This window comes from Arachis hypogaea, chromosome 20, assembly GCF_003086295.3.
Source record: "Arachis hypogaea cultivar Tifrunner chromosome 20, arahy.Tifrunner.gnm2.J5K5, whole genome shotgun sequence".
Classification (NCBI taxonomy): Eukaryota; Viridiplantae; Streptophyta; class Magnoliopsida; order Fabales; family Fabaceae; genus Arachis; species Arachis hypogaea.
Window position 1 is genome coordinate 7,301,711 of NC_092055.1, and position 72,089 is coordinate 7,373,799.

The 72,089-nt window shown below is 31.0% G+C and overlaps 2 protein-coding genes and 3 long non-coding RNA genes across 15 annotated transcripts; 4 read left to right on the forward strand and 1 right to left on the reverse strand.

The window, feature by feature from the left end:
- Window positions 1-23,859: 23,859 nt before the first annotated feature.
- On the forward strand, window positions 23,860-30,309 carry LOC112783309 (oligopeptide transporter 4). Its single transcript, XM_025826212.3, has 6 exons — window positions 23,860-24,564; window positions 25,488-25,585; window positions 27,649-28,215; window positions 28,465-28,717; window positions 28,842-29,024; window positions 29,519-30,309. The coding sequence occupies exons 1-6, from the start codon at window positions 23,950-23,952 to the stop codon at window positions 30,131-30,133; spliced, it is 2,331 nt and encodes a 776-aa protein (XP_025681997.1). The 5' UTR covers window positions 23,860-23,949; the 3' UTR covers window positions 30,134-30,309.
- Window positions 30,310-33,682: 3,373 nt separating this feature from the next.
- Window positions 33,683-42,153, forward strand: LOC112782704 (uncharacterized). 3 transcript variants are annotated; one of them, XR_011879278.1, is made up of 5 exons: window positions 33,683-33,824; window positions 33,949-34,037; window positions 37,303-37,696; window positions 39,239-39,363; window positions 39,611-42,153. It is a non-coding gene; the product is annotated as an uncharacterized lncRNA (long non-coding RNA). The 3 variants fall into 3 exon arrangements; XR_003816311.2 differs by having other exon boundaries at window positions 39,239-39,621; XR_003193095.3 differs by lacking the exon at window positions 37,303-37,696 and having other exon boundaries at window positions 39,239-39,621.
- A 708-nt stretch (window positions 42,154-42,861) lies between these two features.
- On the reverse strand, window positions 42,862-53,252 carry LOC112782703 (MADS-box transcription factor 23). Of its 9 annotated transcripts, none has more exons than XM_072231593.1 (9): window positions 53,100-53,252; window positions 52,653-52,890; window positions 46,196-46,274; window positions 44,569-44,621; window positions 43,836-43,935; window positions 43,696-43,737; window positions 43,529-43,609; window positions 43,225-43,379; window positions 42,862-43,135 (listed from the first exon to the last, which is right to left on the reverse strand). In XM_072231593.1, the coding sequence occupies exons 2-9, from the start codon at window positions 52,832-52,834 to the stop codon at window positions 43,120-43,122; spliced, it is 708 nt and encodes a 235-aa protein (XP_072087694.1). In that variant the 5' UTR covers window positions 52,835-52,890; window positions 53,100-53,252; the 3' UTR covers window positions 42,862-43,119. The 9 variants fall into 9 exon arrangements, with proteins under 9 accessions (XP_072087694.1, XP_025681009.1, XP_072087693.1 ...); XM_025825224.3 differs by having other exon boundaries at window positions 44,569-44,630; XM_072231592.1 differs by having other exon boundaries at window positions 44,569-44,630; window positions 52,653-52,893.
- Window positions 43,158-43,825, forward strand: LOC140183320 (uncharacterized). Its single transcript, XR_011879279.1, has 3 exons — window positions 43,158-43,300; window positions 43,404-43,554; window positions 43,744-43,825. It is a non-coding gene; the product is annotated as an uncharacterized lncRNA (long non-coding RNA).
- LOC140183321 (uncharacterized) lies at window positions 43,859-44,720 on the forward strand. The gene is made up of 2 exons (XR_011879280.1): window positions 43,859-43,995; window positions 44,595-44,720. It is a non-coding gene; the product is annotated as an uncharacterized lncRNA (long non-coding RNA).
- Window positions 53,253-72,089: the final 18,837 nt, after the last annotated feature.

Sequence of the window (72,089 nt, forward strand, 5' to 3'; positions counted from 1 at the left end):
TGGATCCTGAGCTTGGGACCAGTTCCTCAGCAACCCAAGCACATGAAACTGATTTACTCTTGTTGCTCCTGGGGCACGTATGCTCGTCCACAAATGTCTTTATCTGAAATGATGCTGGATAGTTGGTCCTGGCACAATAGCACAACCAAGGGCAGCTGGATCATAGCAGATCACCCTACACCTCTTCTTCTCATTCCTAAGGTAGAATACCTGTCTCCCAATTTGTATGTTGTACTTCTGCACTACTGCTTTGAACTGGTCCATGGTCTCGAACTCCATATTCAACTCCAGAGTTATTTTTCTATATGGCGTGTTGGGATTATGTTGAGGAAATATAGGTTCCTCTTCATCATCAGATGCAGGAGGGCTACAGAGTTCTTCAGATTCATATTGGTACATCTCAGGTTCACTATCGCCATCTTCTCTATTCGGGTTAGGCACCTCTACCCTTGGTGCTTCATCCTCCTTTCCAAGTACAATTCTTTGCCCAGACGGTTGAGGTCTTGGATGATTTCTCCTTGCATTGTTTCTCTCACTTGTTTGTGTTACATTATCTGTTGCAGAGTCATTTGAGATACATGAGAATTGATGCAATTTTTATTCACATATCCTCTAACTAAAAAAGAAAATCTAATTTACCTGTTGGATTTTCTGTAACAGGTTCCTCTGCCCTTTGCTCATCCACAAAAGGTTCTCCAAAATCAGAACCTTCATTCAGATCAGCAACATCATCAGCATTGGTCTCCTCTGTGGGTTCATTCACAGCTTCAGCTTCTCGAGGATTACTCTCATGAACCTCATTCTCGGCAGCTCTTCTTTCTCGGCGTAAACCACTAGGTGGTGGTCTTGGATGTCTCTTTCTAACCTTCTTAGCAGGTTTCTCCAGAGCTGATGCTCCTTCAGTGTCTTTCTCCTCATTCCCGTCATTCGCAGCTTCTTCCCCTGCATCACTCTCACCTTTGTTCGACTCGTTAACATCAACAGTGGCCTCATTTACAACCTCATTAACATTCTCCTTCATAACCACACTCAACACCATATCCAATTCATTAACCTCACCACTGGTCTCATTCACACCTTCATTCTCCTTCTCATTAGCCTGACCGTCAACCTTATTAGTAACTTCAACCTCGTTGACATTATCACCACCTGGATTGACTTCAACCACACTATCATTGCTACCATCAGACACGATTTCTTCATCAATGATTTCAGGGTTTGCATCAATGGGGTGATCAAAATATAGGTGGACAGTGTTGTCATTCTTCATCGCACTCTCACACATTCTCATGACTTCAGCATCTATCCTAAGCACTCTAAGATCCTTACCTAAGTCTAAACCAGGTTCTAGCCAGTACACCTCATTGTATCCAGGGTAACCCAAGTCTAGAAATAAACCCTCAACAAAGAATAAATTACATGTCTCCACATTCACCCTGTGTATCTCAGTTACTAAACCCCCGTCGTATATCACATTACCGTCAACACCCCTTTTCAAGGCACCCATGTGATGATAAACAAAGGTAACTAGACGATCCATCTAAAAAATCGTAGAGGGAAGATACAATGAATAAAACAATCAAAATGATCATAATGCTGTCGATAAAAGCCACGTAAATGAGAGGATGGAGTGAAGGCGAACTTACCTCTTCGTAGGTTTCTTCCTAGCAAAGACTGGGGTCGCGATGATGCCACTAGCAAACCCTCGCTGTTGACGCTACGACTTCGACAATGTCTCTCAACTCCTCTTCGTTCTTCTTCGCGCCAAGTAACCAGAGCAACATCTCTCCCTCTTTACGTGACCTTTTAGTTTTACTCTTAGTGAAACACTAAGTCACAGTAAGTCACCCAGCAGTAACAACACTTGTTAATTTGGGATTAGGGCAAAGAGTTCTGATTTGGGGGCAAAATGAAATCCAATTGATCTAATTTCTACCTAGGCTAACAAATTAATTAATTAGAAATTACAACTCAATTAAAACATGATTTGTCAGCATAATCCGGTGTCCAAGTAAGCATTGTCCTCACCGGAGCTTTGGTCCGGCAAGCTTATGGACACGCTTGTCAGTTTTTAAAATTAACCAGGTACCATTTTGTCGATTACAATAGTCAGGTACCGCAATGTCAGCGTTTTAATCTTTCTGGTACTGATTTGGTCATTACCTCTAATTTGAATATCCAATTTTTAATCCAAATCACTACTACTTGTAGTATATAAGGACCTTAAACATAGATGTATATCCAGCTCACTCTTTATAAGTTATTGTATTAGTTTTTATGTTGTCTCTTAAGATTGGACACTAATCAAAATTAGTTCAACAGCATTAATTCCTCAATTATTAATGTGAGTATATATCTTGTTGGCTGGGACCATAATCCATATACACAACATTGTGCAAGAAAAGCTTGAATACTTGATCAGAATAAACATATAACTTTTATTTGGTGCACTACTGAAACAAAACATTATCTGATCACTTTGCTTCATTATTGAATCGATTTCACTTTGAGATTTGAGACTTGCGTGGTATAAATGACTGAATTTCCTGATTATGATGGTTAATCGAGCTTCAGTTGTCATCTTCACTTTGTTTATTACTGTCATGAACCAAGTGTTCCACCTGATTATTATGATTAACTAACACCTTATGAGGCTTACCTTGAAGGTTACTATTCAATTAGTATGTAATTTGATTATAGGAGCCTGTTTGTGAGGATTATTTGAATGTGTGTTTACGAAGGGCATTCTTCCAAGCCCACTTAGTTATCTTGTTAACTAATTCATGTGTTATGGACCATGACTATATTTATTATTTTTTGGGTGCTTGTTGGCGTCAGGAGTTTACGATGGCTCGGAAAGGTCGATTCATGAAAAAATCAAAATTGGGACCAGGATCTCACCAACCTCAAACGGGAGCGAATGCGACTTTGGACTCCCACCATGATGGCTCTCAAATTCTTCCGACTAATGGCGAAAGTGTCCCCGCTAATGGTGATAGTGTCCCCGCTACTTCACGCCCTTTCCGTCCCCCGCGAAGTGAACCAAGGCCTGCTCCACAGACGAGCACAAATAGTACCCAAAACTCGCTGACAGGCCATCTCAACTTGGACGCTAATGCTAATGAGGAACCTCTTGTTGAAGAAGAAGTTGACGAGCTCCATGATGCTCCTGTGGTTCAGAGTCGCAGAGGATGTAAGACTACATAGTTTTGGACTGTTAAGATCATAGGTATCTTTCCAAATTATTTTTCTTCCATCAACATCATTTAAGCTCCACCCATTATTAATTTACACAATATTGAAATTCGTTCATCCCAAATGCTTTCAGTTGCAAAATAGGTCAATGACATTTGATCTTCTCCATTTGTTTGCAAAGTGGTTTTTTAATTTCTTGTATCATAATCTTTAATTGGATAAAATATATTCTGTGGCCTGTCAAAATAATTATAAAAGATTCTGATTTATTATATTAATTTTATTTTTGCCTACATTTCAAATAAAGCGGTAAATTTGTTCTTATTATTAGTTTTTTAAATAAAAAGTCGGTAATTTTTTTTTTAAATTTGTTTTCAAGTGTTGCAAATCTACACCAATTTATGCATATTATATGTTGAATTGATCCATCATAATTCATTTGTTAGGTGTATACTAAGGTAATATTTTAATATTATTATGTTATATATAAATTTTCTCGCATGCTGTCCACAACACAAATGTTATATTTGGCTTATAGATTCTGACGGCACAATCAAGCCGGCAAAACTAAGCGTGAGGGATGCTATGGCACGGCCTAATGGTAGGAAGATCGTGCTCAGGTTCAACAATGCAAAGCAAGCAATTGGAGACGAAGCTGGACTGTTGAGTGGCGTGCTTGGTCTGCTGGGATCTGATTATGGAAAATTTTCCATCTGTAGGAAAAGTTGCATCAGATTACCACTAAAGACAAGGTTTATAACGAATGTGTCAAGGTAAAAGTTTATATCCCGGGTAAATTAAATTTGCTTATTTTTACAATTATTGACAACTTGTATTATCTGAGTAGCAAATTTTCCACTTTGATGAAGACAGCGAAGGAACTATTAAGAAAAATATTTTGAAAAGTATGGGGAAGGCTTAGAAGGAAACAAGGCTGAGGTTGTATGACCGTTTTTATGAGCCAACATTCACTACTGATCAAAATCTTGAGAATCGATTGCCGGGAATTGATCGAGAGCATTGGAGATGGTTCCTTGACTATCGCGCCGAACCTGAGACGAAGGTAATATACTGTATCGTTGTTACACAAGAATACCAATTATGCTGCATTGAGTCCTTTTCTATTAGATTCTAATCGCCCTTTGTCTCTGATGGACCAATAGGAGAAGTGCAGAAAAAACACGGAGAATCGATCAAAACAACAATATACCCACACTGGCGGTTCGAAAAGCTTCGCACTGCGGATGGAAGAGGAGGTAATATACTTGTTTTATTTAGTTATGCTAGTATCTCTGTGACTAAATTTTCAGTGATTTTGTGGAAAATTTTAATGAAAAAACTTTGTTGTTACAGTCGAAAGAACAAGGAAGGATAGTCGGTAGAGGAGAGTTATGGATCAAGGTGCACAAAAAGAAGGATGGCTCATATATGAATGATGAAGCAAGAGCAATTGGTGTAAGTAGTACTTGTTAATTGATAAAGGTTAACACAAGTCAATTTAGGAGAATTACCCCTATTTTTTTTTGTGGTTTTGGTTGATAGTGCATATCTTTCCATGTTACTATGATATTGCATGCTCCAAGCTTAAAAAATGCTGTACCATGCATTTCGTATATAGAGTTTATGTGTAATATTAACTTTTTATGCTGCTATATTTGTGTGTTTTTTATCGTGATGTAAGTGATACAGTTAATTAAGGAGATTACTAATTTGTGCATGTAGGAAAGAATTGAGGAAATTGAGCAACAGGATGAGTCTGCCAGAATGTTGTCTCAAAATGACTCCATTGCTCAGGTTTTCGAAAAAGAAAAATCGGGTAGAGTACGTGGTGTGGGTTTTGGACCGACTTCTAGTCAACTCTTCGATCCGAATTCACATGCGCCTGGCAACGGAGTCCAACTAGAGGAGACCCAGAGGAGGCTGCTTGAACTGCAGGTAGAGCTGGAAGGCGAGAAGTTGAAGAGGAAGGCGATGGAGGACGAGGCAGCAGCAGAGAAGAAAAAGATGAAAGTAATGGAGGACGAGGCAGTAGCAGAGAAGAAAAAGATGAAGGCAATGGAGAGTGCTCTGATTTATCTGTTTCAAAGGCAGGGTGTGGAGCTACCACCAGACATCGCTGCAGGGATGAGTTTCATGGAATGATAGAGCGAAAATAGAATATTAGGATTGGAGTTATTTTGCATTGAAGTAAACATTTTATTGAATTAGACTGAGCAACTCTACGAAAGAGATTTATTTACTTCGTATTTTGATGGATATATTAATTTGTTTTGCTTATATTTCAATTTTGTTTTTGCTTCAAGTTTATATTCTATTTTTGTTGAAAATTTTCACTCTTATAATAATGAAAAATAAAAAATAGTTAAAAAGAATAATTCAATAATATTTTAAATAAATTATGCGTGTTTTATTTGAAAAATCGAATTTTTTTTATTTTTATTAAATTAGCGGCGATTTTAAACCGCCGCGGTTTGGGTTCAGATATAACAAAAACCGTTACATTTGGCGGCGGTTTGCAACCACCGGTAACTTTTAACATAAACTGATGTCCCATTTGGTGGCGGTTTAAAACCGCCGCTAAACTTGTGGAAACTTGGATTCATCATGCCAACTTGCGGCGGTTTGAAAACCGCCGGTAAATATGAAGGAAACCGTGAAAGACTCATTTGGCGGCTGTTTTCAATTTTGTGTCGCAAAATTTTGATTTAGCGGCGGCTATACCAGCGGTTTATGAAAATCGCCGCCAAACCCAATCCCGGCGCCCATATCCATGGCGTTTCTATAAACTGCCGGCATTTGATTTTGCGGCGATTTAAAATCGCCGCCAATTTTCGGCTACCTTGTAGTGAGTAGCTATAGGTATACTATTTGTTACATTTATAAAGTGATGCAGTAGCTTTGAAAAGTGTAGCCTATTCTATAGAATGATCGTAACTATTAGTGCTGAAAAGCGTAGCCTTTGGTCCTGAACAGTATCACTTAAAAAGCGCGCCCTATTCTCAAAGGCCAGAAGCGTAGCCTTTGATATAGAAAAGTGTAGCTTTTGAGAATAGGCAACACTAGTATAGGCATCGCCTACAAAAGCGTCTCCGAAGCCTAAAAAGTGTAGCCTTTTCCTAAGGCATCATTTTTTTTTTCATTTTCGGCTACACTTTTCAAGTGTACCTGAATGGGTGTTTTTCTTGTAGTGTGTAGTCATTCATTTTTTTAGTGGTAATTATTGTCAAATAAATTGGTGTAAAAATAGGAGAAAATGCATTTATCAATCTAGGGATAATAATTTGTTTTTCAATAGAATAAATTATATATTGAACAACAAAAATTATTAAGGTTTCTTTTCGCATAAACTAATACTCATCGATAGTGTTTTGGTAATATTCTTAAGGAATATTAATCAATCTAATAGCTTTTGTAGTGACATAAGCATATAAGTTTGGAAACTTGAAAATCATGTCATAAAATGTGAAATATTAACAGGTAACAACGTTGATTATATTGTTTTGACTTCATGAGTGAATATGATACCAACAAATAAAGTTGTCATATTTAAATTTCAATAAAGACAAATCTCCACAAGTATTGTTATCAATGAGAATTGTTCTACTTTCAAGACAAATACTATTTTTTCACTGTATTTTCCAACTCGGCAAGCCGAGAACTAATTCACCACGGATTGAAGTTCCATTTATTAAGGATCTGTCGCTAGCCAATGAGTTATTACATACAGAAAGCGAGATTCGAAATCCTAGTACTTCCTTAAGTGGACGAGTGACATAACCACTCAACCAACTCGAATTAGTTAAAATAAATACTAATTATTTTTAATATTTTGTTAACCTATGATTTGAATTATAACTTTACAAATTATTTATAATAATTATTATATATTTTTTATTTAATTTTTTAATAAAAATTTCATATAATTTTATTAATTATCCTGTGTACTGCACGAGAACATTACCAAATAAAATGGTGTAAGAAATTAGAGAAAATGTATTTACTAATTCAACAAATAATAATTTATTGGGTAAAGTATATTTTTTATCCCTAAAGTTTGACAAAAGTTTTAAAAATATCCCTAAGTTTTATTTTGTTTCAATTTTGTCCCAAAAATTTTCGATTTGCATCAAATATATCCTCGACGGCTAAATTTTCAAAAAATTTAAGATCAATCTAACAATAATGCATAAAAATTATGCTTAATTTGCTTGTGTTGAGGGGTTGTTCTTATGAAATTATTGTTGAATCGGTCTCAAATTGTTTGAAAAATTAGCCATCAAGGGTATATTTGATGCAAATCGAAAATTTTTAGGACAAAATTGAAACAAAATAAAATTTAGAGGTATTTTTAAAATTTTTGTCAAACTTCACGGACAAAAAGTATACTTTACCTTAATTTATTTTACAATAAAATAAATTATATATTAAATAACAAATTTGTTATTGGTTTCTTTTCCCACAAACTAATACTCAACGATGATGTTTCAGTAATGTTATCAAGGAATATTAACCAACTTAATAGCTTTTGTATTGACATAAGTTTATAAGTTTGTAAACTTGAAAATCATGTCATAAAATGTGAAATTTTAACAGGTAACAATATTGATCATATTGTTTTGAATTCAATAATGAATATAATACTAACAAATAAAATTCTCGCATGTAAATTTCAACAAAAATGAATCTCCATAATTAAATATTGCTATCAATGAGAAATTATTCTACTTTAAAGATAACTATTATTTTTTTTTACGGTATTTCCTAACTGAACAGGTCAAAAACTAATCCACCATGTATAGGGTTGGCAGTGGGGTGAATTTTTGCGCTACATAACCGTGTCCTGCCGTCCTTAAACTTCTCAACTACCCACTCCACCGATGCTTGTGGATAATAGAATGCATAGAATGTTGTACCCTAATCCTCTCCTGCGGATACCCTCTCCACCCTATCTGTCCTATAACAATTAAATAACACTTTAAAATTTACATATTCATACATAAATTAAGATAAAAAAAATAAAATTCATACATAAATTAAAATATAAATATAAAATTCATATAATGTCAAATAATATAAAACTAAAAAAAAAAACTAATGTATGATCACTACAAATTTAATATGAAGTGGATTAGCATTACTCTAAATTTCAATCACAATAGCATTAAGAGCAGCACTGTTACTTTGTGTGTCTTCTCTAACATTACTAGCCATGAAATAATCTTAAAGCAGCTATATTAAAAATATTGAAAAAACTAAGCAAACCATATATAAAGCACCTATTGAAAAAATTGAGCAAACTATTGCAACATCGGCAATTAGACCCATTGCACATATATAAATTAAGCAAAATCACAAAAGTCCTAATTCTCAATCAACATATATAAACTATTACAACATGCCGATATCAGTAATTAGAACTCAAAGTCGATAACGATTTAAAATGAAAAATGCAAAATGAAATTTATGTAATAAGAAGATGCACCCTTCAATGAAAAATCATTCATGAAACATTTATTTTTATATAAAATAATCTTAGAATCAATCATAAAAAATATTAGTATATAATATGGACAGAAATTAGTGAAATGTATATTAGACCCCCTGCACGTATATAAACAAAATCGCAATACAAATTCACAACTTCACCAACAAAATTACACACAAATTCACAACTTCACTAAGTCCTCTTCCTCCCTGCTCTTTCGCCTTCTCCTGTCACTGGCCCTTTCACATTTTTCTCTATTTGATGTGTATTTTGTAAAAAAGAGAAATTAAAGCTATAAAGGCTTTGTGTCTTTTCCTCTCTTCAACACGGTAGCAATGCATTGATGGAGAGGTGGAACTAAGGTTGGTTGTATTGCTGAGAAAGGGAAGAACGAAAGGAGTTAATCAGGGTTATCTATTGCTTGGTTTGGCTTAAAAACCTAATTAGCTCTAGACTCGGAATTTAAAATGTGAGAAGGGAACTGGCCTTAGTGTAATATAGCTCGGATAAGATAAACTCATATGTCATGTTGGGATCAAAAGTGCGGACTATGTAAATCGAAAATTACAGTCGCGTGAAACGTAGATGTGGGTCTTAGGTGTGCTCCACATGAAGAATTCGCCCCGCAAGGGGTCCTCATAGCTCAAGACAAGCAAAATCTTAAGGAATATCACTGTCGATCCCATTTGGGGAGGGAAAAAGAAAGAAAAGAAGAGTGAGAACCTAAGGTTCCCAGCAAGGTGAAAAGGGGGTCTTAGAGTTTTTGTCTCTAAGTTTTCGTTAAATTGAAACTCGCCACATAGAAACAACAGAATATAAACGTACAACAGGTAACCAAAATTAGTCATAGACAGTTGCAAAATTACAGTAAACAATCACAAGAATTTCACATGAGCAAACAAGATAATGCATGCCTGTTCCTACCGCAGATTATGAGTTCATGTGTCGGTTGTCTATCCGCAGCCCGACGTTACCCGGAATGAATTCTGAATATAATTTCTCTACTGAATTAGTCAACACGGGTATCACATGGGTGTCTCCATGTCAGTCAGATACCAAAGTCACACGAGTTTACCCGTGTCAGTTAGGCTAAAATCAAAATCTTATAATTGCTACAGTATGTGCATTCAGTGAGAAACAGGGTACCATATGGACGAACCCATATCAGTTAGATACCACTTGCCAGTGGACGTCTCCACTTAGCAACTCTGCCCAGTTAGATCCCTTTGAGTCATTCATTGTGTGTTTGCCCTCTGAGAGAGAGAGAGAGAGAGAGAGAGAGAGAGAGAGAGAGAGAGAGAGAGAGAGAGAGAGAGAGAGAGAGAGAGAGAGAGAGAGAGAGAAACTTATCTGCAGACAGAGAGATAAAAGAGGAAGATAGCGACGTGCTTAGGGAAAAGGAGCTCTGATGATAAGCTCACATAAAATTGTAGCAACGATCAAGTGATGAGTCTATGAAAGAAGAATAAAAGAACTTAACAGACTCATAATGTGATGGGGAGAGAAGGAGAAGGGGAAGGGGGGAGGGAAGGAGGGAAGGAGAAAGAGGGAGAGATGGAGAGGAATTTACCTAAAAAAGAGGGGCTCAATAGGAGGAAGGCGACGACGGGTGTAAGAAATTTACCTAGAGAAAAGGGGCTCAACAAGAAAGTAGCGACGGGCTCAACAGTGACGACGACGAGAGCTGTGAAGGTAGACAATGACGGGCTCAATAACAACGACGATGGGTTCAGTGGCGAGACGATAGGAGCCGTGACGACAACAAGGCTGTGAGACTTTCTACAGAGAAGCCGAGAAGAAGAAGACTTTGGAAGAAGATGACTGGATCTCTCTGGCATGGGTATAGAGAATGGACTAAGACTGTGAATCACTGAATATGTGATGTGAGACAAATCCTAATCTCTAAAAGTATTTTTATGTATATACCCAAGGGCGGGTACACCCTAAACCCGACCATGTCATGCCTCGCTCGAATACTCGCCTCGAACGAAACCCACCCCTACCTCGGGTCGGGTTATTGCCCATCCTGATCAGGCAGGGATGGATCAAGTACTCGTGAATTTCGGTACTCCTATAAAGTCTAATCATATATTGATACTCCATTTTTTAATGATTAACCGCTAGCCACTTAATTACTACGCATGCAAGACGAGATTCGAACTCCTAATACTTGCTTAAGCGAAAGAGTGAGATGATCACTCAATAAACTCAAATTGGTTAAGACAAATACTAATTATTGTTAATATTAAAAATTCTTAGACTTTGATTTTAATTATAACTCTATAAAATATTTATAATAATTATTATTATATATTTTTTATTTTATTTTTTAATAAAATTTTTTATATAATTTTATGTATTATCCCGTACACAGTACGAAAACATACACTAGTTGATTTCTAAAATAAAATTATTTTTCTTCTTTTCTAAACTATAGTTGAAGTTTTTTTTAAAAAATGTTATATTACTAGTTAAATACATTTAAAAATAATTTATATAGTAAGATATATTAAATTACAAAATATATATATAATATATATTAACTATTAAAATTATTTATTATTAATTTATATATAAATATATAAAATTTAATTTATTTTTAATATATATTTTATATTAATATTTAATTTGGTGTTGATTTTAATATATACTCCTGTCTAAGAGTGGTAATGGAACAAATAAAAGTAGACTTTTATCCTATTTGATCATGTTTCGCCTTATAATAATATACATAAAATTCGTTATATTTGATCTATAAATAATATAAAATTAAATTCTAACTCATCCTACAAATATTCGTTCTGTCTCTATCTATTTTTATAATTACTAAAATTTAATAAATTAAATTAAATTTTAAGATTTATATACTATTATTACATACATAATATAAATTAAAATAAAAATTTAAATATAATATAATATTATAATTAATAATTATTTCACTAGTAATTATTATATATATATCATGACGAATATATATAGATATTATCTAAATTCGATCTGTCTCATTCCGTCCAAAATTCTCACTCCGCTAAAAACCTGTCCGGAGTAAATTATTTCAAAAGACAGCTAGTTTTTTTTTTGACTTAAAAGACAACCAGTTTTGAATAATAAACAAATCCCTCATAAATTTTGCCTTCGCTCATATATGGGAAATCGGTGGCACGCAATTGCGTTTATTGACCGAAAGGAGGCAATTGGATTTTTTTTTTGTTTTTAAAAGAGGCATGTTGCAATAATTTGCATATAAGCATACCTGTCCTTGTTGAAAAAAAGCATTATCGTCACGTGAGGATGGAGCAAACATCTAGAACTAGAATCTTTCATCCAGATTCTGTGTAGCTTTCACTTCCATTTATTTTTACCTTTTGTCCCAAAGCATTCTGATCTAAAAAAGGGTCATATATATATAAACATCTTTCGTCAACCAGCTTGCATTAATAGAATCGTCAATTCATTCATTCATTTAATTGGGGGCATGGTGTATACTGTACGTATATAACAATGTATTGATTAGTAATTGATTTTTTTTATTTGTAGATGATTAGTTTTTAATTTATCAAATTAATATATTATGAAAAAGGGTAATATGCTGAAAGAAAAAAAATTTCTCATGTGCTGAAGAGGTGTGGCACTAGAACAAAGGTGACGAGTGTTAGCATTGCTTCTACATTGATGGACAATTTCTGTGTCAAAAAATAAAGTGAGTAATTGAGTATAATTACTATAATATGTCAACATCATGAATGTTAATTACATTAGATTAATTTGCTTTTAACAATAATAATTTATTTGTTGGGCTTTATTGGTTTTTTAAAGCGTTCAACTTTAAATTTTTTGTGAATATTATCTAACAAGTAGAAATTGGTCCATAAAATAATAATAATAACAACAATAATATCTATCCTTCTATAATAATAATAATAATAATAATAATAATAATAATAATAATAATAATAAGAAAGAGTTAGAATATCACTATTCAAATTTTTCTTTTTTGCCGAAATATATATATATATTTCTCATATTTAACTTGTATAATAATAAAAAATAAAGATATTTTTAGTTTTAAAAAAATATTCAAAATTAATTATTAGTATTATTTTTATTATATTTTTATTTTTGAGTTTATATTTTTTTATGAAATTAGTAGATGAAAGTCTATTGGATAATTAAAATTTGTGCTGAAAAATTTTGGTTTTGTTAAATTAGATGAAACGTATTTAAAAAAAAAAATTATTTAGCGAAACCAAAATGTTCCAGAAAAACATTTAATTGTTCAATAGATTTTCATCTAATTTTATAAAAAAATATAAACTCAAAAATAAAAAGAAACAGAGTAAAAATAACATTATTCATTAGTTTTGAATAAATTTTTTTGAAGCAGGGACGAATTTAAAAGAGAACAAGCATATTTTTTTTGAACAAAGTTAAAAATTTTAAGTATTTAAAGTTATTATATATTATATAATTTTATTTGAAAAATAGAATAAGTAATTATCTTAGATAAATAATTAAATTATTAAACTCAAAAGCAAGTAATAATCCTTAAATTGAGATAAATATTATTTTCAATCATTTTTTGATTAAATAAATTTTTAAAATTTAAACTTTTTTTTTCTCTTTTTAAATATTTTTTTTCTTAATTTTCACACCTATTATTATATAAAAATACTTTAATATTTATAATAACTAAAAAATCTTTACATATTATAGTAGTACATGCATGAAAGTAAATTATTTTAAACTTTTTTTTTTCATGATATTAAAATTATAACATATTAAGTAATTTCATTAAAACAATTATATTTTATATATTTTATTTAAAAATATGTTTTAAATGCATATAACAAAGTATTAGAATAATTTATTTATATTATTTTATAGCATATTTGTTTATGATATGAAGTATAAAAATATAACTTACTGTTACAATAATATTCAACAAAGTAAACTAACAAAAAAATAGATAATTTTTTATATTTTATTGAATCCAAAATAAAAAAAAAATTATAAAAATTAAGATAATTTTTTTATATAACAAACACTTATTAGTATCTTTTAATTAAAAAATATTAATTATGATTATATATATTACTAAATATATAATATTATATTATATTTAATTCTATAATATTTTAATTTTTAACTTATCTTTTACTAAATTTTTGGATTCATTTCTATTTTAAAGGTAAAAATATATTTATTATTATATAAGTTAAATATGAGAAAATATATAACAAAAGTATAGTTTTAAATAAAAATTAAATTATTATTATTATTAATTTAAAAGGATATTATTGTTGTTTTAATTTACTATTTTATGGAACAATTCCTATAATCCTATCCGTTAGATAATATTCACAAAAAATCCAAAGCTACCAAAGCTTTTCAAAACTAATAAAGCCCAACAAATAAATTATCATCATTAAAAGCAAATTAAACTAATATCATTAATATTCATGATGTTGACATATTATACCAATTTTATTTTAACACAGAAAAAAATTTTCCTTCAACACGCTAAAATCTTCCTATAAAAAATTCAAACAAAAACTATCTCTTAATTAAAATTTATTATTTTTATTATTATTTTTAATTATTAATTTAATTCTTTTAATTTAATAATTCAATAATATATTTTAACTCACACTTTAAATATCAATAATTTATTAATAAAAGAATAATAAATTTTAATAATTTTCTAACATTTACCTTTATTAAATTCTCGTCAAACTTTGAATATAGCATGCCATACCATTATTACCATCATTTCATTCCATTGCACTTTTTATCACTTGCGGTCACACAGTTATGCTAATCTCAGTTAATAATAAGTAACATCATTTTCTAGCCACCAATTCAGGGCTGCAGTGGATAAGATTCAATACAAAATTACAAATATCTATATTACCTAAAGTTCTTCTAAAACATATCTAAGACAATAGTTTTAGTATGTACACTCCACATGTACGTAGTTCTCTATGCTTTCATAAAAATAAATAAAACAAAAATCAAGCAAACAACAACTTTATACAATAATTGATTCACACACACACACACACACATATATATATATATATATATCACACAAAATAAAAACAAAAAAAGAGACATTAGAAGTTAAAAAGATGATAATGCTTCTCCTATTTTAATAATATTATTATTTTATAAATTCATATAAAATACAATATAAAAAAACCACGTGAAAAATGACATTACTAAAAATTGGATTGAAATGACGCTATCATATTCTTAGAAATTATGATTGAAGAATGATTTGAAAATAAAATTAATATACAATTTGTTGAGTTTGTACTTTTATTTTTAGTATTTTTATTTAAGATTATATTGAGAAAAAAATATGAAAACAAAAATATGTTTGTATTGGTATTGAAATGTTTTTTAAATTTATTTCTTCACAATATTTACTTGAAAAAAAATTAAATACACGTAAATTAAAAATATCGAATATACTTATAAAGTAATTAAAATATCGATTTAATTTAAAAAATTATTGATATTATAATTTTAAAGAGTCAATCATTTTTATAGAATTCATATTAACTCTAACAATTTGGTAATTTAAATCTTATTATAATTTTTTATGTATTTAAATTATTTTTTAAATTTTATATAAAATCTGGATTTTGTCAATGTTCCTCTTATATATCCTTATCCACAAATAAAAATCTGAACGGCATGGCTAATATACGGACAAAGAAGGCCCAGCTACGCATTAAACCAATTTGTTAGCACTTAGCACTCGCACTTACACGTCATTCTCACACGCAACATTTCTCAATGGAAAGTTGGAAACACAACTCAACACTTTTGTTTGAACTTTGCAGTATCATATTTGAATTTTCTTTTTCTAATTTTGTATCTTCTTGGATCCTGAAGATAGGAAAAGTTATGGTCAAAATCGGGTATATATTACTAATTTTATAATTTTTTTTAATAATTTTAATTTTATAATTTAAATATATTATATATTATTTTTTATTATAATTAAAATTATATCTTTTTTTAAATTTAAAATTTTTTCTTTTTTTTTTATCTTTTTCGTTTTTTCGCCTATTTATCTTTCTTATTTTTATACTTATTCTATTATTTTTATATATCATTATGAATGGTTAATTATAAATTTGACAATTAAAATATAAAACATGATATTTTCTAATTATAATTAAAATTAAATTAAAATTAAAATTAAAATATAATTATATTATATTATTATTTAACAATCAATATATGTCACATAACACTCTCTTATTAAAATTAAGATAAAATATTTATTTCAAAATTAATAAATTCCATTCTTTCATCTTTTTATATACCTCTCTTCTCTTTTCTATTTCTCTCTATACTTTTCACTCTATATATAACTTATAATTTATATTTTATATTTTATATTAGTAAGTTGATAAACTAAAGTATGTCACAAGATATATATTCTTTCCCTCCAAAATTAACAAACTCAGTTCTCTTCTTTTGTTATTTTTTTTTAGTAATACTCCAAATAGGTCTCCAAAAATTTAGCGGTCCGACAGATTTGTCCCCCAGAAAAATTAACTAGGTCCCAAGTCCCTAAGATTACTAGATATATGCCATATAGGTCCCCAAGCCAGGTTGAACCAGTTAACATGACACTCTCTCTCCTACGTGGAGGTTGTAGATGTGACGTGTCAGGTAAAGCAACACGTGTCACGCTCAGGACAGATTAGTCCCTGAACACATGGCTAAAATGACGTCGTTTTGGGACAACGCCAAACGACGCCGTTTTGAGGGGACAGATTCGTCCCCACCTTTGTTCCCTGGTTCTCGAAACTTCGATTTTTAAAGTCAAATAGGTCCCCAAAAATTTTGTTATAAGTCAAAAAGGTCCCTGAATTTATAGTATATATATCAAATTGGTCCCCTCGAATTAAGCAATTAGAACCATAATTAGAATCAAATCATGATGAAATTATCTAAAGTATGTCAAAATATGCAGTCTCAAGCACATGAAATGGCAGATCTCAAGTATAATTACAGTCAGACAATTAGAAGTGGGATCATACTAATACATTGCCTTGTGGTCATGGTAACCTAAGTTCAAGAAAAATGTCTATAGGTCAAAGAAACAGATCAAGTCAATGTACTTCTCCATTAATGTACACAAGTACCCCTTTGTTGTCTCTAACAAAACTTTCACTACGGTGAAATACAAGTACCATGTCTTTACTCATTTTAATACAAAAAAAAAAAAAAAAAAACTCTATCATAAGTTAACCAAACAACCAACACAATACAACATCATAATAGAATAAAAAATTCAAATACCTACATTGTTTTTGTTATTATCAAATATCTATCTGTAACCACTTTCACATCTCTCATTTAAGCTACACCTACAACAAAATGTCTTTGATCTACTCTAAACATACGTCACATGCACGTTCATCATACTTCACTCTTTACTGCCAATTTAATACAGCAAAAACTAATTTAACTTATCTCGAACAATGGCGATATGCACGACACACCACCACCAAGTAGTCCTTGTTCACACTGTCAAAGCACCATTACGAACTTGGATAAACGTTAATGGAGGTGAAGAATATGAAGGGTTAGGTCGTAAAATCTATGTGAGGGTTTTGGATACTTGTAATTTTACAAAGAGAAAGGGACAGGATACATTTTTTTATACAAGGTACCTACTGACGAATTTTAATTGTTTGACTGTAATTATATTTGAGATCTGCCATTTCATGCGCTTGAGCCTACATATTTTGACATACTTTGGATAATTTTATCATGATTTTATTCTAATTATGGTTCTAGTTGCTTAATTCGAGGAGACCAATTTGATATATATACTATAAATTCAGGGACCTTTTTGACTTATAACAAAATTTTTGGGGACCTATTTGACTTTAAAAATCGAAGTTTCGAGAACCAGGGAACAAAGATGGGGACGAATCTGTCCCCTCAAAACGGTGTCGTTTGGCGTTGTCTCAAAACGACGTCGTTTTAGCCACGTGTTCAGGGACTAATCTGTCATGAGCGTGACACATGTTGCTTTACCTGACACGTCACACCTACAACCTCCACGTAGAAAAGAGAGTGTCATGTTAACCGATTCAATCTGGCTTGGAAACCTGTATGACATATATCTAGTAATCTTAGGGACTTGAGACCTAGTTAATTTTTCTGGGGGACAAATCTGTCGAACCGCCAAATCTTTGGGACCTATTTGAAGTATTACTCTTTTTTTTTTTCTTTACCTTTCTCTCTCTTTTCTCTCACATTTTCTATCTCTTTTTACATTTCTGTTTTACAAAAAATAAAATTAATAAAATAAAATAGTTTAAATAAATTCATAAAATTATAAAAAAATACATTAAATTTATATTAAATATATTAAAAAAATGATCCCATAATATTATTTACATAAATAATTTTTTTATTATTATTATTATATACATACTTTTTTAGTTTTTTTATTTAGTTTTAAATTTTCACTATTTATATTTTTAATTTATATTTTTACTCCTCTTTCTTCAAATATTTATTACATATAGTTTAACTAATAAAAATTTTTTTTATATAATTTTTTTATAAAAGTAATTTAATTATATAAATATTTAATTTTTTGTCATAATTTATAATATCAAAACAAAATTAATATAATTTTAAAAAATTTATATTTTCGTAATATTATTACTGACAAAAACACTAGTTATTCGATAAAAATTGACCAAATTATTGGACGAAATCACATTAGTTTCACATAATTTCTGTCATAATCTTTATGCATGTGCACACGTTCACACTTCACACAAACAAAGCAAATAGCCATCAAAGTTACAATATAATGGTCAGCATATACCAAGAAAAATGAGAAATGGGAAATGCATGAAGAAATCATAGCCGGCTATTTTGGACCTTATATTTTACGTTCAGCAAACTTCATTATTAACCAAATGACAATAATCATGCCATCAAAACATGCGTAACCTGTTGTTTTTGTTGAAACCAATTTTTCCTATTCAAACATGGTTCCGAGGAGATCATTATTATTGGTGGGATTTTAAATCGTAACGAAACTACAAAAGTATAGTGCATAGTCAATGAAATAGTTTGTCTGAATCTAAGTCTACGGAGCAATTCCTTTCATACTATGAAGTATAGATACTTTGATGAGTTGTCGTGTCTCTGCGTGTTAGACATATTTTGGACATAAGACACTCGCTGACATTCGTCCGACATGTGTGTCTTCTGTATCCAAACCATGTCTCAATAAAAAATAAAAAAATTTTTCTTTGAACATACTTTGACACATCTAAATACCATCACGTGTCAGCGTGTCTGGTCTTATTCTTAATATATATTCTTAAAATAAATTTAGATATAATATATATTATTATTTATTAAAACAAAAAATATTTTAAATACTTGATATAATTAAAATAAGACATTAAAAATAATTTAAAAATTAATTTATATTTTAATATCAATAAAATATTAAAATATCATTACGGTTTATCTAAAAAATACTTTATATTTTATATGTATGCGTGTTCCCGTGTCATGTAAGATTTTAAAATTTGTGTGTCGGCATGTCCCATATTGTGTCGTGTCCCGTGTCCGTGTCAATGTCCGTGCATCATAGCTTTCATATAATAGAGAAAAAAAAATACTTTTTAATAAAATAATATGTTTGAACAATAAGGATGTAATCAGAGATAGATGTATGTATATGATTGCAGGGCAACTGCCCATTACAATTTAAAATTTTTTTAAGTAATATATGATAATGATATTTATTTGTTTCTACTAAATTATTGAATTTGATCCCATAATAATTTTTTACTCAATTTTTGATACTTCATAATTAATTTAAAGATTTTATATTAGATGTCATTAGAATTATAAATTCTCAATTTAAAAATAATTTGTATTTTTTCTTAAAAATCGACTCGAAAAAGTATTATTTATCTTTTTTTATATTAGTTTTAATTTTTTTTATAACAACTGTATTAATTGAAAGAACTTTTTCAACTATGAATCTCAATAAGAATTGGCTTCTAATTGTATGAGAAGTAAATTTTAAATAAGTATTTAAGAGTAATACTACATATTCAAGTCTTTTTATGAACTAAGTCTAATCAAGTTAAACAATAAGATTTGAAATAATGTTAGTCATAACTGATTTTTGTTATCTTAGACTAACTCGAGTAGATTTGGTTAACAAAAAAACATGAATATATAGCATTATCTTATATATAAAAAGACAGATATTTCGATTGTGTTGTTAAGAAAAAGATTACTTAATTTTTTTAAAATATGAAATTTAAATAATAAAATTTTAAATTATATATTATTATTTAAATTACTATTTTAGTATTTTAATTTATAATTAGATATTTTAAAAATTAATCATGTTATATGTACATAAAAAATAATTACCTGTATATTAAAAATTTGTCATAATAATCAATGAATAATTTGATAACTGATTTTTATATACACATAATATTTTTATTATTATTATTATTATTATTATTATTATTATTATTATTATTATTATTATATATTTTGCCGACTATCAAAATCTTTTAAATCCGCCATTGAACGTAATATGTGACAACATTTTAGTATTTAGACAAATTTAATTTTATTCGACGAACCTAAAATAATTAATCGAACTGAAAATTAGTCAACAAAATTTAAATAACAATAATAAAATCATTTCATATACCATATGGCATATGCTCATACTACTTAATTAAAAAATACTTTTACTCCATTTCCTCATAAAAAATAAGAGTAAATGTCTAAAATGGTTCCTAAATTTCAAATCGCTATTTAATTTAGTCCTCGACTTTTTAAAATAACTAATTAAATCCCTAAAATTCGAAAAAGTACATCTCCGTTAGTCCTTTACAGAAGTGTCGTCTAAACATTGATGATGTGGCATTTCAGCCGTATGCTGATGTGTACCAAACTTGAATTTGATTCAAATTGGTACCTGAAATTGATCCAAATTAATCTATTTTCAATTATAAAATCCTAATCCCCAAATTATTGTCTTCTCTTCTTCGATCTCTCTGCTGTCTTCTTCTTTTCTTCGTTCTCCCCGCTATCTTCCAGTTCATATTCATCCTAAACTACAACATCAATACACTTACCTAAAAACTATTTTAATTACAAATTAATGTGGTTGGATTAATTTTAAGTTCAACACAGGTTTAAATTATATGTATCCTTGCAGGTTCGTCCATTAAGCTAAAATATATTTTCCACTTTTAAGAAGGTAACCATTGTCATCATCTTCAAGGTCTTAACATCACTTTCTAAGTTTGTCATTTTTCAATTGAACTCATGCAAAATTTTTCGTGAAATGGGTGTTGCACAAACTGGTTCTTCACCTCCATCAACCCAACAGAAAAAATTACAATGGATTCCATACTGCAAAGTAAAAAACGCAGGTGAATCCAAACTCAAAGTGAAACTATCTTAACATTTTCTTTAAAGCCATAACCTTACCTCATAGTGTGGACAACCATAAAATAGTCTATCAGGATTCTCTGTCGTCGTTGAGTACTTCATCACCATCCGAAGTCTGCAATTACAGAAAACGGCGTTCTTACCTCCCCTGTTGCACATTCTTTTGCTGCCATAAGTGTTAGTGTTGCAAGTGTGAGGAGTGTTGAAGTTAGTCCCACATCAAAGAAAGCAAGAAAGAGTGAGGAGTTTATAAGATGAGAGACCCATTAACTTACTACCTTAGGGTTTTGAGTTGGATGTGGTGTCTTCTCATCTTATGTTATCTCACTTGATTCCTCCCCAAAATCTCCCCGGTGGTCGAAAGCTCTCCACAGTTAACCCAACAAAATGGTATCAAAGCCGATGGTTTAATCAGTCTGGTTTTAAGGGGTATTCAAGGTGAAGCATCGAAAGTCTTTCCGGCAAAGGTGGTTCGGGCGGCGTGTCCCGCGGTGTTTTGCGACGGTGTGATGGACGAATATTCATATGTGGTGGAAGAGCTAGAGGGGAGTTGATGCTTGATGTGGAGGCTCACACTTGAGAGGGAGATTGTTAGTGTTGCAAGTGTGAGGAGTGTTGAACTTAGTCCCACATCAAAGAAAGCAAGGAAGAGTGAGGAGTTTATAAGATGAGAGACCCATTAACTTACTACCTTAAGATTTTGAGTTGGATGTGGTGTCTTCTCATCTTATGTTATCTCATTTGATTCCTCCCCAAAATCTCTCCGGTGGTCGAGAGTTCTCCAACCCAACAATAAGAGAAGACAATAATTTGGGGATTAGGGTTTTATAATTGAAAATGGACTAATTTGGATATTATTAAGCAATTTCAGATACCAATTTGAATAAAATTCAAGTTTGGTACACATCAGCATACAATTGGAATGCCGCATCATCAACGTTTAGACGATACTTCTGCAAAAGACTAACAAAGATACACTTTTTTGAATTTCATGAATTTAATTGGTTATTTTAAAAAGTCGAGGACTAAATTGAATAACGATTTGAAATTTAAGGACATTTTAGACATTTACTCTAAAAAATAGTGATCTGATTCAAACGTCGTGGCCTTGGAACCATACTTATACTTTTATGGTTAATTAATATTATTAAGTTGAACTATTGGGACTGAACTAAACGGATATTCGGTGATAGGTTAATAATAGCAGTATTTTACTATTTGACTTACCTTTTCGATCCCATAAAGTGCACAACAAGCACAATCATGAATGACGAACAAGATTAAAGATTCCCACCAATGTTTAACCAACTTAATTATTGTTAAAATTTATTTTAGAATATTATAGATGAATATGACATTTATATCTTGTTATGATTTTATATTAATTTAATTTTATCATTATGATTAAATTATATTAAATTTTGAGCCTATAAATAAATATTTTTTTTATTATACATTATAAATTAAATATCTAAATACCAAATTTAACTATTTAAGTCTACAATTCATCACAAATTCAACCGAGGCATCCTCTTAACATTATGAGAACTTTTTATTACTCAACCTTTCCGTAGAAAATTTGTTTATTACACAAATTCATCTGTCACGTACTCACAAAATACTACTTTTTGTTTTTTTTTTTATGAATATTTATTATTTACACATTTTATTTTTGATAAGGAAAAAAAACATAATATTTTATAACATTATTGAAATATGATGTGTTTAATTAGAATATAAAAAGTACAAATTGAATCATCACATTTATCGCTTCAAACACAAATTTAACTCTTAAATTTGTATATCTTACTCAAATTGAATTTTTATATTTTATTTTTCTCTTTTTTTTAATAAATCCGAACATCCAATTTGTTCAATAATAATTTAAAAAAGAACTAATTTTATATTAAAAAAATACCAATCTTTTTAACAAGGTTAATATTATAGTGCTTAAAAAGTAGTATTTACTTATTAAAAAAAATTAAAAATTAATATTTAATTTAAAAAATATAAAAATAAATAATTTTTAAAAAATCAAAATTTATTATAAAAAATAAATTAGATAAAATTTAGACACAAACTCATAAACACTATAAAATTGACCTTTTAACAATTATATATTATACACCAAATCTTCAGTATAAAAAAAAATAGCTGAATATCCGCTAGTAGCAATAATTTATGTCTTTTGTACAAAAATATATTAATTTTTTAATACATTAAAAAATTAAAAGATAGTTATTATTTTGAAAAGAAACATTATTTTACCTATCCTTTGGATCCAATACTGTGCACAAATCATGAATGAAAGGACAAAATTAAAGACTCCCCATACGTTTAAGCAACTTAATTATGATTACCATCTTCACAACAAACACACCTCACAGCTCAGGGTAATGCTCACCAGGCAAAAAAATAGTCAGAACTTATCTTATTTAATATTAATTAATTGTCACAACAATTAATAAATGTTAAATAAAATAAATTAGGACTATTTTTTGTTGATTTTCTTTAGTTATCAAACATTTTTAATTCCAGGACCATAGAAATTGGTGATATTTAAAGAAAAAAAATTAACTAAAAAATATTTAAGCGCATATAATAATAATAATAATAATAATAATAATAATAATAATAATAATAATCTTTTAATTTTTTAAAATAATTAAATAAATTAATAATTTAAATCTTGTATATTTTTAATTTATAATCTTAAATATAAGGCTTTAGAATAATCTGATCATGAAGCCAAAATCCTCACCTTCCATCCATTAATGCAAATAAAACCACACACAACAACACCTCTCTTCAAAAACACCCCAAAGCCAAAACCAAAAACACCACTCTCTCTCTCTCTCTCTCCCATGGCTACCACAGACCCGGCAGAGAAGCTGAAATTAGAAACAAGCTTCGACTATGAGAAGAACGAAGAGAAAAAAGAAGAAGAAGAAGAAGTGTCGCCGGTTGAAGAAGTGCGACTAACGGTTTCGAACAGTGACGATCCAAGCCAACCAGTGTGGACCTTCAGAATGTGGTTCTTAGGTCTAATCTCATGCGCGCTATTATCTTTCCTCAACCAGTTCTTCGCTTACCGTACGGAGCCACTCATCATAACTCAGATCACCGTTCAGGTCGCCACACTTCCCATCGGTCACTTCATGGCGGCGGTGCTGCCAACTACAAAGTTTCGCCTCGGATCCAAAACGATGTCGTTTAATCCGGGCCCCTTTAACATGAAGGAGCACGTGCTTATAACCATATTCGCGAATGCGGGTAGCGCTTTCGGGTCCGGGTCGCCCTATGCGGTGGGTATTGTGAACATAATTAAGGCCTTTTATGGACGCAGCATCTCTTTCTTTGCTTCCTGGCTTCTCATCATTACTACTCAGGTTAATCACTTCCTCCTTCAATTATCCACTTCATTATTAGTAATAACAATAATTACTTTTTATATCCATCTTATTATAATTTAAAATTAAAAAAATAATTATATAAAATATGATTTAAGTCTTTATTTGCCATATATATACCTTGGTTCATGGTGATGTCAATTGTCAAAGTCTCATGATTGTCGTTGCCAATTCCCAATTATTAAATTGTGTTTTGTGAATGATGACAAGTTTGAGCTATCTATGAATGATTTATACTTTTTATTGCTCTAGATTGCGGTTGATGTATTATATTCTTGTGTTTGATGATTGATAGTTACAACTTACAACCTAACTCTATTATTGGTTTATTGTAGTATAAATGTATGTATGTGTATGCACGTACTTGCTTATTTTAATGAATTTAATTAGTTATTTGTAGTGAAACTTGATTTTAAAAGATATATAGAGCTATTTAGAGATCACGATTCTTGTGTTTCGATAGATTCCTGTTTGAAGCAGGAATTCTTATGCGTTTTTCTTGCTCCATGCTTATGTCGTGATTGTTTTTTTTGTCATCCTTAGCTTTCATTTTTATTCTCAATTGTTGTAATAATTTTTATTTGGCTTTCGGAAAAGAATAATTTATAGTAGAAAAATTAAGTTTAGGGACCAGTAGATTTTGTAATTTTTAGTCATTAATTATATTTTTAATGGTGTGAGATTGCATTTAATGGTATAGAATCATTCAATTTTCTTTTGATGGTTAAGTGATCGCCAGAATTTAACAAAAATGTTGGCCTCCTAACATTCCTGATTTATAATATTCAATAATAATAAGGTAAAATAAAGTTTCAACTGCAGTTATATAAATGAAATTAAGAATTTTCACTTATTAATAATAATAATAATAATAATAATAATATTGAGTATATACTATATAGGTTCTGGGTTATGGATGGGCTGGGTTGCTTAGGAAGTACGTTGTGGAACCAGCTCATATGTGGTGGCCTGGCACTCTCGTTCAAGTCTCACTTTTCCGGTATTCACTTTTTTCTTCTTCTTATTATCTTTATTTATTTATTTATATTTTATTTTAGACAAAAAAAAATATTAGAAAATCAGTAGATTTTGTAATTTATAGTTATTAATTAATTATCAATAATATTTTTAATAGTGTAAGATTTTATCTAATAATAAAAAATTATTTTTTTTATTAATTAAATACTAACTAAATTTTAATAAAAATGTTGACTTTCTATATTTTTTTTTTAGAAAAAAGTCCAAAAGATATACTATTAAGAGGCTTAATTTGTTAGGATATTCCTACCCTAGGATTTTACGTCAACTATTAGGGGCGACTAAATAAATTGAAAGTTAGATATCAAGCTCTTATAAAATTCGGTATAGCAATTAATTAATGACAGATCAATTAAAATATGAGTTAACTTTTTTTTACATTATTGTTATCCAGTTACTTGCAAAGTAACTTTGACTTGCATTATTGAAAGATATTTTCAAAAGTCAATTTTATGGTGGTTATTATTCAATATTTAATTTTTGTTTAATTTATTTTTATAATAAATTTTAAAAATTATTTATTTTTAATTTTTTTAATAAATTAAATATTATTTTTTAGACATAGTGGCAATCACCATTCTCAAATGGCATGAACCGTCAATTAAGAGTTAAGTTTTTAATAATATTAAATATATTAGAAAATGGAGTAGAACTGACTCAAAAATGACTTGTGTGAACAATAATCAGCTGATTGATATAAGATAAAAAAATTGTGCATCGAAATAGCCGAACCTTCGTTCTCTCTCCTCATATGAAGTCTAAAAAATAGGGGACTGTGACCTTGTGGGACAAGGAGATAACTGATAAGTATGTTTGCGTATTTTGTGGAAAAGAAAAAAAAGGAAGAGAAGACTTATAGTCCGACAAACCCAGTTGACTTCAATAATAACGAGAGAGTTAATAACTTAATATCAACTATTTAAAATCTCCTTTCACACCCAGACCACAAGGAAAGAAAGAAGAAAAAGGCTTTCCCTTCACACTGCACAAAGTAGTTGGCTATGATCCGTTAATTATTGTTCCGGGTCCTCAAACAAAAACAAAAAGTCATATTTTGGGCATTAAAATATGGGCCAGGCCTTGTTGACTACTAAAAATGTCTGAATTGCATCTTCAACACAAAAAACAAGAGGTCATATCTGGGGCATTAAAAAATGGGCCAGAACCTTGTTGACTACTAAACAGGTTTGACTTGTATACTGGTAAATGACTCAGGATAATATTAACTTTATTGCACTGCAAGGCCTGTAGCGGTGTACATTCGAGTTCAAATTCTAGTTATAACTAAAAAGTTGTTATATGAAATTTAAAACAAAAGAAAAGAAGTGTGTATGTTACTATGTTAGGGTCTTGACCCAAAAAAAATATTGCGCTTGGGACATGTTTTGATTTATTTTTTGTCAACTTAAATTAAATTTTTATATATTTACCTTGCTAAAAACTATACCAGATTCAAATCTTAACTATGACTAAGAAGTTGCTATATAAAACTCATGAGAAGGGGAGAGGATGTGTGTGTTAGGATGTAACGTGAAAAAAAAGTATATGGAAGAATCGAAAAAAAATTGTATAAAATATAATACTTACCAATTAAAAGGGTTAATAATCAGAGTGATAAAAAAACAACAGAAAACGTTTTAAATTGGTCTATAAAAAATATCAATAAATTAGTTTTTTAATTGACACCTCATAATTCAAACCAATTTGAAGCATCTACAACACTAAATTAAAACAGGAGTCATACTATTTTGACTATTATACCATGATAAATAGATAAGTTCAATTAAATTAAAAGAATTTAAATTCTTTATTGTGTAAAAAAAAATTACATATATCTAATCACATAGTGTTATATGATAAAAATAATGAATTTTTAAATTTACTACTTAAAAATCTATAAATTCAAATAGATGAAGTGGATAACTCTTTACCACATCAAAATTAAACTCAAATTAAAAAACAAAATGTCAAAACATTTTTCATATGATGATGACGTTTAACGTATAAACATTTGTTGGTATGCAGAGCTTTGCATGAGAAAGACAACAGCCATGGAATTTCACGGGCAAAGTTCTTCTTCATTGCACTAGTGTGCAGTTTTTCATGGTACGTGGTACCTGGATTCTTCTTCACAACGCTAACAAACATCTCATGGGTCTGTTGGGTGTTCTCCAAATCAGTAACAGCTCAACAACTAGGCTCAGGCATGAGAGGCTTAGGCCTTGGAGCCATCACACTTGATTGGAGCGCCGTGGCATCGTTCTTGTTCAGCCCTCTCATCTCGCCCTTTTTCGCCATTGTCAATGTCTTTGTTGGCTATGCAATGATAGTATATGTGGTTATTCCTATTGCATATTGGGGTTTGAATGTGTATAATGCAAATAGATTCCCTATTTTTTCATCACATTTGTTCACATCTCAAGGTCAACCTTATAACATATCTGCTATTGTTAATGACAAGTTTGAGTTGGATATTGCCAAGTATCAAGAGCAAGGAAGAATCAATCTTAGTGTCTTTTTTGCTCTCACTTATGGTTTTGGATTTGCTACCATTGCATCTACCATCACACACGTTGCTTGCTTCTATGGAAGGTAATACAATGCTGCTTATGTTATCTTAATTTGCAACCATGTTTGATTTAATGCAGCAATATGTTCCAAACTCCACACACTATTATGGTTTTCCAAAAGATAAATGTGTTTAAATGAATAATTAACATTCAAGGATGGAGTTCTAGATTATTTTCTCATCACTTTGCAATGTAAATTTCCATAGCTCTTAGTTATAATTCAAAATTATTTGAAGTTGGAATTTTGATCTCCGAAAAAAAAAAAATGCAGGGAGATTATGGAACGTTATCGTGCTTCATTCAAAGGCAAAGAAGATATCCACACAAAACTGATGAAGACATACAAAGACATACCATCTTGGTGGTTTCATTTGTTACTAGGTGTTGCTTTAATGGTTTCTCTAGCACTATGCATCTTTTTAAAAAACCAAGTTCAAATGCCATGGTGGGGACTTCTCTTTGCCGCGGTCTTAGCCTTTGGATTTACCCTTCCAATTAGCATCATTACTGCCACCACAAACCAGGTGAGTTAAATCTTCACTCCCCAAGAACAGGGAAACTGTTAAGTACCAATTATTTTTTATTTGGAGAAGTTTAATTTATTAAGCAAAGAGACATAACTGAAATATGTTTATGCTCTTTGAACAGACACCAGGGTTGAATATCATCACCGAGTATGTCTTTGGTCTCATATACCCTGGAAGACCAATTGCAAATGTTTGCTTCAAAACTTATGGCTACATCAGCATGTCTCAAGCCGTCTCGTTTCTCAGTGATTTCAAGCTTGGACACTACATGAAAATCCCCCCAAGATCAATGTTCTTGGTGCAGGTATATTCTTTATGAACAATTTCAGTCCCTTCCTCATCAAAAAGTTTTGCAGAGTTCATATGTTAGTTTAATTATAATTGTTTATTTACTGTGATCCAATAAAAAAATAACAAGAAAGAAGAAATGACACATAAGGAAAAATGCATGCACATAAGCTGATATTAATTGTTGCATAGGTAGGGAGATATTGATTCAGTTCTGCATTATATTGCCCATATATATAGTTCTACATTCAAGATAAGAATAATCACAGTATCTATTATCTAAATTTGAATGAAGTATAAGAGCTCTATCATTTTATAGGACTTGTTAAGGATGCAATCATAGAAGCAGATTTTCTCAATGAAAAGAGACTTTTTGACATACTAAATATTTGTAGATGGTAATTGAATATATCATGCCATGTAAAATCCAACTCTAATGGTATTACAAGTGTCCTATGTTTTGTGTTTTCTCTCTAATTCTTAATCCATTATATTCATAAATATATGCAGTTCATAGGTACAATGCTTGCTGGAACTATCAACATAGGGGTAGCATGGTGGTTGCTAAACTCTATAAAAAACATATGCCATGATGATCTCCTTCCAGAAGGGAGTCCCTGGACATGCCCCGGTGACCGTGTATTCTTTGATGCATCAGTAATCTGGGGATTGGTAGGACCAAAGAGAATCTTTGGCTCCAAAGGAAACTACAGTGCAATGAATTGGTTCTTCCTTGGTGGTGCAATAGGGCCAGTTATTGTTTGGCTATTGCACAAGGCATTCCCTAAACAATCATGGATACCCTTCATCAACCTCCCAGTTCTCCTTGGAGCAACCGGGATGATGCCACCCGCGACACCATTGAACTACAATGCCTGGATTTTCTTTGGAACCATTTTCAACTTCTTTGTGTTCCGATACAGGAAGGGTTGGTGGCAGACATATAACTACGTCCTATCGGCCGCCCTTGATGCCGGGGTGGCGTTTATGACTGTGCTGCTGTTCTTTTCTCTGGGATTGGAGAACAAGAGTATTAGTTGGTGGGGAAATGATGGTGAACATTGTCCATTAGCATCTTGTCCAACAGCCAAAGGCATTGTGGTTGATGGTTGCCCAACACACTAAGTAATTGGTTCTTATTATCACTGTAATAATGTGACCCTTAATTGTTTCTATTCACAGCAACAATAGCACTCAAATTATGTAATGAAACTTGCAAATTAAGTCAATGTAATATATAGTAAGCTGAACAGAATCTATTGTGCAAAGGAAATATAGTTGGTGTTATATATTGTTTGCTAGTCTCAATGTTAAAATGACTCTCAATTTGTTCATGGAGAAGGGAATGTATGATAAAGGAATAAGGACTAAACAAATGAGGCTTCTCATTTCTGAATAATACATACAATTAAAGTTTAAGAGGATGCAGTAATTAGTTTAGCGGATTTGCTAGGTATAATGGTTTTTGTGAACAATGAGTTTTAAATTTGGCCCAATAAAGTAAAAATACACTGCACACCTAAATTATTCATCTAAATTTTAATATTAGGATAACCATCCGTACACCTAGTTAATTAAACATCCGATATATCCATTATTCGCATTGTTTAATATTTTTATTATCTATCTATACTTTTCCTTAGTTTAGTAATCCTATTTAATAATGCGTATTATTATTATTGCAATTAACAAATTTGACATGTGCTGATGGATTATTGTTAACATAGTTATTTCAATTTAAATTTGATCAAATTTTTTTATGTAATGGCAATTTAATCATTTTTATTTTTTGGGTAACCGAGTTAACATTTTTTTCGTGAATAGAACGGGGCTTAAAAAGCCCATGAAAGAAACACCAGAAATTACAAAATAATTACTAAACGGGATAAAATAACATCCGACAAAAAGAAAGGGGGATAAAATAACTCTCTTCATATATCAGCAAATTGCATGACCAAAAAGATATATCAGCAAATTGGTGTATTATATATAATAATTGATGAAGATTATCGAAATGCATGGTTGGATAACACAAGTGGGAAGAAAAGTCTCGATGAGGAAGAAGAAATATGGAGCAGTGAAAAGCAGCATATGATTCGTGTCCAACGCGCAAAGATTAATTAATTATGGTCCACATACAAATCACCAATCCCATGCAACAAGCTGCCCACTTGCAACGACATCGTTGCATAAACACAGTACAAGCAACAGCAGGGTAAAAAGGTAATAATATTCTGAATTTTCTGAATCTGTCCCTTGTTACATTACAGCTGATTTTGTCTAATTTCTCTTACACACGCGAGCGTTACCAAATCATCCGTATTAAAGTTACTAAGTTGATATAAAGTTGGTGAAAACCCAACTGCAGTTGATTTCACGTGAAGTTTATAGCTCTATGATTTTATTGATTTGACTAAATTTTTATTTAACAGTTCTCAACTATCAATTTCATATGAAGTCGACTGCACCTAAGTTTTCACATATAAAAAAATGCCAAACGATGACACATATTAATAATTATTGGGTACTATTTCAGCTATAGAAGCCATTATGAATAAATAATTGCACAAATTTCAACCATTATTAATATTAATAATAATAATAATAATAATAATAATAATAATAATTAAGAAACAATTAAAATTAATTTAAATTTATTTTATTTAATATTCATTAATTATCGTTAAAATAATTATATAATTTTATATATAATAAATATATAATTACAAATGTTGTATTGTATATATAGAATTATAAATGTTACATTATATAAAATAATTGTAAATATTATTTCCCTAATATTACCGTAATATTAAATTAATCATGTCAAAATAAGCAAGTATTCTTCTATTTTATATCTTTCAAGGGTGTCTTATAATTGGTATGTATTTTGCTATACTTAATTGGATAATAATATAATAACTTTATAAATAATTTGAAAATATAAGATAAATTAATGTCTAATTTTATTTTTTAAAATAATTTTTGTTATATATAATTCATCAAAATTTTTTTTACTATTTCTAAGACTTGAACTTAATTTTTTGATTAAATTTAAGCCACTCAAATTAGGGATGTCCATGGATCGGATCGTATCCGCAGATCCGCGGTAAATATTCGCATCCGATCCGAAAATTGCGGATATGATCCGATCCGCAAATTGATCGGATCGGATCGGATCGCGGATATCTACTCTACATTCGCGTATCCGATCCACGAATCCGCAAATCCGAACTATAATAATTAAAAAAATATATATATATATATATATATATATATATATTTGGTATTATATTTACTTGTTTGTATGTTTTAGTTAGTAATTATTATTCATATATTGTATTATTTTATTTTTGTTATTTAGAGAGAGTTTGATTAAAAATATTTTAGGAATAAATAAGTTTAAAAGTATGAAAGAAATATTTTTATCGAATTCTTTTATATAGAAATATGATTAAAAAGAGAATGTTTCATTATGCGGATATATCCGATATCCGATCCGATCCGCAAATGTGCATATCGGATCCGGCATTAAAAAGTGCGGATATCATATCCGATCTGATCCGATGGAAATTGTGCGGATCGAATCGAATTTTCGGTCATATCCGATCCGATCCGATCCGATCCGCGGACACCCCTAACTCAAATGATTCCCTTTTCATAATTTTATACATATTTAATAAATAAAAGAATGAAGTAATAGACACTAAATACCTATTGATATACTATTATTTTATAATGTTAGTTTACCTTATCCATTTAATAAGGCCTCTTGTGCATCAAAATATTCAGTGACAAACTTTTATTTAAAAAAAAAATATAGACAGGGTTCACACAAAGATTACACTAACTTTATTTTGTATATAATTTAAAGCTTAATGTAGCATCACACATAATAATAAAATAATAGAAAAAACTAACATACCACACTATTTTTAATTCCAAAATTAGTGCTTATGAAATATGAATATCTGAAGACTAAAACTAATATAAGGCATGATATAATGATCGATGTAAGATGTCCTACCTTTTTCAAATATTAAAATATAATATAAATGAATAAATAATGCATATAATAATGAAAATAATATATCTTAAAATTATTAGTAAAATAAATTAAAAATATGTAAATGGTATCATTTTATTTCATTTCAAGAGATGATGAGAAGGATGGAATAGCAAAGTGAACATTTTGACTAGTTATAAATACATTTGTTAAGGATATTTAAGATAGAAAATTTTAAAGTTTGTAAGATGATAATTTGGGATTAAATTGTTTGAAAAATTTTAAACCATTTAAAAAATAATTAATAATAACATTGAGCTACATAATTATATATTTTTCTCTTTCTTCTTGTGGAAAAAAAGTTGTGTTAAATTATTTTATGAAAAATATTAGGTGAACAAACTAATAAAGTCTAATAATTTTTTTCTTCTTACGTATTCTTTTAACTAATTTTTATTAAAATAACAAATTATTGAATTAACTTAATTAAATTTAATTATCAAAATAATTTAATCATATAACATGATGGTTATTTTATTAAGAAAAATACAATGTATGGTGAGTGCGAATCCAGAATCGACAGCTGTCCAGGGACAAGTTATTCCCTCCGCTTCCTATTTGCTAATAATTTAATGCATTCTAACTTAGATATTTTTTTCTCTCTCTACCACGTTGCCGCCTCCTTACATTCTATTATTGCAATTTGCAACCCCCCTCATCATGCCTTTCTTCACACCACACCAAAGTTAACGCTGTGCAATTCAATCAATATAATGCTCAAGCTCAACACACACATGAATATTGAACAAAGTAATTAACCATTCATTTCTTGCTTTGTTTCTCTCCTACTTCAACTACTCTATCAACCTTCCTAATTTCTTTGTTTTTCTTCTGTCCTCTAAGCTTACGGTTTTATTTGCTTATTCTGAAACAGGTTCATGTAGATGCTGGTATTATATTATACGGAGATCAACGAAGAAAATACTACATACATGGAAAATGATCTCGTTTTTCTTTTCATTAGTAAGTAATACTCATGATAATTACTCTATATTTACATGTCTCGTTTTTCTGGATAGGGTTTGCTATTGTATGTGTAGTTTTTGTCCAAGTCTTTCTTTAATTGGCTTCATTTATTATTCTTATATTAATTGATTTTTTAAATTTATTTAGATCGTAGTATCTTAGAGTAAATCCATATGTTGAGGCCAATATATTTCTATAAACACTACTATATTTTTAATAACGTTGTTGTGTATTAAGATATAAATGCTTAGAGAGTGTAGCTACTAGCTAGGATCCTCTTCAATTGTGTTTGATTGGGATCGTCGTCGTTCATTTTAGATATTGTTAGTATTAGTATAGTCACTTAACTAAGCTTCGGTGGTGGGTTTTTGGTTTGCGTTTTCAGTTAAACATACATAAAAGGAAGAGTAACGAATCGATAAAGAACCATTAAAATTTATTATTTTTAGTGATTAATTAATTATTATTATTTAAAAATATGAGTTAAAATATACTGTTGAATTACTAAATTAAAAAGAATTAAATTAATGACTAAAAATGATGACCATTATGATTTCTAATATTTCTAAAAAAAAAAAAGAAAAGAAAAATTTGCTGGTAATTAAAACTAGACGATTTAATTAAAGAAATAAGCTGTCCAAGTTCATCATCGCTTTAGAGGCGATCTAAGCCTGGATCTTGTCGGGTAAAGTACAGGTTTATTTTGTTGACGGACAAAAAAAAATTGAGACATGTACTTTTTAATTTTCCTTTTTCTTGGATATAGTTATTGATGAATAGTTGTTTATCAACGTTATTAATGTTGTGTTTCTATTCTCTTCATTCTTACATATAGAAGTAAAATACATATTGTACAAAAACATTTAGTTATTATCATTATTAAATAAATTAAACCACATAAGTTTTGAGATGTATTATATAAGTAATTTAAAGTAATCCAACAATAATAACAAAAGAATATAAAGTTTAACACATACAATAAAAAGAGAATTGTCCAACAACTAACTTTTACATATGGATCTGCATATATGAACCACTAATTGTTCCTATATGTACTTCTCTTAAGTTTTACACTATACTTGCGGTTTTGCAAGTTTGTCTTATATATTAGAATTTAATTTTTATGTATTTTTAATATAAAATAATTTTATACATATATTTAATTATGTATTACTGTATCAATAAAAATAATTATATTTTATATTTGATCACATAAAGAATTACTTAAAAGAATAAATATAATTAAATAATTATTATTATATAAAATATTTTACACTGTTAGTATATCAAAATTAAATTCATGTATTTTGAATCACTTAACTATAAAGTTACAATAATACTATATTCTATATACTATACAATGTAGTTATTTTAACATAAAAATAAAATTTAATTTTAGTATGCATGCCGTTATTTAATCAAATTTATGTGTATAAATAATTTTTTAAATAATGTTTTATAATTAATTGTTTTATTAATGTAGTAATATACTAATATACATGATTAATTGTCTGTATAAAATATTTTTATATTGACAATTTTAGGAAAAAATATAAAAATTAAATCAATAAAAATATTAGATTATCTTTCCTTACCTTGATTTTTAAGTTTTGCCTTTTTATTTAGCAGATGATGATTTTTAGATTCATTATTTGGTTATATAAGTTAATAAGTTAATTACCTACTACTATATACATAAATATACAACGATTGACATTTTTCACAAAATCTTTATTTACAGATCAAAGGACGATTTTATGATAATTAATACTAATATCCTTAGCACACATATGTCTAAATAATTGAGAGTCAGTGAACATGTATGATCTCTTATTTGATCTAAATCATCTCTAGCTTGTAACAGTTTAACTAATGATTTCTCTATTGTTCTATTAGCACATCGATCTTAAAAACAAACTATTTCTAATAAGAAACAAGTTTGATATGCTTGAAATGATTGTATTATATATATTTTTCCTTTTATTAAATTGACATTTAGATATTTTATTTGTTTTGATGAAGTCGAACTTGCTAGGTATATTTCTAAAGTACTTGCAAAAGGTATCCGATGTCAAAATTAGTAAATATTTAAGAGATATAATAATTACATAAATATAAAATATTATTGAACAATTTATAAGATATATAAAATTAATAGTAATTAATATGGTATTTATTATTTTACAAACCTTTTCATTTAAAAGATGTAAATTCATATAAAAATATTAGATATTATAAAATTTATAAAACTTGTCATATGACCTCTCTTATTTAGATGTAAAAAATGCTTACTTTTTATAGATATAAGATTAAAAAATGACATTAATATTACAATTATTTAGTTATTAAATCAATAATAGTAATTAACTTCATCAATTATAAATTTAAAATAAGAAATAATTAAAGTCAAATTATAACTCATCTTAAATAATAGATGAAGATGCTATCTTTCTTTTCCAATTTGTTCCTATATATATATATATATATATATATAATCGGTTGGTTCTTATAGTTTTATTAATTTTTATATTTTTTTAATTAAATTTTTATATTAATATTAATTTTATAATTAAATATTTTTAATATAAAAAATATTAAAATTAATTAAATATTTTTTTATAAATTAAAAATATTTATAATTAAAAATTTAATTAAATATTTGATTATATATATTATTAGAAGAAATATTTTATTAATTTTAATTTTTTTAATATAAAAAATTTAGTTACAAAATTAAAACGGTATAAACTTTAATTAAAAAATATAAAATTTTAATTAAAAATTTAATAAATTATAAAAATTAATATAGTAATTAAATCTTTTTCTTTTAATATAAGTTTAAAAATAATTCTTGCAAAAAATATACTTTTTTTCTTAAAGTTTGATAAAAATTTTAGAAATACTCTTAAGTTTTATTTTGTTTTAATTTTGTCTTAAAAGTTTTTAATTTGTATCAAATATATTCTTGACGGCTAAATTTTCAAAAAATTTAAGACCAATATAACAATAATGCATGACAATTATGTTTAATTTACTTGTGTTGAGAGATTAGTATTATAAAATTGTTGTTTAGTTAATCTTAAATTTTTTAAAAAATTAACTGTTAAGATATATTTGATACAAATCTTTAGAATAAAATTAAAACAAGAAGAAATTTAAGAATATTTTTAAAATTTGTGTGGAATTTTAGGGAGAAAAAGTACCCTTAAAACTTCCAAGTGTACCAAAAAGTAATTGTTAGATGCGTGCCAACCACGTGCAGAAAGTGTTGAGACTTGAGACTTGAGAGCAATGGGCGATTGGGCGGTGCCCGTCTGGTAGCGCTTGATGAATTGACAAAATTACCCTCTTCATGCGCTCTGATTGGCTAAGAAGTAAGAACCCCTTCCTTCGTCTTAAAAGACATATTTGGTGCGAGCGAGAGTGACGTGGCAAGTTGTGGGCTGCCGGCAGTGGGTGCGTCACTGCTTACTACTCTCTCCTCTTTCCTCCCAAAGCCCAACAAACTACTCCTCTTCACGTTTTCCAGCGCGCGAGCTGTTCTCTCTTCACTTCTTCTTCCTCCTCCTTCAGCGTAGCTCCTCCACCTCTCGTTCGTTTTTCACCAGATCACGGTGATGGTTATGTTCAGCTCTTCTCATCGCCGCGATCTCTACGTAAGCTATTATTCTTCTTGCCTAACATGCATTGATTCTCGCTAGGTTTTGATTATTTTATTCTTTATCCGCTGGTTGCACTTCGTTTCTGTTTTTATTCATATGAATTCTATGCGGTTTTGCTCTTTTCAATCAACATTTTATGTGAAGCCACTCATCGAATTGGTAATATGACTTTAGGTGCCGTTGTTTTGTAGTGATTTAATCTCTCGCTCGCTCTTCCTCGTTTTTCATATTTTAATTTTCGCTCCTTGAAGGTGATCCAGCTTGATGATGTTATTTTGTAATAATTGTGCCTGCGTGTGTGTCGTGGTGGCATGATTGTCTTTTTCGGCGATATAAATTGTGTTTGTTGAGTTGTTGCTTGAAGTACTGAATTTGAGGTGCTTAGGTTAATGAACACGGTTGGAATAATAAGCAGATGCGGAATCAAATTCGGTAGTTACTTGTTAGAGTGCATGGCTTCGTGAATTTGGTTGGCTTCTGAGCTTTATTCATATGGATTGTGGATTATTTAATTGAATCAGTAGATTTTCATCATGAGCAAAGTCACACAACCCTAAGAGCAGCTGTTCTTTGGTGTATGCATTGCTATTACGAGTTGTAGTCTTTAAGTTTGAATTAATTGATCATTTTGTTAAGTGGTTTTTCAATAATGATATAGAGCATAAGTAAAGTGTAATATCATAACAGTGCAATAGTGCAATTATATAGTTGAGCCATACTCTTGACTCTTGATTATATGCTACTGCTAGTTTAGTTGGTTAAAATCTTAAAATTTATATTCATGTATCCATTTAGTGCATTTTGAGAATTATTAGGGTAGAGAGGAAAGAAAGAAAAGAGGACCGGGGTTTGAATCACTTATGCCTCTAGTACTTCAAACTTTTATTTGATGTTTACTTCTCTAAAAATAGGATCTTCGTCAAACTGCTTACAGCTGTTACTGTCAATCACATTAAAGACTTTATTGCATAGTGGGAAATCTTGATATGTATGGGAAGAAACTTATTCCATTTCTTTATAAATAATCCTTCCACATCCTCAAAATTATGATTTATTGTTGTAGGGGAAAAAAATGAAGGGTGAAAAGGAATCATACTTCCACTCTATTGCATATACGTGTTGGATTTTATTTGGCAAGTATCACCCTTAACGTGCGATAGGATCAATATCCTGTCCTATGGTGCCTTAACTAGGTGCAGTGTTACCTTTTATGCTGAATGTGAATATCAAAACTTTAAACAAATTTAGTTGAACCCTTGCTATGAAACATAGCTTCCGTCTAGTGCTTAAGCGATTGCTTTCTGATTCCTATTTTCTTAAGGCTCTGATCTAACTGTAATAGTTCTTTTTATTGCAAAAGAGAAATTACATTCTAGGGTCTGATTTTTTCTATGCTCATCTACTAGCTCGTGCATCTTTTCATATCTATAATTTTAATATTTAGTTATATTATAATCATTGATAAGAAATTATGATCCCCCTTCTTTTTATTCTACTGCAGAAAAGATTCATTATGAGTTGCATTGTTGTCTTCAGGTTGGCTGGCTGTATGATCACAACAATGGTGAGGATCTTTCCTTCACATGTCAGTGGTTTCGTCTGTTAATGGTATGACAGTTCTAAACTTTATATAGCAAGAAAGACTGCGTGATCACAACATGGTAAGGATCTTACCTTCACATGCCAGCAGTTTTGTCTATTAATGGCATGACAGTTTCTAAAACTTTATCTATATAGCAAGAAAGGAAGGTTGATGAACCACAATTTGTGATAAGCTCTTGACCAGTTAAACTAAATTGAATTATCTATGTATCAAGAATTAACAAATAGATTATTTGTGGTTTCCAGTCTTAAATGGCTGAAGCTTATAATTGGTAAATTAAATGGATATAAAATGCATATTTTCAGGGTTTTAGATATATTATATTTCATATATACAATTGCATTTGGCGGAAGCATCATTAAAGCTTAAGGGTATGATCGGGAAGGAGTGCCTTAGAGAGATTTGGGATAGCCCCTATTGTAGATAAGATGTTGGAATATCATCTTAGGTAGTTCAGACACATGTAGCAAGAAGACTTGTAGAGGCCTGGTAAGGAAATCAGATCAAATGTATATTCATGGAGTCTTGGAGAATAGGTCTTTGTTTAACCATAAGGTAACTTTATGACCTGGAGGTCACAGGTTCAAATCTTGGAAATATCCTCTATTTGTGAGAATAAGGCTATCTACATACTCCCTTTTCAGACCATATGAAGTGGAAGTCTCGTGCACTTGGCTGCCATCTTTCAGTTTGGGATTAAAAGTAAATATGCTTCCAAATGTTGGGTAGGTAGCCTGTGTCTCTGGCTATGTAAATTTGTGGTCCAGGATCAAGATGTAGTTTTCTATCAATGCAACTAAATCCATTTAGAGTATTTAGAGTGATAGGCTTCTCTAATGAAGCTTGTTAGTGTTGGGCAAGAGAAGCTGTTCATGCATAGCCTAGCATAGTTTCTTGACTGTTGGCAAAGTCTTTGTGGAGTTGACAATGATTGGGCAGCAAGACTTTCTAGGTACACTGAAATGTTCAATCATGCTCACACTCCAAATTATGTGATGCATCTGTAGACTTGCACAATTCTTTTGCATTTCGTATGTCCCTATAATTTTTGATAAATTTCACTATTTGAGGAAATCATTATGTTTGGTGGCGAGGCACATTCTCATTCTTGCATTTTTGGCTTTCTCAAAATAGCAAATCATTACCCTCTCCAAAGTAACAGATATCATGAAGTGGATGGAGTAGTATTACTATATGTGGAAAATAGCATATAAATATATATATTTACCTTTCTCAAAACAGAAAATCTTTGCCCTCTACATGTGTTTTCTTTTGATTAGATTATCTTCTTTTTTTTCTTTCTTTTTCCTTTTGTGCATATTGTATTCTGTCTGATCCTCATACCGGTACCTATACAACTTAATATTGTACTTTTCCACTTTAGTGTATAAATAAATGTAGTCTTTATGAGAAAGGTGTTTGTAGGATTTGTATCTTGATATACATGCTTTTGGTTGCCTTATTCTATATATATCCTCAGATCAGCTGTTTATAATTACAATTTTCGCTACAACATTGTCCTTTATAAACATAATAGTGGAGATGGTAGGCAGGAAGTATTGAGGACCAACAAACTGGATTTTGAAAACTGTGCTTTATTTAAAGGAAAAACCTGCTGTGTATTGATCAAGTTTCAATGTTTTCCCTGCTCACATTAGCATAACATATAAAGTTCGCTTTATATTGCCTGTCCCCTGTTCACAAGTCCCCAGTCTTGAATTTTTCATAAAGTTAGAATTCCATTTACTCTTGGACTTCTGCTTTTTCCTAAATTCTAATGAGGACTTGAACTTAACTAACCTTTTTCGGTCCCATTGATTAATATCATTTTAAAATGTGTAATTTTAATAGCTTAATGCTGTGAGGGATACTTTCTGTGTTTACTTCCAAAGCTCATACTGTTCTACAATCATCAGGAGGCATAGGAATAATGTGAATATTTGTGTCTACTGTTGAGAGTTTGGCACTGACAAATCAATAATTTGTTTCTGCTCCGTGCGTGAAATGTCAATTGAGGTCATACAAGTAATTATATTAGGAGTTTTTGTAATTGAGGGTTATCGGTTGACAATCTCAATTGGCGTAACAGGTACGCACAAAATTGTGGGTTGCTCATATTATAAGTTCCTTTTTGGGAATTCTTCTTACGTGGTGCCTTATCTTGAGTGTTCCTGCTTGAAGTTTGCTTTTTTGTGGAATAGAGCTTTATAGCTTATCCAGGGTTGATGCATATCATCTTTCCATGTTGCTCCTTGCACTCTTGATTCATCTGCAAGAAGAAGTTTTAGGTTAGTGATGGCAATTGCATTCAATTTGTGTTGCGAATAATTCATAAACCATGTGGATCCAGTAATTTGTCTTGCCACTTCTCTTCTTAGTTCCGATATGGTTGTATTTAGCCCTTGATTTGAATGATTCTAAGTGCTAAACCTTTTGAAAAACTTTGACGCAGAACCTCATATGTTGCATGCTTGTGATGCTAAGTGATAAACCTTTAGAAGACATTTCTAATTTTCTGTCTTGTTATAATTTATACTCACTCTCGTGTGAGTTTCAGCACTTGACATGTAGCTCTAACATTAGAAGTCTAATTAATTAGGAAGTCTGCAAAACTTTAAACAGAAGCTCATATGATGCATGCTTGTAGAATGCCAAATATTTTCTGACTTAAGGTTAAGAAAATTCATTGTGTGCCATGATCCACTGTGTGCATGCACAGTTGTCACCCTTCCCCCGCGGTCACCAAAAAAAAAAGAGTAAAAATAAAATAAAAAATAAAAAGAAAGAAAGAATAACAGAGAAAGATTATGATTATCTTTGTTGCTATCATGATAGTAGTGATTCACCATATGGCTAGTTTGCTTTGCCTCCTGTAATGCAAATGTTCTGGATGAATGTCAGAAATGACAGCTTCTCTGCGACCCACAGCATCATGTGTGGATTGGTGAATTGTTTTTCATCCCTTATTTCTACTTTAGAATCTGCAGCAGAGTAGGTATGTAGTTGTGGCAACTATTCCTTCTCTTTTTGTAACATCAGTTATCTTGCATCTATATGAGAAATTGTTGATACTCGAGTCATGTGTTTTATGCTTGCCCCAGCAAAGGTTTATACCTTGCTTTTAAAAGGTGCCTAAAATCTATTTAAATTTGTTTAGAATCAATGGTAAAAAGTCTTCAATAAAAAATGTGAATATATGTTTTTGTGTGCTTCTGTCTCTGAGATTTTCCTACTATCTTTTAGACAACTGTGCTGAGTTGATGTTTGTAGTTGAATCCTTTATTTCTTCAGGAATTCTATTTTTGCATTATGTAATGGGGTTGGTTTATACAAGATTATTGTGTTTGATTCAGGATATTGGCTCCCTCTTTGTAGTTATCAGTACTGCTAAAAATTTGTTCTGAAAAGACATGATTCATACTTATTACTTGATGCGAAAACAAAAACAACTATGGCCTACATAGTTTCTGTTAATGTTTTATATTGCTGATTGAAGGTATAGGCACAGGTGGTGGTGTTTGGAATTCCATTCCATTGATTTTAACAAATGTAGAAATTATATAAAACATTACCAGGCACAGTGGTTGATATCTTTATTGCATAAAATTTACATAGGTAGTCATTGTCTGATCCTTGAAGGCAATGCAAGCTTCTAGATAGATAATTGCATACCAATATGCTTTGTATTGTTGCATCAAATAAATGTGATTGTTGAAGTACAAGATCTCACTGATAAAAGCTTCATTATAAGTAGTACAAGTTGTTGACAGCAGCTCAGAAATGGTAATCATCCACGATTCTTGAACAGTTTTTGTTATTGCAGCTGCAGTCTGATGCAGAAATTTGGTTTCTAATTTTAACGAAATTATAAAGTAAATGTATAGAAAAGAACTGTGTTATTATTGGTGTGAGGAAATACCCCAGTTTCATTGCTTTGGCAGGTGGTTCAGTGTATTGAGTCTCTGGCTGGCTTAGTTGGAGACTGATAGGTGCAAGTAAGTCATATCCATTTCCGATAGTGTATGGAGGATTGGATGCTGCATTTTCTCCATTTGTACTCCTTGCTTCATAAACCTGACATGAAAATCTTCTTTTTAGGTTTAGCTATAGTGAAGCTGAAGGCGTTAACTTCAAGATAAATAGTTCGCCTAAGAAATGCCTGGAATCTGTTTTGGATGAACAACAGATTCATAAATTATGAACAGAGTTTCTTCGTCAGTTACCTTTTTTAGCTCTGCATTTTCTTTTTGTAAGAATTCCATCTTTTTATAGAGTTCTACATTTTCTTGATGAATGAGATTTCCCTACAATGGTGTTAATGGAAGTTTGTCATATTTGGGAAAGCCTAAGTCAAGGCATGCAAAGAGAAAAAATCGGAAATATCTGAAACCTTTTGGTGTAGTTCTTTAATCTCATCTGTGAAAATTTGATCCTACAGGGAAATAATGATGTAAGGTCTTGAACATGCAGTCAAAAAAGGTGAAATTTTAAACTAATTGAAGAGAGATTATTTGCACCAACTCATGATACCTTTTTCATGCGAACACCCTTTAAACTCATCTCCAGTTGGTTTTCAAGATTTTGTAGTTCTTGAACACCCAGTCCAGAAAGCTCTTCGCCCATCAGTTTCCTGCTTTTACCAAGAAGAAAATATGAAATGCCTTATCTCGTTTTTGGAAAATTTCATAAGGTTTGGACTCTTGCTAGCTAGAGTTATTGAATTTACTAAGTTTTTGGATTAGCAGTACACATTTCAATATAGTGGTTTTATTGACAGTTTCATAAGATTTTATCTGTTGTGATCGTGCTATTGATTAACATTTTGTTCAAAAGAGTGTTAGAATCTCATCATAGCTAAGAAACAATGTGGAATATTATACTACTTAGTTATTATCAATATAATATTCTTTCAAAATTGCTTCTAATTTATTGTATTTTCCTTAGGGACTAATTGAACCTCCTCTAAATTATTGATTTGTGTGGTTGCTGAGGTATTTGACTTACTAATTAAAAGACTACTAGGGATACTTTCTAATAGGTGCAAAGTTTATGCATGGGGATGCATGGGAGGGAGTAGCGGATAGGAAGCAAGGATGGATATTGTTTTTTATTTTTGTTGAGGTTTAGGAAGGGGTTGGGAAAGGCCGATGACATCAGTAATTGTGTCAATGTTCTAGTGAAGTTTTTATTTGCCGGAAAATGTGGTATAACGTATATTTTTTCTTGCTTCAAGTATTATCTATATTATTTGACTGTTTGTTACCTGTGGCATTCTTGCAAGTGCTGCAGTTGTTGCCTCAAGCTTGCAGCTTCTCTCTGCCAAAACTAGCAAGTAGAAATACAGATGTCAAACGTATATTGTACTATTATTACAAAAATGGAATATTTTGAATGCGAGAATTGTTAGGTAGTAAATGTGAGGACTAAAATATGGAGAAGTAACAACGGAGTGCTCTTCAGGCAAAACTAATCTAAGCCTGAGTTGGATGCTGGTCTCTTTTTAGTAGAAATGCAATCTATGGTTTGCTTACTTTGTAATGTAAGTGAATTCTAACTTCCCAAGTATTGGTGTTCACCTTGTAGGAGATTCATTATTGGCTCAATCAGAGTAAAATCTATGATCTACGCTTCTTATGTGTTTTGTCAAGTGGATTCTCTGAACTTGTAACCCCAACCGAGATGTTCTTGTATGGTTATAAGTCTAACACCTCATGGTTAGGCATACAATAAAAGTGAATATTATCAGCTTAATACACTTGCTTGTTTACCGATTCCACCAATTTAATTGTGTTCCTATATAAGGAGTCAAAATGTGTCCATTAATGGATTTCTCATGTAATATATCAAGTCGGTTAACTATGTATTACAATTCAGAAAGTATGTAATTTTCTATGGTAATTACATAAAAACCTACGTGCAGTAATGGTGGTTGGATGCCTAACAGGAGGATCTCAAAAGTTGTGTTGTGTTTCTTGACCAATCAAAAGAGAACCTGCATTTTCCTTAGTGCTGTCATGAGCCATGCTATGAGTACACTATATGTGTGCGGAGGCTGAGATTTTGACAGGACTTCGTGTGTGAGGGTTTATAATACTCACTATATAACCGGGGAGGGCTATTTGTCTGCAAATACAGTAATGCTTGATTTGTGCAGCTAATCATATCTGTTGAGAGGTTCATGCAGGTGGATAAGATAATCCTTGGCATACTAAAGCTAAGACTGAGCATATGCATGTGAGGTGCTACTATCAAATGGCACTAGTATTTAGCTTTATCAAGATAGCAGTGTCATATCAGGTATAGCCGTTTAGGGTCTCTGAAACACTTCCATATGTGGGCATGAGACATGATAATGACTCTCATTCTATTGGGGGACATCAAGGCGATGAATCCATGATATAACTTAAATGCATGCTGTACTACCTAAGTCATATTTCTACGGTTTAATGTTACCCCCTGCCAATTTGTCATAAAGCTTGTGAGGTTTAGGGTTAAGGAGAGTTTTGCCAAAGGTGGTGGTATGTGGGCATTATTAGTCTCTTTGGTAGCTTTTTGTATCTTCTCCTGCAAAATAACAGTGATATTGCTGTTCGCAAAGTACCTAGGATTTGAGCAAGAATATGTGTGCCAAGAAGTAAACAACTGATATTATTATTTAGTTCAGCTGGTAATTCCTTTTCTTTTCTTTTGTTAAAACAACTCCTTTTCTTTAGCCTCTTCTTTTCCTTCCAATATATGAAATGCGTCTTGAGTTGCCTATTATGTGAAACTTGGAAAGTATTTCAAGTCTAACATATCTAATAAGGAAACAAAGAAGGAAATTTAGTATAGTGAGGAGCAAAAGTTTGAACTGCTGAATGCTACTGGAAGAGAGGTGCGTGTGCCATTACCTTGACTTCGGAAGCTGGATTCATCAGCTGATTATGTTCTTCCTTAAGCTTGTTGTAGCGTTCAATAATTGATTTCATGCTGTCATACACGTGAAGTTCAGTACAAGAGCATATTTGCAACTTTTAAGTGAAAAGGAGAATTTTCAGCAAATATAATCCACACTGAAACAGCAAAGATTATAGTGCAAAATGAACAAAAAGATCACTTATTCACTCGTATAATTGTGTTAACAGTATTAGTAATTTCACACGCAGTTCTTGTGTTTGTCATACTGAGAGCACTGATGGCAAAACGATTTTGTTTCTTATTTGTATTATATTTTTCAAAAACCGCTCTTCCCACTGGAATCTGGATACATTCTTATGTATCAAAATGATAATAAGAATAATATATTGTTCACAAATACCACAAGACTAAATATAACTGAGCAAATAGACTAAATATTACGAAGAGAACAAAGATTTGGGACTTGGGAGACCAGAAAGGTCATATAAAATATCTACAAATAATGGGGCATAGTAGCATATGTATACTACAAGAAAGACTTGAGTTCAGAGAAAATATCAGTCGAAAGATCAACCTAACTATCTTTAAAGGCGATTATAACTGGATTAGCAATTTTCTCTCATCGCTAGTAGCATGTAAGGGGTACGGGATACTTTCAGAATTCCAAATATATAGATGTTGCTCACGATCGAGCTCTAAGGTTGGAAATATTCGACTCAGTTTAATAAACATGCTCAACTCCTTGGTTTAATTGTCAACTTGAGCTTATCTAATTAGCTTATTCGGCTATTGATTTGTTCGATTAAGTGTAGTTTACTGGTTAGTTTGACTCACTCTTAACTCCTGTTTGCCACACCATGAAGTCAAAAGCTAAACTTCAAACCATAAGTTGCGGAATCTTAGCAAATGTGAGTAAAAAAAATGCTTCATAAACAAAAAAAAAAAAAAAAAAGAAGAAGTTATTTGTATATATTTATACATATTTTATATATTTTTCTAACTCAAACAATTTACCATCAAAATAATCCAATCCTTTCATGAACATCAACTATGTATTTTAATTTATATAGTGACTTACAAGTGTTTGATTTATTGTATTCATTTAGCATAATTGAATTTGAGTTAGGTGGACAAAATTTTTTAGGGTTGATAAATTAGGATTTTCATAATTGTTTCAACAAGTTATATAGCTCATATAAGTTAGTTAACGTTGGTTTGATAAAATTTTTTATTTTTATGAATAGTTTATCAAAGTTAATTTTAAAAAAAAAAATTTCTAATAGTTATAATACGTGTGTTTGATAAATCGAACTAAAACTGGTTTTAATTAAACACAAAAATAACGATTGTATTTGATAAAATAATTTTTAAAATTTAAAATAATCATAATAAATATTTTTTTAAAAAAATTGATCGTAATGGAATTTGACATCAATAATTTAATTAAGAATAAATTTAAATATTTATTTGTATACAAGGTTACATTAGAGTGTTAGTTTTGATAATAACAAGCAAATTTTGAAAAGTACTCGCAATTTATTAAAATTACAAAGAAAAATACATGTTTTTTTTTTTTATCAAATACAAAATAAAATACTTATACTTTTAAAAAATATAAACACCTTTCTAAAAAACACAACATAATGAAGTGTTTGGATTTGATTAGTTCAGTTACACCCTCCAATTTTTAGCATAACTTCCGATTGATGTCCTTGTGAGATTAATGTAGGTAGCTTTTCAAATTAACCGAGTCAAAAATAGTTTTTGAAGATACATTTACTCATTCAGAATCCTATCTATTCACTATTTCACACAAAGGAAAAATATAATTTTATATAATTTTAAATAAACAAGTTGAGTATTATTACTTTTAAAAAGCAACTAATAACTTTCTTGAATTGCTATTTTTATAACTAATTTAATATCCTATTTGGTTTTCATAATATTTGTATCAAATTATATATGAATTCATTGTCTTAATTGACTTTATCATTTATGTTGGTCCAATTCAAAATTGATCTAACTCACTGTCTACTTCTTACTATTATATTGGTACAAGCAATGGTATTTGAATATCAAAATGTTGGTTTCAATTTATATATAACATATCCTTGACTATTGATCTTGTGTGACAATTATGTTTATGAGCTCCATAACGCAAGATCAACGGTTAAAGATACAATATATATAACTTTGAACAGAGAGCTTTAAGTATCACCATTGTTGAACCTAAGCCATCAACATAGTGACTCAACATTCATAGCAACAAGCATTCAGCAAGAAAATCATAGACAAACAAAACACTATCAGTCCATAAAAGCATCCAAACAAATTGTCGAATGTAAATGCATTAAATAATGTTTCCCTTTAACAGAGGGAAAACAGGAACCTTGTTTTCATTCTAACATTTAACTCTTACTCAAACTTTTAATTTAACCTGTTACAGACTTACAGTGGCCTCTTTAGCCCTAATTATACATATTATTAAAACAAAGGGGGAAATATAAAATTAAAGCGAGCAAAACCCACTAATGGATGAAATAGAGTTAGCCTATAAATAACGAACTTGATGAGGCAGCATAACCCACCAGATTGTTGACTCAATTCACCACTTTCTTTCACTGCTTCAGATATGAAAGAATAATGACTTGCATTGCATGCATTAATAATATCTTTTTTAAGTGTTTGCGCCCAGCCAGCACAGGGAAGAATCATTTTAAGTGCTTATTATTATTTTCTGAATTATGTAAATTGATATCATCAACAATTATGTCGTCTATGTCAACACTGGCTAATGAGAAGGTTGGTGACGAATGCAACAACAATAATAACATGCAACATTAGATGATGGTACCAGTAATTATATGGATTATTAGAGAGTGTCATTATCATATTTCACCTTAAAACTTGTTTAAAGGCGTGTCATGTAATATCGCCATTAATATTTCTTTTTTCCTTTATCCTTTGATCTCAATAGAATATCTTGTATCTAAACTTTATATTATCATCAATTCAAATAATTCAATTCGACTTAATACAAAAGCTTGCCACAAAAAGTAAGATTAAAAATTTCTTATTAGAAAAAAAAAAACTTACTACCTTGATATAAGTTAGTTGTATCTAGCTTTCTTCTCTTCCTTTTTCCTTTTTTTTTTTGGAAAAAAATTGATTATTGAAAAAAATATTTAAATTACTCGACCAATTTATGTGATTTTACTAAATTTGTAATTAAGTCTCTATAGTTAAATTTTTTTATTAGGTTCTTACACCGTTTTGAATTTTATAATTAGGTTTGTCATATGCCGAAAACATTTGAGTTAATAAAATATTCTAAAAATAAGAGGACATTTAGATTTAAGAATTTAGTCTTTAAAGTGTAGGTATCTTCAATTTAAAAAAAAATATTCTATTAATTCTAATATTTTTATTATAACAAAAATGTAATTACGTCAATTGAAAATTTTTAAATTATAAAAATTTAATTACAAATTTAATAAAATTATAAGAACACAGAATAATTTAAAAAAATTTGAGAATGAAAGAAATAATTTTTCTAAGATGTTTACATACCAATAAAATTAGTTAATAGAATTTTTCTAAAGGAAAACAATCTAATAAATTGCTGTATTCAATGAAACAAAGGTAACTTAACATATTAAGATCTTTTAAAATGAAAAAAAAAAATTGATAAAACGATAGAGTGAGAAGTTAATTATTATTGAATTAAAATAATAGAATATACATTTTATAAAAGTTACAAATTAAATTTAATAGTAATTAATTCATCACTTTATTGTTTTACTAATTTTCTGACTTTAAAAAATTTAAATTCTTACTTAGAGAATCTAAATTCTTTAAGTTTGGTGCTTATTAACTAAGCTATGAATGTTGAGACACTAGCTAATATGTTTTTATCACTCCATTCGAACTATATATAAAATCATCTCAAATTCTCATCAACATAAGCCTAATTGATTTCTATTTTTATTTTACTTCTATTTTTAATATCTTCTGTTTTGAAAGTTTTTTTAAAAAAATACTAAAAACGAAATCCTAATAACAAAAAAAAAAAAAAAAACCAATCAGACTCTAATTTTTTTATTGGGATTTTATTTCACTAATGTCACTTGTAACATTTGATATTTAACGTTTTGGTTTAGGTGAAAACTCAGGTGGTGAAATCGACTTCATGTGAAGTTGATATCTGAGAGCGTTAGATGAAAATTTAGTTAAATCAGTCAAATCATCTAACGGCTCTCAAGTATCAATTTCACGTGAAGTCGACTGCACTTGAATTTCCACCTTTAGTTTATGGTGTATGTAATAGCATGCACCTTTTAGAAAACTATTTAAAAAAAAAATACAAGCTTGTAAAAACTACAACTTTTAAACTATTAGTAAATGTTTGATCCAAACTAATGGTATTAAGTCTTGGGTTTGAATCTCTTGGCTATCGTGGGAGGAAATGATTTTGGATTTGATCAAGAGATATTACCATCAAAATTTGATAAACTTAATATCTCGTCGATTAACGCCTTCATCATACGAGTGTAACCTCTTTAAACTAAATACAATTTTGAAAAATTATGACAAAACAAACTTACACTCATTCTTGAAGTGATAACTTTTAACTTAATAACAAGGACTTGATACAACACTCAATAGACTAATTTCTTCACATTTTTTGTTAGTTGGTGAAGGCATGGCAATTAAATCCAGGAATCTATGATCTTATTTGTCTCAATTGTTGATTATTTAGACACATTTACTACTTATTAAGGTAAACATTATATACAGACATAGTTGAGAAAAAAAAAAAGGACTTCAATTTCTTTTGGTTTCTCACTCTTGAATCCATGACCATGCATTTAAGAGTCTGTATCTTTCTCCTGTTTTTCATATCTGAGATATTTCTTTCTATTTCTACTATGACTGCAAGATAACGAACAATGCAAATATGATTTAATTTTCAGTAAGATTTACATGGTTAGTGAAACCAATATTAACACTCACCATTTAGTAACTCTATACAATTTAAGTATTTTATTCAAACTGTTGAATTATAATTATCTGTTATCTATAAAGATTATTTGTACTGATTTTTATTTTTAATTTGATATGATCAGTAAGTATATGTGGTCAAATAATTTCTTATTTTTATAAATCTGAACATATGTGTACATATTATGTTAATTAAGATATACATAAACAGTATATCAATGATTTTAGATTAATCTAAAGTTTTATGAAACCATCTATAAAATATGACCTTCTAATAATCTTATAGATTTTGTTAATAAACATTACACCACCAAAGCCTATAAAAATTGCAATATATGCTAAGATTGCACCCATTATTTACTTATATATGATGATAAAATTGCTATTCTATTAATCAAATTCCTATTTAAACAATTATTACTTTTTTTTTTTTTTATATCAAATATTAGCATCATTTAATCCCCCCCCCCCCCCCTCTTTTCTTTTTTCTTTCCCCCAGGTTGAAAATTGAAATACACAAACACAGTAAGATCAATATCGGTTAACCAGCAGTAAATGGGTAAAGTTAATTAAGAGTGTAATTCTAACTAATAAGCTTAAGGTGAAGTGAATTAATAAGTACAACTTTTTGATGATATTCTAACTCTCAGTGACTTCTTCCTTCTTTTGTTGTGCCTTTCTTTTTTGGCGTTTGCACAAGCATGTGGAACCATGCAAGCTTTACCATATAACACAGCTTAAAAAAATTACACTCTTGTTTACAATTTTCAAAAACACCTCATCATCATGGTGTAATTAACTTACTCGAAAGGTTAATTAATTAACCTTAAAGAGTAATACCAAGAAGGAAGAAAAAGGAGAACATTTCTCCCAGCATTTTGGAAATTACTATCCTAGATTCCTAGCTTATTAGCTAGCTTCTAAAATAACTCCCTAAGAATCGGTGAGAAGGAAGGTGAAGATGATAATAATAATAATAATCATCATCATTATGTAGAGTTGCACCATGCAAACGCGCATGCATGATTATTATATAATATTAATATTAAGCTGAGATAATTATTATATCAACCTTAGCACTACTATCAAAGAAGGGTCCAGATAAAGGCAAATATGAAAGCAATTAAATTAAACTCATCACAGATACATGTTCCTAAATGCAAGTGGCAACATATAAAAATGTTTCATACAGCTAGCACAACTGACTCCCAACCATTAAGTCTATGTAAATATATCTTTGAAACACAATCAACCGTGTTCATGTTTAATTAATTATTCACTTTAATTAAGAATAGATATTTTCACTCAGTAAAAAAAATGAAAAAGAAGAAAAGGTTGATAAACTGTAAAAAAACTAAGCACACTCAATTCACAAATTAAAGAGAAAAAAAAGAAATTTAAGTAATCATAGATAGTTAATTAATAGTTTTTAATTAATTAATTAATTACCTGGTGCTTGCATATTCATAAAGCTTGCTAGTGCTGGAAAACACAATCAATCCAACTTCAGCATCACAGAGAATGGATAATTCTTTAGCTTTCTTCAGCAATCCATTCCTTCTCTTCGAAAACGTTACTTGCCGACTCGTTGAATTGTCGATCCTTCGAATCGCAATCTTTCCTCGTCCCATCACAATCAATTTTAGGGTTCCTGCCTCCTCAAATTAAACACCTCTTTTGATTTGACCTGCTACATCACGAGTCAACAAATTCATTAACATCGATGAGTTATTCGACTCTCACGGAGCTAATTGGATTAAATCTTCTCAAGATTTTGAAGAAAAAAATAATAATCGAATTACATAATACTCGAATTCGCGAAAAAAAGAAAAGGAAAAGTGAATAAACAGCAATAAAATAGTGAACAGTAGTTGAATAAGAACAAAAGTGACTTACTTGAAAATTATAGGAGTGCAGTAATTATTAGTCGCAATAACAAGAAAACGAAGCAAGGAGCTAAAGAAGAAAGAAGACGACTTTTTTTTTTTCCTTCTTTTTTTGGTGTAAAATGTTCCTCTTAAGAGGAACCATGTGATCCAATTTAATTATGCTTTATATGGAAAGAAAGAAGTAGTTTATTTGGACAGATGTGACACCATTAATCCTCTTATTAGGGGGAAACAAAGTGGTTTTGTGAGGGGATTAGTGGTTTTGAAGGTTTAGGTATTCCTTTCCAAGCCCACTCGCCAATTTTCTCACGCGCCACCAATGTGGCTCAAGAAGCAAAGATAATTGCAAGGGGCACGTGTCGAAAGAATAGAGCGCGTGGGGAACTGTGAAAGGTGGTTAGAGTGTTTCCTAGGACTATAGAAGGGTCCAGGAATCGTGGGGGCCATGTAATGGTGAATAAATGTGTATTTGTGTGACGTATCAGGTGATGCCACGTATGCTATCCAAAACCGAGGGCGCTCTAACTTTTCCTGCTTTTAGGTTTGGCGAAAAGTGTCAAAATGGCACTTCACTCTATTCCCTTTCTATAATTGACAATTCTATCCGTTGAAAGTAACAACACACTATTTTTTCTTGATAGAATTTTGATTTTTTTATTGTCAAATAAATTTTCGACTAATTAAAATATAAAAATATTTTTTATTTTTTAAAATATAAAATATTTAAATTTTTTAAAAAAATTAATTTATATTTATATATTTTGAATAAAAAAATTTAAATATTTTTTATTTTAAAAAGTTAATAACATTTTTGTATTTTTAATTAGTAAAAAATTAAAAATTTATTTATTATTTTTTTTATTTAGAGAGATTGGTCAATTTTTAATTTTAGACGGTATAATATTATAAACACATATTATACACTTACAAATATAATATTTAAAGATTTTTATTTATTATTTTATCTTAACAAAATTTAAAACAAATACAATATATTAAGAGATACTAAAATTATCATTAAACAAAAATTTCAGCTGTGATAAGATACTGCTATTTAAATAAGGTTGGAGATCGAAGAATTGGAATAAGGCCCAAAAACAAAACATGAATTAAAAAAAGGGGTGGGGGACCAAATGGATTATGGATGTTGCATTTCTTATTTCGTCTGCTTTTTCAAAATGGAAATCCATACTCATTTTTGAGTAGTGCTTCTTGTTAAAGTAAGTTGATAGTAGGTAAGTATGACATACTTTAACTACAAAATATTTGGTTTAACCCTTTTTTTTATAAATTATATATGATATATGATGATGAAAATTATTTTTTAAAAAAATAATATGCACTAAACATTTTTTTATATATTTTTATTGTATGCAGTAGATATTGGTATTAGATTACGAGTTGTTGTGACATTGATTATCTATATATATATAGAAAAAGCTTTCCTTGAATTTTAAATTTCTCGGGAAATAGCTGGATAACAAAGCTACATCTTTAATCGATTTAATTATATACCATATGCAGCAATACCATTTTGAGGGTGTCAAAAATATCATGGTTGAAATAATTCATAAGAAACGAATTTGAATCTCATAAAATAAAATTCGATTCTTAGCTTAATGTTGACATAAGAGTTAGTTTGGTTATATATTAGTGTCTTAATAGGTATAATATATCTATTAAGGTAAAAACTCACGTTAAGTTGATAGTTGAGAGCCGTTAGATAATTTGACTAATTTGACTAAATTTTCATCTAACGGCTCTCACTTATTAACTTCATATGAAGTCGACTGCACGTGAATTTTCACCATCTATTAATCTATTTTTTACTTATTAAACATTTATAATATTAATAGATATGTTCAAATAACAAAATGTCTATTTTATGAATATACATAATAAAAAAATATTTTAGACAAAAAATTTATGTATTAATTAAATTTAGTGACAAATCTAAAAAATTTTGACAATAAAGATAAAATATATATAATGTTAACAATAAAATAGTTTTTATAATAATTTAATAACATAATGAAAATAATAAATTATTATTATTATTATTATTTTTTTTTTTAAATTTTAGTGGGAACACTTGGCTCCACCTAATCCTTAAACTTTAGACCTACCCCGTCTCAAGTCTCATTATATATTTTGTTTAAAGAGTTTCGAAACATGTTCACTTTCTGTTAAATACCAATCTCGAGCCTACCTAAACTTTACTTATACGAATATATATGAAGATAAAACATTTTTCGAGTGTTCAAAAAATTAGATTTAGTGAAAGATTGTCAACGAATTTGTAAGAAGTGTAAAAAGATGCCTTTGAAATTAGCTAGAACGTATCATCATATTAAAGGATAATTTTAAAAGAAAGGAAAAAGTTATTAAAATATTATTAGTGTTATTAGTAGTTGAGAATTAAGTTAGTAATAGCTAGTAATTAGGCAAAGGATTAGATGGTCCCAAAACGTTTGGACCATTAAATATTCTCAGAACAAAACATGTTTTTTAAGTTTTTTTAATAACTGCTAAATAGTCATTTTCTAATTTTAATTATAAATTAACCTCATATATTTTATTTAATCATAAAAATTATTTTTTATTTTATAAATTATTATTTTATCATTAATCTATTATGTTTATTAACAATAAAAAACAAAAACAATAACGAATTAGATCTTCCATTGATCGTAATAAACTTTTTGGCTATTCCAATCGATTAAAATATTATATTCGATCCGTGACGTTCGTCCAGGACTGTGAAATCGTGTTTCTTTGAAAATCAATCGATTGGATTATCAAAACAATCGATTGAATTTCAGGTTTCCCATAACTCAATCAATTGGACTACAGGTTGTTATCACAAAACAATCGATTTGGCAAATTTATATTGTTTTGATGACAACCAATCGATTGAATTGTGAGACTTCAGGTTGTTTTGAAGCATTCAATTGATTAGGTAGTATAAACAATCGATTGAATTATAAAAAACCCACATTTTAGTCATCGTTCAATCGATTGGGTAATATGACCAATCGATTGATTTTTGTGAAAACTATGCTGCCTTGCAATTTTCAATCGATTGTTTTGTGATAACAACCTGTAGTCCAATTGATTGATTTTCAAAGAAACACGATTTCACAGTCCTTGACGAACGTCACGGATCAAATATAATCTTTTAATCGATTGGAATAGCCAAAAAATTTATTACGATCAATGGAAGATCTAATTCGTTATTGTTTTTGTTTTTTATTGTTAATAAACATAATAGATTAATGATAAAATAATAATTTATAAAATAAAAAATAATTTTTATGATTAAATAAAATATATGAGGTTAATTTGTAATTAAAATTAAAAAAGGACTATTTAACAGTTATTAAAAAAATTTAAAAACATGTTTTATTCAGAGACTATTTAATGGTCTAAACGTTCCGGGACCATCGAATCCGGTGCTTAGTAATTAGTAGATGAAATATTTATGAGGTTAGTTGGTAATATCCCTATAAATAGGGTGACTCTTTGTATCATGTAACTTTAACACAACAACTTCACATATATTATTATCTTCTTATTCTGTTATTCTCCCAGAAATTTAACATGGCATCAGAGTCATGGTATCTTCCTTGAAAAGGATAAGCCATTAGTTTTTCGGTAAAAAATTACCATACTTCTTCTTCAAACCCAAATAATCCGTCTCTATTGTCTTTTTCCTCTCTAATGGAAGAATCATCTTCTAACGTAGCACAAAATTTCACTAGCCCTCTCTATATTCATTCTAATAAAAATCCAACCTCTGTTCTTGTCACTCCTGTGCTTGCGGTAACTATCGCTCTTGGTGTCGATCCTTTCTATAGCCATCATCTCCAAAAACAAATATGACTTTTTTATTGGCTCTATTCCTTCTCTTCTAAACTGAGGATCCTCTGTTTTCAATATGGGAGCGTTGCAATAATTTAGTGTTGTCTTGGCTATTTCATTTCCTTTCTCCCTCTATTACCCAAAATTATAGTCATTAAGAGTTGAAACGCGCCTTCACGCGCCTCTCAAAGTTTGTTGTCACTGTCACCTCTTCTTCTTTTCCCCTTTCTTCTTCTTCCTTCTTCCTCTGTCAAGAACCATCTCTTCTCTGTACTTTTTCTTCCTTTCTTTATCTATTTGTTCAATCCACTGTCGGTCGTCGCGGCGTCCCCGACGTCTCCTTTCTTCTCTCTTCTTTTTCTTCTTGTTCTTCCCTGGTTGTCTTACTCTCAAACATAGAGTAGTAGCCTTGTTTCTCCTTTCCGTCATGACTAGAATTGTCAGCCACACACGCGTCTTCCTTCTTCCTCTGCGTCTCGCGCCACACGCCTCTTCTTCTGTGGTGCATGTCTCTTCCTCAACCATCTCATCAAAATTTATCAAAGTTGGGAATTATTGACCTCTTCCATCCACCGGTTTGCGCGACATATTAAAATATTATTAGTATTGTTAGTAATTGAGAGTTAAGTTAGTAATGACTAGTAGTTAGTAGATGAAATATTTATGAGTTTAGTTGGTAATATCCTTATAAATAAGGTGACTCTTTGTATCATATAACTTCAATACAACAACTTCGCATATATTATTATCTTCTTATTCTGCTTTTCTCCCAAAAATTTAACAAAAGTAAAAGGCCTTTTCTTACACCCTTTATTGCTAGTTTTGAATTACATCTTCCAAAAGTTGAAGAAGGTGTAATATATACATGATTCAAAGTTCAAGAGATAAATTGCATTATTTTTCTTCAAATGAATATCTTGACTATGAAAATGTTGCAATTTTAGTCTCTAAATAAATTCTCCATAAAACATTTTCAAATCATAATTGATATTTCAGTATAAGTTCTTATTATGTAATTTGAGTTTTTCAGTAATTATGATAGTGTGATTTAATTAAATCCTTCACAATAAAAATTTGATCTTCTTGAAACTAAATTATTATACTAATTTAGAGATTACTAAGACAAATGGTTTTAAAATATTTGGACCTACGCCAAAATAAACTTTGTATAAGAACCAAAATCAAATACTTTTATAATTGACATAGAATAATAAATAAATAATATGGAAGTTCAACTAATGAAAATGCTAAAGAAGCTAAAAATATATTAGGATATTTAATTTGCATGTTTACTTTGAAGGGCAAACCCATTATTATGATAAGCAGCTAGAAAGTGTAGCAAGTTGCAGAAAATAAATTAAAGGATGTAGCAACAGCAATATGTAATCCAATAAAATGATCGAAAGAAAGAAAGAATCAAACATCGTACATGTGAAGGACTGTCTGCCGCTATCACCATATAACCCCAGATTGTATTAATTATTAATTTATTATTTATTCGTTCATATTTAGTAATGTTTCTAAAAATGGGCAAAAACCTTCCCCAAACTCACTTTTTAACCCATTACTTCATACTACAGTTAGTATTGCAAGCTGGAAATCCTTGATTGATTGGATCTAAGTTGTGACTTTATTCCATGTTTTCTGATTTAAAAAATTATTTTGAGATAATAGAAAATTAGAATATTTATCTAAAATTATCTTATTTTATATTTTTTAATTACTGTGAAATAATTGAGTAATATTAGATATAATAAATCTATAATTATAGTTTACAAAAAATTATAAATATTAAATTAGATCATTTTAAATTATTATCTCTCTAGAATTATTGTTCTCATTTTAACATCAAAATTCTATATAATAACTTTAATTTTAGTTGTATTGAAGCAAACCCAAAAGCTAGTTCCAACAAAAAGAAAATAAACAAACAAATAAATAAAGGTATATATAAGCTAATAGATTCAGAAGAGCTTGATATGGATTAAAAATGGTTGACAGATCAGAGAGAAAAGAGGAGAAGACCTCACCGAAGAGAAGAGAAAATAAACAGACAATCATGGCTCACGAAAAATAAGAATAAAATGATTATTTTTTAATTAAATATTGTCTGATTAATATATCTAATGCATAAAATGATTTATTTTTTAAAAACAGTTTAACTCAATTTTTAATTAGAAAAAAAATTAACGCTCCAATTTCATTATTGAAAAAATAATCTAATATTAATGCATAAAATATTTATTCATAACATATTATCTAATATTTAACTTTGGAAAAATGCTAAAATATTATTAAAATTTATCATTTTTAGTGGTTACTTTTAATTATTAATTTAATTTTTTAGTCTAATAATTTAATAATATATTTTTATTCATATTTTTAAATATTAATAATTAATTATCAATAAAAAATAATAAATTTTGATGATATTTATAATACGTTAATAGTGTTAGAGATTCATTAGAATCAATTTAGATCAATTAGTATCGTCTATATTTATATAGTATATCTGTACATTTATTGTAGGATTCTATATCTTTATTACTTTGATTCATTTAGCACCTATAAATACCCCTTGTATATTGTACCTTTGGTGACAACTAAATAATACACTTTTCAGATCACTCTCTCAGTCTCTTGTTTTTAACATGGTATCCAGAGCTTAGGTCATTTTTTTTTCCATGAATATTAGTTTATAGTCCTTTGTTTTTCCTCTTCCGTCAGTGTTCTTTGGTCTCTCTTTTGCTCCCTTTTCAGACGCTTTGGTTCGTCACCGCCCTTACCACCGCCTTCGTCTCGTCGTTACGAGTTCAACGAGTCCAGCCTCGTCACCGGAAACCACCGCACGCGCCGCCACACTCCGTCTGAAGTTCGCCGTCCAGTTGTCTCCGAGCAGTACTTTGTGCTCAGTTTTCAACCTCTTCCTGCCGTTTCGATTCGTCACCGCCGCTACCGTCGCCTTCCACTCGTTGCAAAGTTTTCAACGCCACCGGAATCACCGCCAAACTCCTCCGGACGCGCCGCCACGCGCCGTCTGAAGTTGGCTGTCCGGTTGCAGGCGTTCTCTTCCAGAAGCATCCGTCGCCGTTGGATCAGCGCTCCAGATCAACGGCTCATCAAAGCCCACGTGGCAGCCAGAAGAGAGACGAACCGCGCCCGACCCGCGAGACCGACCCGACCCGACCCTCCCGCCCGCGCGCCACCTCGCGCCCTGTCAGCTATTGACGTGTCCTGCGTCTCCAATCCCCGTGTGCCACGTGTCATTGCTTGTTGACGTGGCTGCTGACGTGGAATCTGACGTAGCGGCTGACGTGGCAGACAGTGGGACCCTCCCTAAGGTTTTTTGGTGAGCTCTTTCCGATTCTGCACTCCGATTTCTCATTTTCTGCTCCGAAATTGCCGTTTTCTCTCCTCTCTTTGATCTTTGTAACTGCTATCATGGAAAAGCCAGATGTTTTTGCTGCCACCGATAGAAAGGGTAAATTCTGTCGAAATTGTAACCGTTCTGGGCACCTCTTCCCCGACTGTCCTTCTGTTGAATGTCGCACATGCCACCAGAAAGGTCATCTTAGCTACCATTGTTCACAGCTGTTCTGCCGTTACTGCAAGCTCTCGGGACATTTAATTACTGCCTGTCCTACTCGCCCACCACGTCCTAGTCCACTCAACTCGTCTCCTGTCTCTCTTTCTGATATTGCATCTCTTCTTCAGCGTCTTCTCTCTGTTTCTGGTAATACCCCTGCTGCTTTTTCCACCTCTCCAGGTAATTCTAAATGGTACTTTGACTCGGGTTGCTTTAATCACATGTCTCCGTTGCGTAATATTTTCTCGTCCATGTCTACCACTACAAATGGACCTACTGTCAATACTGCAAATGGATCCCTCTTGCACGCAACACACAAGGGTTCTATATCCCAATCAACTCTTAATCTTCCTGATACTTATTATGTTCCCAAATTAAACTTCAATCTTATTTCATTTGGTCAACTTGTTGATCTGGGTTTTGAAGTCACTTTTTCTGTTTCTGGTTGTCGTGTACAGGATCCTCGGACGGGACAAATCATCGGGACTGGACGTAAGGTCGGAAGGTTGTTTGAATTGGAGAATCTTCATATTCCTTCTGTACCAAATCTCTGTGCTGCTTCTTCTCCCTCTACCCTCCACTTATGGCATCAGCGTCTTGCCCACACCTCCTTAGGAAAACTACGTCCTCTTGTCTCTCGGGGTGTTTTAGGTCAGGTTCCAAATGAATCTTTTGATTGTATTTCTTGTCAAACTGCCAAACAACCTGCTTTATCTTTTCACAATAATTCATCTCTTGCTTGCTCTCCTTTTGATCTCATTCACTCTGATGTTTGGGGCCCCGCTCCCACTGCCTCTATGGGCGGAGCTCGATACTTTGTCGTTTTCATTGATGATTATTCCCGTTTTACTTGGGTTTATTTGATGACTAATCGCCATGAGTTACCTCAGATCTATATCAATTTTGCTACTATGATTAAAACTCAGTTTTCCAAGGTCATTAAGGTTTTTCGACGTGATAATGCTATGGAATACCGTGATTCCAAACTCTTAGCCTTTCTTGCAGAACAGGGTACCTTGTCTGAGTTTTCTTGTCCTGGTACATCTCAACAAAATGGTAGAGCTGAACGCAAACACCGTCACATTCTTGACTCCGTCCGTGCAATGCTCCTTTCTTCTTCGTGTCCTGAACGTACTTGGGGTGAAGCTGTTCTTACTGCTGTTCATGTTATCAATAGACTCCCTTCTTCTGTTCTTGGTAATGTTACTCCCTTTGAGCGTCTTTATCATACCTCCCCAGATTATAGTTCTCTTCGAGTTTTTGGTTGTGTATGTTTTGTTCTTCTTCAGCCTCATGAACATAGTAAACTTGAACCTCGGGCTCGTATGTGTTGTTTTCTTGGTTATGGCACTGAACACAAGGGTTATCGTTGTTGGGATCCTCTCTCTAAACGTATTCGTATATCTCGTCATGTTGTCTTCTGGGAGCACCACATGTTTTCTCGATTCTCATCCTTTGAGTCGATTCCTACTACTCAGTCACCTTTGTTTACTAACCCTAATGTTGATCTTTTTCCTAGTAATGATTCTACAGATTCTATCTCGTGTGACCCTCCACAGCCTCCTGTTCTTCCGCCTTCTCCATCTCCCGATGATTCCAGACCGGCCGATGATCCTGCTCCTACCGCCATGCCTCCTCCTCTCGCTCGTTCTTCTAGGGTACGGCATCCACCTCCTCATCTTCTTGATTACCATTGCTTTTCTACTATTCTTCATCAACATGAACCTAAGACATTCAGAGAAGCCTCCTCAAACCCAAATTGGCAACAAGCAATGCAAGAAGAATTACAGGCACTTGAAAAAGCACACACCTGGGATCTGGTTGATCCTCCTTCTGATCAGGAAATTGTGGGCAGTAGATGGGTATACAAGATCAAGACTCGCTCTGATGGCTCTATTGACCGTTATAAGGCCCGCTTGGTTGCTCAAGGTTGTACGCAAGAGTATGGTATTGATTATGAAGAGACTTTTGCCCCTGTCGCTCGTCTTACGTCTGTTAGAGCTCTTCTTGCCATTGCCGCGGTTAAAAAATGGTCTCTCAGTCAGATGGATGTGAAGAATGCATTTCTTAATGGGGATTTGAAAAAGAAAGTCTATATGAAGCCACCTCCGGGATATCCTTGTCCTTCTAATAAGGTTTGTCTCCTTCGCAAGGCACTTTATGGACTTAAGCAAGCTCCTCGTGAATGGTTTGACAAGTTCAGCACTACCATATGCAGTCTTGGTTTTACTTCTAGCCCTCATGAGCATGCGCTCTTCATTCGTAAAAGCGAACGTGGAGTTGTTCTTCTACTTTTGTATGTTGATGACATGATCATTACTGGTGATGATGTTGATGGTATCTCTGATCTCAAGGCCTCACTTCACCGTACCTTTGAGATGAAAGATCTTGGTTCTCTCAGTTATTTTCTTGGTCTTGAGGTCATCTCCACCGATGATGGCATCTATCTCTCTCAGGCTAAGTATGCTTCAGATCTTCTTGCTCGCGCTGGGATTACCGATAGTCGCACTGAGTCTACTCCTCTTGAACCTAATGTTCGATTTACCCCTATGGATGGCACTATTTTGGATAATCCGACTCTCTATCGACAGTTAGTTGGCGGTCTCGTCTACTTGACTGTCACCCGACCAGACATCGCCTATCCAGTTCATGTACTTAGCCAGTTCTTGTCCGCTCCTCGTACTACTCACTATGCGGCAGTTCTACGCATTCTTCGCTACATCAAAGGCACTCTATTTCATGGCCTTTATTTTCCTGCCCATTCCTCTTTGTCTCTTCAGGCTTACTCCGATGCTGATTGGGCTGGTGATCCCACTGATCGTCGTTCTACTACTGGTTACTGTTTGTTTCTTGGCGACGCTCTCATTTCTTAGCGTGCTAAGAAGCAAACGTTCACTGCTCGCTCAAGCACAGAAGCTGAGTATCGTGCCCTCGCTGACACTACTGCTGAAGTTATCTCGGTTCGTTGGCTTCTCGAAGATTTGGGTGCTCCTCAGTCGTCCCCTACTGATGTTTTTTGCGATAATCGCAGTGCTATTCAGATCGCCCATAATGATGTGTTTCATGAACGCACCAAACACATTGAGATTGATTGTCACTTCATTCGGCAACGTATCCTTATTGATGCTGTTCGTCTCATTGCTGTTGGAACACTAGATCAGACTGCTGATATCTTCACGAAAGCTCATCACCCGACTCGTTTCCGGACTTTGTTATCCAAACTCAAGTTGGTATCCTTAGCTCCCACTTGAGTTTGAGGGGGGATGTTAGAGAATCATTAGAATCAATTTAGATCAATTAGTATCGTCTATATTTATATAGTATATCTGTACATTTATTGTAGGATTCTATGTCTTTATTACTTTGATTCATTTAGCACCTATAAATACCCCTTGTATATTGTACCTTTGGTGACAACTAAATAATACACTTTTCAGATCACTCTCTCAGTCTCTTGTTTTTAACAAATAGGAACTGATGACATAAATATTCAATAGAAAGACTAACTCTATTCATGTTTATATACTTTCAAAAAACTAATTAAAACGCTGAATTTGTCAAACTTTAACAATTAAATTAATTTATAAAAACTATTTTAAAAAACATTTCAAATACTAATCACGGATTATTTATTATTTATCTCTCTATAACACTATGCAGTATGCACGCTCGTCATGGCGCTCACTGTAACAGGTGAACATCCGTACGATTGTAACATTAAATATGCGAACACCACTATTATGGAATTGGAATCGGAGAATCCACAAATATGTACTCTCTCATCTCAAAAAAATGTGCACCTATAAAACTATATAAAGTAAAGTTGTGAGAACCAAATACGTGAAGTAACTGATTTAATAATTTAATTAAAATTAAATTAATTTAATTAAATATATAATAAAAATATTAAAAATTTAATATATAATTTTAAATATTTAAATTTAATATTTTTTAAATTAATTTTAGTTCAATTATAAAATTTAAATATAAGATAAAATTTAATTATAAAATATAAAACAAAATTTTAAATATAATTCTAATCCAAAATAAAATTCAATTCAATTATAATTTTTTAAATTCACCGAATATAAGACAATTAAAGTATATAATTATATTTAGATTTTGGGATTTTAATCAATTAATCAATAACATATTTTTATTTCCGAATTTAAACTAATATAAAAACACATCAACAATAAAAAATAATTGAATCCAATTCTAAATTCAAAATTCATACTAAATTAAATTCGGAATCATATCAACATTAAACAAATTAAATAAATAATCTAATTTCAAATTTTTTAAAATTAGTTAGAAAAAATAAGAAACCAAAGAAGCATTAGTTTAAGCGAAGAAACAACAATGACGAGAGAAAATTCGAAGAGGGACGTTGAATTTGAACAGAGAGAGAGAGGACGACACCCATGGTCTGCCCTGTCGGTAGCCAAAGAGAGAGGAGATCAATGATAAAGAAAGCGGCAGCTAGGATTTCTGGTGGGTGTTTGTTCGGATTCAATTTTGTTTGTGAAAAAAAATATCAACGTCCCAATACACTTAAAAATTTTTCGTTTTTAAGTCGTGTCTTTTTTTTTTTCTGCCTATTACATTACAGTATCTTTTAACTCGACAGATTAAAAACTAATCCGTCGTAAATCTGAGTTTTATTTTAAATTTTATTTAAAAATTCACTTTTGACGAATGAATTGCCGATATTTATTTAAGCAAACGAATAAATTAACTACTCAACTAATTTAAGTTAATTTTTTAAGTCGTGTCTTTGAAACCCAAATTTTTATATAATTGGATTGATGATGAGAAAGAAAGACGAGCTTTTGGAGCTTCTCCTCGTAATTGGCCGGCGCCCACGTGATAAAGATTTGATGTCCAATGAGGATATTTTGTTTCCTTAAACAATCAATGAAACCTGTTATGTTCAGACTTTATTTAAGGAATCAGAATAAATAAAACATTGGATATAACGTATCCAACTAAGAGCGCCAAGTGTCAATCATCAACAAATGATGGGTATCATTAGTCAAACTAACTCATCACATATCCCAATTAATTAACTTATCGTCTTATAATTCTCACAATAAAAATTGCTTCTTTACATGATGGGTTTAGCTAAGGTTTGTTCTTAAAGTATACCATAAATTTATTATTAATAAAATATTATTAATTTTTTTTTATTTAATAAAAATAAAAAAATATATTAAAAATTTAATTTTTTAATTTTTAATAATTTTTTTTAATTTATAATCTTAACCTATACTTTTAACACATATGATAAATAAATCATTATATGATTAACAATGCTGATCTCACATTAAAACTTGATATTGATATTGATGATTACTATATTCATTTCCCATTCTCTCCCCACTCGCAGGTAGATAGACACTTGCACATGGAGTCATGGATGGTACTCATCAAAGGGAGAGGATACTTCTTTATTGGAGAAAGAATACATATAGAGTAACTAATGATATAATTTGTTAATAAAAACGAAAATGTTACTATTTACAAAATGAAATTATCTAAACTTACCATAATGTGAAATGTTTGTTGATGTTATTATGCCTATTGATAGAAGGATGATTTTGAAAAATAAATTCAACTAATTAAACATTTTTTGCACCATTTATATATTTACCGTGATAAGAAAATAAATCGCACATTTTAAAAGATACATGAAGATAAACTGTACATTGTATATAAGCCAAAGTTTAGGATATTAATTATTGTTGATGTGTGTAAATATAAAGGATTGATGTTAAAATTAATTCTAAAAATAAATCACGCCAAATTCGCAAAAAGTAGGTGTGATATTGTCACTTTTTAATTGATTTTTTTTTATTTTTATTTTTTACTAAAGATAGGAGACTCAAACCCGCAACCTCTTCATTGAATATGGAGAGACTATACCATTTGAGCTATTACTCATTGGCTCACTTTTTAATTGATAATGTCACTCTTTTGTTGTATATTATTTTATTTTTAAAAAAGAAATAATATTAGAGGACAATTAAAATTTATTATTTTTATTTATCATTTTAGTTATTAATCAATTTTTTGATTTAGTGATCCAATAATATATTTTAGTCTATATTTTTAAATATTAATGACTAACTAATAATTAAAAATAATAAATTCTAATTATCATCTAATACTTTTCTTTTCAAATTATCCTCCATCAAAAATTATCTTATCACTGTAAAAAGGAAAATAACAAAAATGGATTATAATTTAGAATGTTGACATAAGAGAAGTAATAACATCAAATTTAGGAGTGACAATATATATATATATATATATATATATATATATATATATATTTTGAAACATTAATACTTCAATTTAATTTTTAAAAGATATCAATCTAAATCATATTCACTACAAGAAAGTCGTCAGATATCGGTGGATTTATCGGCAGATTTATTAAAAAATCCGCCAGTATAAATTTCGCCAGAAATTATTTATTAATGTAATACCCGGTCTAACCGAAATTAATTAAATAATAAGTTAAATGGGAGCGAATATGGTTGGAAGATTTGGCAATTGGAATTTGATGATTTAAATATGATATTTGGATTCAGTGAATTTTTTCGAGTCGGAAAATATAGTTTTCTGCGCAAAAGCGCGCAGTGGAATTTTGACCGGCAGTACCGGCTGAGATCTGTCTTGTACTACAGCTGAGAAAATTGATTATGAGTAAATAAGATTAAGAAATGAGGAATTATAATTAGGGAAGGTAGAAATATTTGAAGTGCAATTTAGAGCGCTAATCTTAAAGGTTTTGGTCCAAAATTGGGCCAACGGACAAAAATAAGTGAACCGGGCCTAAGTGGGCCCAAGACCCAACATATATAAACATTAGTTATGAGTATTTCAGCTCATTTTTCCCTAAAGAAGGGGTGCTGGGCGCTGATTTGAGAAGAGAGAAGAGAAGAGAGAAAACCTAACTCTCTTTGATCTTCAAACCACCATAACTTGAGCTACGGAGCTCCGATTGACGAGCCGTTTGCGGCCACGCGTCGCTCTTCTCATCCTCTACAATTCTATCTAAGTTTTGTGGTGAGTATTCTATTCATCTCTGCCCAGTTTTCGAAATTCCCCACTGTTACACGTTTTTGGGTAATTAGTGTTGAAATCTTGTGATTTTGGGTGTTTAGGGATACTCCAACATAGATTCTAAGTGGGTTCTATCCCTACTTCATATGGGCTGAGGTAAGAAGTGCTCAAACCCTTGTGATTTGTCATTTTTATGAGCCCTAGGTTGATGTATGTATGTGATATTGGTTATGTTAGTGTATTTGGTGATGTTGGTGCACAATTGGGAGATTGGTATTGCTTGAGGAGCTTTGGTGAGGCTTGGAGCTAAGGTTGGTGAAGACTTCCATAGAAGAGGCTCAATTGGTTTGGCTACAAGAGGTACGGTTTAAGTTTCATTTAAGTACCGTGTGTTGTGATGAGAATTCCTAGGCTAGATGCCCCTAGGATTAAGTTTGGATTGTGTAAATGGTTGGTGCTAATATGCATAGTTCGTATGTAATGTGAATTAATGATTTGGGTTAAGAATTGTGTGGCCTTGTATACTTGGTGTATTGAGAATTTGATGTACTGGGTAATGAGTATTGATTTGTGGTTTATGCATTTAAATTATGAAATTGGGCCGGAGGCCGTGAATTTTGGGCCGGAGGCCGGAAAAAGGCAAGAAAGGTAAGTTGATGTGTGCATTGTATGATGACACAAGTGATTGGATGAATTTCAGATAATGAATATATGAATGATTGGGTTGGTTATTGAATAATAAGGTTTGAGGAGTTGAGGTGTGGGATTTGGTAAATTTGGGTGCAATTATATAGATGAGGTATATTTGGTTTTGGTTGAGATATATTATATGGTCATATATGTGATTATGATTATTGATGCCTTGATGGTATGATGATGCACTAGAGATATGTATGTCGTGATATATGCTTGAGGAATGATTAATGTTGATTTGTGGGTGAAGCCGCGTGATAGTGAGTACAATATTGATTATGTATAATGATGGTTGATTGGAAATAGTGTTGTTGAAATTTGGCATGAGAAAGAGTATATGATATGTAAATGTGTTTGAGTTTGAGAAAGTGTCAACGTGCGAGTTGAGGAGGTTTGATGTTGATTTTGGTATATTTTGATTGAGTTCAAAGAAAAGGCTGAAATTGGCATGTTTTGATTGATTTTGAAAAGAGTTGAAAATGGCTTGTTTTGAAAATGGCACTTTGTGGTTTTGTATGAAAACATGATTTTTGGGCATACTTTGACGGGACATAACCTGGACTACGGATCTCTGTTTTCTGCCAAATCTGTTTAGAAATGAAATTGGATCCGAGATGTCCATGCCGTTTGAAGAACGGGTGAAAAACGATTTAAAATGAGAGAGTTATGTCCGTCGGAAGATTGGGGGTTGAATCTGTAAATTCTGCAGCTTTTAACTTGGAAAATTTTTAGCAGAACGACCATACGCACGTAGGCGCACCTGGCGCGTGCGCGCCGTTCTTCCAGAAAGCACCATCCACGCGTGCGCGTGGTGTGCACGGGCGCGTCGATGCGCTGTACCAAATGCCCAGCCATTTTCCAGAGAGTTGTGCCAGAGTTGTGCCAGTTTTGTGCCTGGGCGCAAGAGCACCCACGCGTACACGTGGCTGACGCTTGCGCACCGTTTGGATATTTTTCAACCCGCGCGTTCGCGCGCGTCGATGAGTTTTTGGCCATCCACGCGTGCGCGTGGAGTACGCGTGCGCGTGGCTCTGTTTTCATGCCAAAGTTGATTTTTGAGTTTTAAAGCCAAACCTCATACTTTTAAGCCTCCGATCTCACCCCTTATGTATTAAATCATTATGGTATGCCTAGCAATGAGGAAGGAGCTAGGGGATGTGGTAACTTGCGAGTGAAGCAAGGGAAAAAGGTTATGATCAATGATGATCAGATATGATTATATGAGATATGGAGGATGACGGTGGAAGTACCGTGTAAGCCATGAGCCGAAAGGCTATAATTATTGATAAATGGCCGGTTCTTGATTGAACCATGGGCCGGATGGCTGAGTTATTGTCGGGTTACGGCAAAGCCATTAATGTTTATGGCTGAGTATAAATGCATATACGATTAATGAATGAATGTGTTAAATGGATAATAATGGAAAATGTTGAAATGTGATGTGTGACCCCGGGTAGTAGGCAGTGGCATTGTCCACTTGCTCCGGTTATGAGACGGAAAATGATGTTTATGATAAATGAGTTTAATTATGGAGTTTTGAATGAATGTATTTGTGATACCTGGGTAGTAGTAAGGGTTGTGGTTCGTCCCACTTGCTCCAGGTTAATGTTTGAGATTTGATAACAATGAGGATTTATAATATGAATTGAGATTGAATGAATAATGATGAAAGATGTCAAATGTAAGCATGCTTGTGTTTTCTCTCTGGTTGTAAGGGTGACAGGGCACCGATACCCTCTAATGGCGACAGGGCGCAGATACCCTCTAATGGCGACAGGGCGCATATACCCTCTAATGGTGACAGGGCACATATTCCCTCTAATGATATTAATACGCAACAGAGAGACTGTGCCCGGGTTAGCTACCGGACATGTCGGGTTGGCTTGATAACCGACAGATGATATCATCAGCCATAGTGCAGGCATTCATCATTTGCATATGTTTGAATTGTTTGGGTTTGCCATTTGTTTTGGATTTCTACATCATATATGCCATGTTACCTGACTATATGCTACTTGTTCTACTTGTACCATATTTGTGTATTACTTGCCTGAATTGCTTGTGTTTGTACAACTGAGATGCCCTCATGCTGGTGTCGGTGGGTGTGAGGGCTGTTCTTGATGGGATGAACTGATGATGCGATTGCATGATGATGATGATTATTGAATGAGATAATCGGAGCTCCCTGGGTAGACGCAGTGATGTAGTTTCACTAGCTCCAGGCGAGGGTATGATGTATTGATATAGAATTGCTGAGGCAGAACAACTGGTGATGGTTTTGCTTATAATTCTGAGTCTGATTCGTGGAAGAGTCAGCGAGTTGGGAAATATGTGAAACATGAATTAGATTTAGCACTCCCTTATGACAGTTGCCTATTCATGGATTAGCGAGAACCTAGGATGAATATTTGGTGAAGAAGTTTAGGATGCTTAGTGAGTTTTTATTGCAGTGCATTGTATCTATTTGGCACTTTTACCGTACTGGGAACCCATGGGCCCGGGGTTCTCATTCTGTATATATCTCTTGTTTTTCAGATACAGGTCCAGGTGCTCAGAAGTGAGTTGTGGGTCGTCTGAGAGACGGCAAAGATCTTTATTTCCTCTACTTTGTGTTTTGATTAGAATCTCTCCACCTTTGTTTTGAAAAGATTATATTATGTATTGAACTCTTTCGGAACTTGCCTATAGAGGCTCTTATGTTTCCTTTGGGAGAGATTAGGATATGCTGTTGTCATCTACTTTCATACTGTACCCTAGCCGGCCTAAACTTCGCGGGTCGCGACTAGTGGCTATTTACTTATGTTATATATATCTATCTCTTAATCTCCTTTATGCCTTGTCCGTATATCGCGTTTGGCTTAGCAGTTTAACTTTTCGTTGTCGAAGTGTGAGTGATACGCTTTCGCGATTTTATTTCTACTCTTTTCAGGCTTCTCGATTAATACTCTTTTCGAAATTACCTATATTTATATATTAAAAATCCACCTGAGAGTCGTACCACCGTAATATCATTGACTTATGACTCGAGCATAAGGATTTGAGTATTAGGGTGTTACAATTATCGGCAAATTTTTTCGTCCGCCACTAATTACCGACAGATATAAACTTTTAATTCCAAAATTCTAGAGCTTGTTATTGTCGAATTTTTTTCTCGATAAATTCGATGGTAAACTTATATTTTAATTTTTTAAAAAATTGTTTGAAAATTCAATATATAATTTTAAATATTTAAATTTAATAATTTTTAACCTAATAAAATTTAAAATTTTATAATTTTTTATAATAATTTGTCTATAATTTTTAGTTAAAAGTTCACAAACAAATTTAAATATCAAAGTATATTAATAAAAAAAGAGAATTCAATTAAGTAGAAAAATCAAATTTAAAATGCACCAATTAACTAACAACTAACAATTAACTAATTTATCATCTACAACATTAGCCATACATTGTCATAAATTAAGACAATATAATAGTCAAATCAAACACTAATTCATAACCAATAAAAATTTCTTTGTCAACTATCATTAATATTAATCATCTAAGACCATTCTAAGAGTTGAAAAGTAAATAGTTCTTTTAGTTATCCAAGGTTCGGTTCTGTTCTTCAATTAAATTTGATAGAATTTGACCTGTTAAGTTATTATTTTGTAGAAATCTACAACAGTTAAAAAAAGTGCAATTAAGAAATAACAAAGAATAAAAAAGATAAAAGAATTATAGAGACAATAAATTAATAATCAATAATAAGTAGTAGATAAAATAATGTTCAACCTATGTATGAAT

Bases quoted from the DNA above. Each gene is read 5' to 3' on its own strand.
- LOC112783309 (XM_025826212.3), top strand. From the start codon at position 23,950: ATGCAAATAAAACCACACACAACAACACCTCTCTTCAAAAACACCCCA. The intron at 28,216-28,464 runs GTAATACAATGC...AAAAAAATGCAG, and splicing joins GTTGCTTGCTTCTATGGAAG to GGAGATTATGGAACGTTATC. The intron at 29,025-29,518 runs GTATATTCTTTA...AAATATATGCAG, and splicing joins GATCAATGTTCTTGGTGCAG to TTCATAGGTACAATGCTTGC.
- LOC112782703 (XM_025825222.3), bottom strand. From the start codon at position 52,834: ATGGGACGAGGAAAGATTGCGATTCGAAGGATCGACAATTCAACGAGT. The intron at 44,631-46,195 runs GTAATGGCACAC...TCTACTTGCTAG, and splicing joins ATCCAGCTTCCGAAGTCAAG to TTTTGGCAGAGAGAAGCTGC. The intron at 43,738-43,835 runs GTATCATGAGTT...ATTTCCCTGTAG, and splicing joins AGGGTGTTCGCATGAAAAAG to GATCAAATTTTCACAGATGA.